At 36.9% G+C, this 72,089-nt stretch overlaps 7 protein-coding genes across 8 annotated transcripts in view; 4 read left to right on the top strand and 3 right to left on the bottom strand.

Annotated features, from left to right (window-relative positions):
- The window catches only part of LOC141686222 (uncharacterized), a 651-nt gene extending 449 nt beyond the window's left edge, over positions 1 to 202 (bottom strand). The window contains exon 1 of the mRNA XM_074491272.1: positions 1 to 202. This exon is cut by the window's left edge and continues 449 nt beyond it. Coding sequence (XP_074347373.1) covers positions 1 to 202 — 202 coding nt within the window.
- A 14,607-nt stretch (positions 203 to 14,809) lies between these two features.
- On the top strand, positions 14,810 to 31,604 carry LOC141684843 (nodulin homeobox-like). Of its 2 annotated transcripts, none has more exons than XM_074489981.1 (18): positions 14,810 to 15,001; positions 15,100 to 15,151; positions 16,741 to 16,860; positions 17,047 to 17,202; positions 18,442 to 18,528; positions 18,619 to 18,747; positions 18,839 to 19,048; positions 19,564 to 19,692; positions 19,838 to 19,933; positions 20,234 to 20,395; positions 20,623 to 20,914; positions 21,094 to 21,216; positions 21,297 to 21,366; positions 21,842 to 21,890; positions 22,610 to 23,104; positions 23,211 to 23,245; positions 24,933 to 25,499; positions 31,079 to 31,604. In XM_074489981.1, exons 2-17 carry the CDS (start codon positions 15,104 to 15,106, stop codon positions 25,462 to 25,464), a joined length of 2,733 nt encoding a protein of 910 aa, XP_074346082.1. In that variant the 5' UTR covers positions 14,810 to 15,001; positions 15,100 to 15,103; the 3' UTR covers positions 25,465 to 25,499; positions 31,079 to 31,604. The 2 variants fall into 2 exon arrangements, with proteins under 2 accessions (XP_074346082.1, XP_074346081.1); XM_074489980.1 differs by having other exon boundaries at positions 22,607 to 23,104.
- A 2,566-nt stretch (positions 31,605 to 34,170) lies between these two features.
- Positions 34,171 to 34,611, top strand: LOC141686221 (uncharacterized). The gene has a single exon (XM_074491271.1). It carries the CDS (start codon positions 34,171 to 34,173, stop codon positions 34,609 to 34,611), a length of 441 nt encoding a protein of 146 aa, XP_074347372.1.
- An 18-nt stretch (positions 34,612 to 34,629) lies between these two features.
- Positions 34,630 to 36,278, top strand: LOC141686220 (uncharacterized). The gene is made up of 2 exons (XM_074491270.1): positions 34,630 to 35,388; positions 36,267 to 36,278. Exons 1-2 carry the CDS (start codon positions 34,630 to 34,632, stop codon positions 36,276 to 36,278), a joined length of 771 nt encoding a protein of 256 aa, XP_074347371.1.
- A 5,521-nt stretch (positions 36,279 to 41,799) lies between these two features.
- Positions 41,800 to 42,345, top strand: LOC141686219 (uncharacterized). Its single transcript, XM_074491269.1, has one exon. It carries the CDS (start codon positions 41,800 to 41,802, stop codon positions 42,343 to 42,345), a length of 546 nt encoding a protein of 181 aa, XP_074347370.1.
- A 4,219-nt stretch (positions 42,346 to 46,564) lies between these two features.
- Positions 46,565 to 57,488, bottom strand: LOC141683348 (serine/threonine-protein phosphatase BSL1-like). Its single transcript, XM_074488045.1, has 21 exons — positions 56,954 to 57,488; positions 56,778 to 56,838; positions 56,574 to 56,652; positions 56,402 to 56,481; positions 56,222 to 56,316; positions 55,758 to 55,857; positions 54,781 to 54,850; positions 53,932 to 54,033; positions 53,604 to 53,685; positions 53,327 to 53,494; positions 52,670 to 52,799; positions 50,783 to 50,981; positions 50,530 to 50,697; positions 50,174 to 50,412; positions 49,360 to 49,444; positions 49,170 to 49,268; positions 48,894 to 49,093; positions 48,749 to 48,824; positions 47,379 to 47,514; positions 47,169 to 47,308; positions 46,565 to 47,032 (listed from the first exon to the last, which is right to left on the bottom strand). Exons 1-21 carry the CDS (start codon positions 57,150 to 57,152, stop codon positions 46,949 to 46,951), a joined length of 2,592 nt encoding a protein of 863 aa, XP_074344146.1. The 5' UTR covers positions 57,153 to 57,488; the 3' UTR covers positions 46,565 to 46,948.
- Positions 57,489 to 59,407: 1,919 nt separating this feature from the next.
- Positions 59,408 to 60,473, bottom strand: LOC141687198 (histone H2AX-like). Its single transcript, XM_074492394.1, has 2 exons — positions 60,191 to 60,473; positions 59,408 to 59,784 (listed from the first exon to the last, which is right to left on the bottom strand). The coding sequence occupies exons 1-2, from the start codon at positions 60,389 to 60,391 to the stop codon at positions 59,563 to 59,565; spliced, it is 423 nt and encodes a 140-aa protein (XP_074348495.1). The 5' UTR covers positions 60,392 to 60,473; the 3' UTR covers positions 59,408 to 59,562.
- Positions 60,474 to 72,089: the final 11,616 nt, after the last annotated feature.

Genomic DNA, 72,089 nt, shown 5'->3' with positions numbered 1-72,089 from the left:
ACCAAGCCTCTTTTTGATCATGAATTTTCGCCGAGATGATTCCCAACATATCTTTAGCCACACCCCTAATTAAAGAAACCAAATGATTCCATATTTGGTTTACATCATCCCCAACAAATCTTCTTTGTTCCAAACTAATTTGTTCCTTGAAAATCCGTACTCTTTCACCCTTCATATTTTTCCATAAAATACGCGGCGTCATCTCCTGAGTACCTACTATTATCTTTCTCCTCATAAAAATATCCATTACCAACAAACGATGTTGTGTAGCACACATCTCATCCGGAATCACTTTACAATCTTTATAATTTTTGTTGCGTCTTCTCGTAAGAAAATAATCTATTTACGTGCTACAACCTCCACTATTAAAAGTAATTAAATGAGCATCCATCTTTTTGAAACAAGAATTAACTATCACTAATTCATGAGCTAATGCAAATTCATTGGCTTCCTTTGTCTTAGCACCCTTCCACTTAGTCTCTTGTACACAATCTGCATCAACATATCTTTTCTTTAACCCATCAACGACCTCCTTATTTCTCCCCCCACTCTCCAAAACACCGCTACTAGAAGTTGCCATCAATGAAATTACACCACTTACAATAAAAAACTCTAAATAAACACAATAAATGACACATAAAATTAAGAACAATAAATAAATTATAAGATACAATACCGAAAGTGAGTGTCACAAGTCACTCATTTTTTTCAGAGATCCACCCAGACAAGATGTATATGATGTATATATCTTCTTAAGAAAGTACCAAATAGCAATGGAACACCCACAACATCGACCCCGGTATCTCAAAAAAATGTAATGGTGTGGTGCCTCAAACACTACACAACCCCACGTATGCCTCCAGATTACCCAATAATATTATATAAATGAAGTGCCAAAAAAGTGGAAAATCACTTTGAAAAAAATTGTCATCAAATCAAATATTTTTAGGTATGTTATAGAACTCGACGAGAGGATCACAATGGTATATTTAATGTTAAAAATCGTTGTCTAAAATTTGTGATATTAAAGAAAGAAGATGAAGAAGTTGGTAGTTTTTTGGCAGTTGATAGTTTTTCTTCTCTCGTGAATTCCTCGCGATTATTTTAGTAACCCTGATGATAGATATGGAAACTCAAAAGTCCTTGCCAACCAATTCAGTGTTGTACGTTGTAATTAAAAATTTTGCTATCAGCATTAGGCATTAGCTGTGGCGCCCTCCAAACCCGGGTCAGAAATTTGGGGTCCACACACACACCTTAATTATAACCTGCTTATAACAATAATAAAGATAATAATAATATATGCAGTGACCCTACTTACCAACCACCACGGACCGCAACAGGTTAAAGTATGCACACAAGCCAAACACACTAATATATTACAAACCGTTCAAATCCCAACTATTCAAACTCAAACTGAGTATTAAACATTATTACAAACTTTTACAAATTTAACTTATCCCAAAAGAAGCCTACTAGCTCAGCTTTCTCAACCTGAACCCCTAGCTCTTGCGCTGGACTGGGGATCCTCTTTACCAACTGGTTCCTTTTTAACTGGAAAGAATATAAACAACATCGCACAAATGAGCTAACTAGCTCAGCAAGTCAAAATGACAAAACTGAGAATAATGATCATCAGGTGAATATGATTATGATATCAAGTGAACAATGGATTAGGATTTAGAATTGGATATTATACTTTTAATTTAAAAACCAAGGTTAGGCTGCTGATCAGTCACGCACTAACCCCGAGCAAGGCACACAGCATTGCTCTAACTACTGGATCCAAGGCACACATTGGCCTAACTTGACCATTATATGGTCTGACCACGAATCTGGTCCACAATTTTATAAAAACAATCCAATTCTAACATAATAACAGAATATGCAATAATAAGCAATAACCGAAATCATTAACAACAATAAATGTTTAACAATGAAAGGGTTTCAATCCTTGTAAGGATCAATAAGGCAATTTAAAAGCTTGGATGCTGGGTAATGAAAGAATTGAATAACAAAGGAATCAATATTTCAGGGTTTCAAAGATTTAGGCTTTCAAAGCATAGGATACAATGATTGAATATACGAGTAATTCAGTTCAGTGTTTGGGATTTTGTTTGCATGTATTTGTGGAGTAGTATCGTATACTTGAGATTTGTGTTTAGGTATACAACAATCAATGGTCTAGAAGAATAAGGTTTATGTACTTCAAAGCACTTGCAATATCACAGGATTATCAAGTACTACAATATCTCGAGAAAGTTTAGAACACTTGCCTGGTATTAGGTTACTACACTGCACTCGCTTCCAATCACAACCGTTTTACTCCTCAACTACCTGTTTCCCTTTCCTACGTCTTGCCTCTTATGCTCACATATCATAAGTATCTATCAATAATTTACTCATGGAATTCTATTCAACACATACTTCTATCTACCCTTCGTTTTACCCAAATCCGATTAACGGATTAAAAGTTATGCAATAATCAAGTAAACACCGAATATATAGACCGATAGTCAAACAACATGTCACGTATAACACATAATACATCATGTAATCAATGACATATCATTTATAAAGAAGTCTCGGGTCATAAATAGGCTTTCTGGTATTTAAAATGATTTTTAAAACATTTTTCGGAATTAAAACGGGTCGTTGGATCAATTTCGGAATAATAAACAGGGTTCGGTTGGCCCATTCTGGCTCTGAAATAATTTTAGAATAATTATCGAGCCTTGGAAATAATTTAGAATAATATTTTAAAGCTCGAAACTATTTTTCAGAATTTTTTAATTATTTTTAAATAATTAAATCTAATTAAATAATTAATTAAAATCAATTAATAATTAATTAAATCAATTAATTTTCGAATTAATTGACCAATTAATCAATTATAAATTAACTGAAATTAATTAACTAATTAATTTAGATTTATTTGTGAATTAAAAATAATTTTCAGAATTAAAATAATAATTTTTAGAATTTTCAAAAATTAAAAACGAATTTTTATAATAAAAATAAATAGGAAATATGATTTTTAAACATTTTATAAACAGGAATCCTAAATTTGCAAAGTCTGGAAACTTCACGGACCTAACTATATCGTCCCCAAAAGTCCAGGGACCAAACTGCAATTTTTACATCCCGTCGCCGGAAAACACAGGGGTGGCCGGAGAACACGACTCCGGCCTCCTCACCTTGCCACAAGCTCCAGATCACATCTACAGGTTACCAGGAACACAACCATGCAATCAAAATAACCTAACAATCCCGGAGTTGGCCGGAATTTGGCCGTGAAATTTTCCAGTTTCCGGCGAACATCGGAAAACTTCAAAACACAACTCCCTTCTCTACAGACCTCGTTGGTTCATGAAACTTATACGACTAGATTGCAAATTTCACAGAGAACACAACCCACTATAACACAACATCAATCTATCACAGAATAAGAAACCCCCAAATTTCAATTAAGAACATTCATACGGGTTATAAACCCTAATTTTAAAATTCGAAAATCAAACTCAAATTTGAACATGTTATTGAACTCCAAATCAGACGTATGACATATGAAAATCATCAGGAAAACAAGCTCTACAACATGCAATCATCAAATCATACAAACAATCATCCGAACAAAAATTCATATTTTTAATAAAATAAATTCGAAAATAAATAAATTTTTAGAAAAATAACCTTGATTTCTGCAGTGAAACAAAGCTCATAATCTGATAGAACACTTCAAATCCTTCGTTTTGGTTACTCAAGCTTTGAAAACAGAGATCGGTAACGCCTTCGTTTTGTTGTTTGATTCTTAAAACAGTTTTAGGAAATTAGGGCTTTTCTCTGAAAATTATATAATTAACTATCTGCAAATGATTTTGATACGAAATAAAATACGGTAAAAGGCTATTTATAATTACGGAAAATTTGTATCCCGTTGGATCATTCCGGATATAAAATGGTACGTTTATTTGTAAAAACTAATCCAAACGGTATCGATTTTCGGGATAATTATCCAAATCAGTACAATTTGTACTGCGGTCTTGGTCTCAGCGCCTGGTTACACGTATTACGAAGTGATAATTGGGATAGTTTAATAAAAAGCTCCCGTTTATCGAAAATACGGGTTTTATTGATTTACCGAAACGAATATTGTATCGAAAATGTTGCGCCGGGACCCGCGCAGGACAAACCGTAAGCCGGATCGAAAAAGTCGAAACATGGAATATGCTCGGAATATTACAATTAGGTTAGGAAGGAGTTCTCGAAAGAGTTTCGGGTTCCAAAAACGTAACAACGGTTGACGTTGGTTGGTTCCCGTTTTTATAAAATAGATTTTAATTACCCGGAAAAAGATTTTAGAAATTTCATATGATTCTTATAAATCCATAAACCAACATAAAAATAATTAGGAAGATATGACAATTATCTATATTTTATTTTGGACATATAAAAATTAAAATACTCAATTAATATTATTTTTGAATATTCAAGTACAGATAACACTTAACAATTAGCTCACAGAATAGATACTGAACACACATAACAATTATATAATAGCAAAAATAATTACACGATATATCCCGGATATTACATCCTCCCCCCTTAAAAGGATTCTGTCCTCAGAATCTCTAAGAAAATAAATGAGGGTACTTTTCTCTCATATCACTTTCTAACTCCCAGGTTGACTCTTCAACCTTTGGGTTTCTCCACAATACTCTTACTAACTTTATCACTTTATTTCTCTATACTTTCTCTCTTTCCTCTAGAATCTCTATCGGACTCTCTACATATGATAAATCTGCTTGAAGTTCTATTGGCTCATATTCTATTACATGCCTGGAGTCTGGATTATATTTCTTAAGCATTGATATGTGAAAAACATTGTGAATGTGCTCCATGTGCGGAGGTAACGCCAACTCGTAAGCTACCTTGCCAATACGCTTTAGGATTTCAAAGGTCCGACATATCTTGGGTTTAGCTTCCCTTTCTTCCCAAACCTCGTTAGTCCTTTCCATGGTGATACTTTCAGTAATACCGAGCTTCCTTCTTCAAATTCCATGTCTTTCCTTGACTGGTCTGCATATTTCCTCTGACGATCTTGAGCGGCTGTTAATCTTTTCTGGATAATTTCAACAACTTCCTTTGTCTGTTGCACCAATTCAGGTCTGAGTATTTTGCGTTCTCCTACTTCGTCCCAATATACTGGAGATCTACATTTGCGTCCGTAAAGGGCTTCATAAGGTGGCATCCCAATACTGGCGTGATAACTGTTGTTATAAGCAAACTCTACTAGGGGTAAATGCTCGTCCCAACTTCCTTTGAAATCAATCGCACAAACACGTAACATATCCTCGATTGTCTGGATCGTTCTTTCACTTTGGCCATCCGTTTGGGGGTGATAAGCTGTACTCATATTCAGTCTTGTTCCCAAACATTCTTGAAAACTCTTCCAGAATCTTGAATTAAATCTTGGATCTCGATCAGATACGATAGACACTGGAACTCCATGACGAACTACAATTTCTTTCAAGTACATATGGACTAACTTGTCGAGCGAAAATCTTTCATTTATAGGCAGAAAATGAGCTGACTTGGTAAGTCTATCTACTATAACCCAAATGGCATCATGATTAGCCCTTGTCCTTGGTAATCCGACTATGAAATCCATGGTAATATGTTCCCATTTCCACTCTGGAATTTCCAATGGCTGTAGCAATCCGCTTGGTCTCTGATGCTCTGCTTTAACTTTCTGACAGGTATAGCATTTGCTAACCCATTCCGCAATTTCCCTCTTCATATTTGGCCACCAATAATTCTTCTTTAAATCTCTGTACATTTTGGTACTCCCTGGATGGATGGAATATCTTGAACTATGTGCTTCTTGTAAAATTTCATTCTTTAACTCCGTCACCGGTGGAATCCAAATTCTAGATGAAAATCTCAAAATGCCTTGATCATCCTTCTGCGTGCATAATTCTTCACCTACCAAACGATTTATATCTTGATCCATTACATTTTCCTGACATTTCTTTATTTTCTCCAACAACTCCGGCTGGAAAGTCATACTGTACATTTTCGCTTCCTCGGGTTTGCAAACTTTAATTTCCAATTCCAATTTCTGAAATTCCTTATATATATCTTCAGGTACTGATAACTCATTTAACTTTTCTTTCCGACTTAACGCGTCTGCTACAACGTTCGCCTTACCGGGATGATAATTAATCGAGCAATCATAGTCTTTGATCAACTCTAACCATCTCCTTTGCCTCATATTAAGTTCCTTTTGTGTGAATATGTACTTTAAGCTTTTGTGATCCGTGAAAATCTCGCACTTTTCTCCATACAAATAATGTCTCCAAATCTTCAAAGCAAAAACTATAGCTGCTAGCTCCAAGTCATGAGTAGGATACTTTTGTTCGTGTGGTTTCAATTGCCTTGACGCATAAGCAATCACCTTGTCGTGCTGCATAAGAACACATCCTAATCCTTTATGAGAAGCATCGCTATAAATTACGAAATTCCCTTGATCGTCTGGAAGTGACAAAACAGGTGTCGTAATTAATCTTCGCTTCAACTCCTGAAAACTTTCTTCGCACTTGTCATTCCATATAAACTTTTCATTCTTTCGTGTAAGCTTTGTTAATGGTGTGGCAATCCTTGAGAAATTCTGAACGAATCGTCGATAATATCCTGCCAATCCCAAGAAACTTCTTACCTCAGTGGGTGTTCTCGGTCTCTCCCAATTTGTAATTGCCTCGATCTTTGTCGGGTCCACTTTGATCCCTTCGTTACTGACTATGTGTCCTAAGAACTGAACTTCTTGTAGCCAAAACTCACACTTCGAGAATTTAGCATATAACTTCTTTTTCTTTAAAATCTCCAAAGCCGTTCTCACATGTTTCGCATGATCCTCTTCCGTCTTGGAATAGATTAAAATATCGTCTATAAACACAATAACAAACTTATCCAAATACTCTTTGAAAATTCTGTTCATCAGGTCCATAAACGCTGCTGGGGCGTTGGTCAATCCAAAAGACATCACTAAAAACTCGTAATGCCCATACCTTGTTCTGAAAGCTATCTTTGGTATATCTTCTGGTTTGATCTTTAGTTGATGATATCCCGATCTTAAATCGATTTTGGAGAAATACTTGGCTCCCTTCAATTGGTCAAACAAATCATCAATTCTGGGTAACAGATACTTATTCTTGATCGTCAACTTGTTGAGCTCCCTATAGTCGATGCACAGTCTCATGCTTCCATCCTTCTTCTTGACAAATAATACTGGTGCACCCCACGGGGATACGTTGGGTCTAATTACTCCTTTCTCTAACAGCTCTTACAATTGCTTTGCTAACTCTTTCATCTCAACAGGCGCCATTCTATACGGGGCCTTGGATACTGGTTCGGTTCCAGGTGCTAAGTCAATTGCAAATTCAATTTCTCTATCTGGAGGAAGTCCTGGTAACTCGTCGGGAAATACGTCTGGAAATTTATTTACAACTGGAATATCTTCAAGTTTTGCTGGCTCCTGACTTCTGTCGATCACATATGCTATGAAATGCTCACATCCTTGTCGTAGTAACTTCTTGGCTTGAATCATCGTTAAGAACTTCTTTACCTGCTTCTGTCCCTTGAACGTTACTATTCTTTCGTCTGGCGTTTTCACCATTACTTTCTTATTTCGACAATCTATCTGAGCATCATGCTTAGATAACCAATCCATCCCTAATATCACATCAAATTCTCCTAACTTAAATGGTATCAAATCTACACAAAACTTACTACCAGAAATCTCAATCTCACAATTTCTACAAACTTGGTTCACAGTTACACGTTCTTGATTTTCTAATTCCACAGTCATTATTTCATTTAAGCACTCAACTGGACAGTTTAATTTACTAACAAAATCTTGTGAAACAAACGATCGAGTTGCTCCCGAGTCTATTAACACTTTGGCACATAAAGAGTTCACATTAAGCGTACCTGCCACGACATCCGTATCCTGGATCACATCCTTCACCGACATGTCAAAAACTCTAGCCCTCGGAGTCTCATTCACTGTTGGGGTAGATCCCATAATCCTTAATGCATTACTGACTGGGGCTGGTGTCTTGCAATCCATGGCCATATGTCATGGCTTCCCACATTTAAAGCATGTAAATCCAATGACTGGAACCTTCACTGCTGGATTCCGGATTGGCTGATCCTTATTCGCTGGCTCTCTTGTTGGCTGATTTCGGCACTCCCTCGAGTAGTGCCCTTTCTGGTTGCATTTAAAACATACCACATTCAACTTGTTACAAACTCCTCCATGCTTCTTTCCACATACTTGACAATCTGGAAAAGTTAATCTCAACTGATTCGGCTGATTCACATTAGCTGAACGATTGCCCTGGCCTCCGTCTCCTATATTTTGTCTCCTGAAATTAAAATTTCTCCCTGGCTGAAACTTGCCCTTCTTAAAATTTGGAAACTTCCCTGTTTGTGACTGACCCTCACTTCCCTCAACTTTCCTTTTCTTGCTTTCCTTATCTTTCTGGAACATCTCACTCTCTGTCTCTGCGATCATAGCCTTCTGTACAACCCCGGCATAGGTATCCAATTCAAAAATAGCTACCTTCCCTCTGATCCATGGCTTCAAGCCTTGCTGGAATCTCTTAGCTTTCTTTCTATCAGTATCAACATACGACGGCACATACCTTGACAATTCCTCAAACTTCCCCTCATAATCTGTTACCGACATATTCCCTTGCTTTAACTCTAAAAACTTCAGCTCCATTTGATCCTGAACAAACTGAGGAAAATACTTTTCTAAAAACAATTCCTTGAACCTTTCCCAACTAATAACATCTGTGCCTTCCAATGTCTTCACCATTTCCCACCAATAGGTGGCCTCATTTTTCAAATAGTAACTTGCAAACTCAACCTTATGTTCTTCCTTTACTTTCACTAAGGCAAATGCCTTCTCTATTTCCTTTAAAACATTTGCTTCAATTGGCTCTAAGGAACCCTTGAATTCTGGTGGGTTTACTGCCTGAAAAGTTTTGAAGGTTACCTGGGGATTGGTCTGTCTTTGTTGTGTTGTGCCAGGTGAACTGTTTGTTGGGCCAAGATTTGAAGAATCTGGGCTATTGCTGGGTCCATGGGTCCTGGGTTCACATTCGGGTTTGTATCATCTTGATTGTTGTTGTTGTTGGTTTCTTCATTCCGGGTGTTGGTGCGGGTATTTCTTTTGGGAGGCATTTTCTGTAAAGAATCAATCAATTTATTTAGCTTTTGAATCAAATCTTTGTATAAAAGAAAAGTTTTGTGAAATAGAAATATCTCTTTTTTGAAAACAGTTGTAACTAAGTAAATTGTATGCTTCTTTATAGAATATAAACAGTTATGGAAAACAGGGTACATGGTATCACAGGGTATAACTGGTGCAATAAATAAGGTAAGGTAAAACAGGTGCAATAAAATAAATGACAGTGCTGGAAAGGAAAAGGTACTGATATATAGATCAAAAGTTTTAGGTAATACAAGCGTAAAGACGCTTCGAAAGTAAAAGCAAAAAGGGTACAACAACCTACTCACTAGTCAGCATCGCTAGTCTATAAATACAACTCAAAAGTCTTCTAATACACACTACACACTATTGTCCATACTACATAACCATAACAACACTGCTCAGCATCTCCATCTCAAAATCTCTAACTCAGCTCCAAGGAAACTCTGGTCCTGCCAGCCTCTCAAAGTCCTCCATCACCTCAGTAGCCCAGCCCAGCAGTGCATCAGGGCCTCTGCCAGGTAGTGTAGCTCCATGTAGCCTAGCCTCAAGAACCCTCCGTGTCACATGAATCTCCTCTCGAAGCTCCCTCACACCACGATCAACATCTGTAGTCCTAATGATATGTTGTAACTCTCTAATCTGAGCCAACAAGGAATCACGCTCCAATAGAAGAGCCTCATACCAGTAATAAGGAACTGGGGGCAATGTAGACTGGAATGGGGCACTCGCTACTGAATGCCCAGTGGAATCTGAATCAGCTGGTGGGGGTCCTCTGACAGGTGGCCTCATGCCTGGAGGTGGAATAGCCTGCAATGGTACGGGCTGCAACACCGGTGGAGGTAGAATAGCCAATACTGGTGGAATCACAGGACGTGGATCCGATGCTGGTGCTCCAACTGAAGGCTCTGAGTGATCAGCTGATACGGGAATAAAAGAGTCGGCCATCTCTACTATCTGAAATCATATCGTAATATAAGAATCTCGTACCACGACGCAAACTATACTAATACCGGTTATACCATAACACTCAACCTCTCGACGTTCTATCATCCTATACCTTACTTCTAATCCTATCCCTCTACCCATTCCCGTCAACCTAGGCTTGTGTCAGTGACTTATAACCTGTAGCTCTGATACCAAACCTGTGGCGCCCTCCAAACCCGGGTCAGAAGTTTGGGGTCCACACACACACCTTAATTATAACCTGCTTATAACAATAATAAAGATAATAATAATATATGCAGTGACCCTACTTACCAACCACCACGGACCGCAACAGGTTAAAGTATGCACACAAGCCAAACACACTAATATATTACAAACCATTCAAATCCCAACTATTCAAACTCAAACTGAGTATTAAACATTATTACAAACTTTTACAAATTTAACTTATCCCAAAAGAAGCCTACTAGCTCAGCTTTCTCAACCTGAACCCCTAGCTCTCGCGCTGGACTGGGGATCCTCTTTACCAACTGGTTCCTTTTTAACTGGAAAGAATATAAACAACATCGCACAAATGAGCTAACTAGCTCAGCAAGTCAAAATGACAAAACTGAGAATAATGATTATCAGGTGAATATGATTATGATATCAAGTGAACAATGGATTAGGATTTAGAATTGGATATTATACTTTTAATTTAAAAACCAAGGTTAGGCTGCTGATCAGTCACGCACTAACCCCGAGCAAGGCACACAGCATTGCTCTAACTACTGGATCCAAGGCACACATTGGCCTAACTTGACCATTATATGGTCTGACCACGAATCTGGTCCACAATTTTATAAAAACAATCCAATTTTAACATAATAACAGAATATGCAATAATAAGCAATAACCGAAATCATTAACAACAATAAATGTTTAACAATGAAAGGGTTTCAATCCTTGTAAGGATCAATAAGGCAATTTAAAAGCTTGGATGCTGGGTAATGAAAGAATTGAATAACAAATGAATCAATATTTCAGGGTTTCAAAGATTTAGGCTTTCAAAGCATAGGATACAATGATTGAATATACGAGTAATTCAGTTCAGTGTTTGGGATTTTGTTTGCATGTATTTGTGGAGTAGTATCGTATACTTGAGATTTGTGTTTAGGTATACAACAATCAATGGTCTAGAAGAATAAGATTTATGTACTTCAAAGCACTTGCAATATCACAGGATTATCAAGTACTACAATATCTCGAGAAAGTTTAGAACACTTGCCTGGTATTAGGTTACTACACTGCACTCGCTTCCAATCACAACCGTTTTACTCCTCAACTACCTGTTTCCCTTTCCTACGTCTTGCCTCTTCTGCTCACATATCATAAGTATCTATCAATAATTTACTCATGGAATTCTATTCAACACATACTTCTATCTACCCTTCGTTTTACCCAAATCCGATTAACGGATTAAAAGTTATGCAATAATCAAGTAAACACCGAATATATAGACCGATAGTCAAACAACAGGTCACGTATAACACATAATACATCACGTAATCAATGACATATCATTTATAAAGAAGTCTCGGGTCATAAATAGGCTTTCTGGTATTTAAAATGATTTTTAAAACATTTTTCGGAATTAAAACGGGTCGTTGGATCAATTTCAGAATAATAAACAGGGTTCGGTTGGCCCATTCTGGCTCCGAAATAATTTTAGAATAATTATCGAGCCTTGGAAATAATTTAGAATAATATTTTAAAGCTCGAAACTATTTTTCAGAATTTTTAAATCATTTTTAAATAATTAAATCTAATTAAATAATTAAATAAAATCAATTAATAATTAATTAAATCAATTAATCAATTAATTTTCGAATTAATTGACCAATTAATCAATTATAAATTAACTGAAATTAATTAACTAATTAATTTAGATTTATTTGTGAATTAAAAATAATTTGTAGAATTTTCAAAAATTAAAAACGAATTTTTATAATAAAAATAAATAGGAAATATGATTTTTAAACATTTTATAAACAGAAATCCTAAATTTGCAAAGTCTGGAAACTTCAGGGACCTAACTGTATCGTCCCCAAAAGTCCAGGGACCAAACTGCAATTTTTACATCCCGTCGCCGGAAAACACAGGGGTGGCCGGAGAACACGATTCCGGCCTCCTCACCTTGCCACAAGCTCCAGATCACATCTACAGGTTACCAGGAACACAACCATGCAATCAAAACAACCTAACAATCCCGGAGTTGGCCGGAATTTGGCCGTGAAATTTTCCAGTTTCCGGCGAACATCGGAAAACTTCAAAACACAACTCCCTTCTCTACAGACCTCGTTGGTTCATGAAACTTATACGACTAGATTGCAAATTTCACAGAGAACACAACCCACTATAACACAACATCAATCTATCACATAATAAGAAACCCCCACATTTCAATTAAGAACATTCATACGGGTTATAAACCCTAATTTTAAAATTCGAAAATCAAACTCAAATTTGAACATGTTATTGAACTCCAAATCAGACGTATGACATATGAAAATCATCAGGAAAACAAGCTTTACAACATGCAATCATCAAATCATACAAACAATCATCCGAACAAAAATTCATATTTTTAATAAAATAAATTCGAAAATAAATAAATTTTTTGGAAAAATAACCTTGATTTCTGCAGTGAAACAAAGCTCATAATCTGATAGAACACTTCAAATCCTTCGTTTTGGTTACTCAAGCTTTGAAAACAGAGATCGGTAACGCCTTCGTTTTGCTGTTTGATTCTTAAAACAGTTTTAGGAAATTAGGGCTTTTCTCTGAAAATTATATAATTAACTATCTGCAAATGATTTTGATACGAAATAAAATACGGTAAAAGGCTATTTATAATTACGGAAAATTTGTATCCCGTTGGATCATTCCGAATATAAAATGGTACGTTTATTTGTAAAAACTGATCCAAACGGTATCGATTTTCGGGATAATTATCCAAATTAGTACAATTTGTACTGCGATCTTGGTCTCAGCGCCTGGTTACACGTATTACGAAGTGATAATTAGGATAGTTTAATAAAAAGCTCCCGTTTATCGAAAATACGGGTTTTATTAATTTACCGAAACGAATATTGTATCGAAAATGTTGCGCCGGGACCCGCGCAGGACAAACCGTAAGCCGGATCGAAAAAGTCGAAACATGGAATATGCTCGGAATATTACAATTAGGTGAGGAAGGAGTTCTCGAAAGAGTTTCGGGTTCCAAAAACGTAACAACGGTTGACGTTGGTTGGTTCCCGTTTTTATAAAATAGATTTTAATTACCCGGAAAAAGATTTTAGAAATTTCATATGATTCTTATAAATCCATAAACCAACATAAAAATAATTAGGAAGATATGACAATTATCTTTATTTTATTTTGGACATATAAAAATTAAAATACTCAATTAATATTATTTTTGAATATTCAAGTACAGATAACACTTAACAATTAGCTCACAGAATAGATACTGAACACACATAACAATTATATAATAGCAAAAATAATTACACGATATATCCCGGATATTACATTAGCCATTAGCCATATGATTCCTGACATCCTGTCACCTTGTATTTTTTCTTACCCTTGTATTTAATATAATTCAATTATTATGATAAATGTTTAAATTGATGCAAGGTTTCATTTTACTATAAGATTTTGAGTTTATTTTTTTTATATAAACGGATCGGAGCCGTTATCCGTGATCCTAACGAATCAGGATATGGATCGGCCTGTTAAAAGTCCGACTAAAATCTGATCCGAATCCGGTAAAATTAAATGGATAAGGATATGAATCAAGACCGATCTGATCCAGATTCGATCCACTAACAAGGCTAATCTCATCGTATATATATATATAAACTAAATATATTTGCTTAGTCTTCCACCATATTCATTATATAAATAAAATATTATTTAGTACCATTATTTTACCAATTTTTCTTATTTTTTCTCATTATATCATATATATATTTTTAATTTCACACTCAACACCTTATGTTTACATTTCAATGGAAAGGACGGATAATATCAATGTAAAAGTGTAAATGATATAAAACAGGAAATTGGGCCTTAAAGCCCGTGGCCATCACAGTCCACAATCCAAATAAATTAACAATCACTATCTATTATTATCTAATATTCGACTACGACAATCACGGTCTATTATTATCTAATATTCGACTACGATATCTACATAATATATAACGGAGATTTCTGGAGATTTTCCTGAAAAATGCGTTATCATCAATTTTATTCCTAGATACCACTAATTATATCATTATATTTTATTTCCTTTTTCTACTATTTTTTCTAATTAAAATTAGTATCTCTTAAATTTTTTCAACTTTTTCTTTATTTCTTACCAAAATTTAGGAGCCCTTGACGAAATCATTTTAAGATTGTTTCTTAATTTGTTTCACGCCCAAAAAATCAATAAAAGGAATAAAAAGTACCAAGACACGCCTAATACCTTTGTAATTATCATGGGTAAATTAATTTCAAGATTCAATTAAATATATAAAACAGATTTTTCTCAAAACAGGGGGTGCATGATAAGAAACCGGGCGTACGTTAACCCCCCTGTATAAATTACCAGTATCTCTCACTCTCTTTATTAATTTTATAATTTTGCTAAAGATTTTCTTGCTCCAGCTTATATATACATACACTAAAATCTTGCTCTTACAAATTGTTTAATTGTCTGTCTTAACCTTAATCACTCTCACTCAGGTCAGTTGAGTTTAGTCGAGTTTACACATGATGTCTTTGATTTGTGTGTGTGTGTGTGTGTGTGTGTGTTTTGACTTTGTGGGGTGTTGTGGAAACAGGAAAATGAAGACAGGAACAGGCAGAGTGGGAACTGAGGAAGTGAACCCTAAGGTACTGATTTTATTTATTTATTTTTAGTCATTTTTTATGTGCTGTTTTTTTTTCTGTTTAATTATATTTTTTTAAACATTTTATTTAATTTGTTTATGATTATTGCTGGTGTAATGTTGTTTAACATACATGTTAGAGGGTTGTAGAAACTGGGTGCACAAATTAAAATTAGTACATTTTCAGGAGTTGCATGAGTGTGCTACCATTAATTATTGAGTAAATAACAGAGTTCTGATTTTTTTTGAAAATCACGGTAAAGTACAACCAAAATAATGCTATTTACACTTATAAAATTATTAGTTAACCGCGAAAAGTTAACGGAGTTAACGGGATACCCTGTTTTAAAGAGTGGAAACAAAATCCATCAACTTTTTTTTAAAGAATCTAAACAATTGGCCACTTTTTTGAAAATCAACGTAAAATGCGACCATAACTATGTTATTTACTCTTTATTATTTACTACACTACTAACTTAAAATTGGCGTAAAACAAGTGTCCATATTTTTTAAAATTTATATAAATTTTTATTCTCATCTTTTTCTTTTATTTATTTATTCATGTTGGAGGTAAACAGAAATTCAATCTTTTGAAGGGATGGAAATTCGATTTTTTCTAATATTAATTTACCATCATACACATGACTATGAATGTTGGTTAGATTAGAAATGTTGGGTGCATATACAGTTAAACCTCGATAAATGAATACGCTTGGGACCGGGAAATTTTATTTATTTAACGAGATTATTCATTCATCGAGGTTAAAAATACATTGTGTCTATTATGTTGGGACCGGAAATAATTATTCATTTGACGAGATTATTAGTTTATCGAATATTCATTTATCGAGGTTCTACTGTAATGAAAGGGCAAATCTGGAGTCATAGGCCTACTATGCCTGGTCTATAACTTGCCACTCAGCCTTGCTTATGTTTGTAACATTTTACAACACCACACAGATTCAAGTTTTACAACAAACATAACATAGAAATAGATTTGCAATAGAATCCAGCTCAAAATATAGTTTGTTGCGGAAAAAATAAATATAACTGTATTTAGTATTTACTATATAGATATATATGTCAATAATCACAAGAGCAGAATATGTATAAAAGGAATGAGGTTGGCTTTGCAGTTCCTGACTGGGTATGAAAAAGATTGGAGTTAGGTTACGGAAAAGAGGCAATGTTTGCAAATGGTTTTAAAATAATAATAAAAAAAAGACTGCGGTGAGGGTTGGGGGAGGGTTTAAGGACTCTATATAGGAGGTGAGATATACAGGTTTCCTTTGTCTTTTGGTATTTAATAGTACATATAAAAAATTTACATTCATTGAATTTTATGATGACACTTTTTTGTTTGGTGTGTAGTGTTTCCATTAATTTGGACATTTCCTAATAATTTTATCTTCTTCTTGGTATGTACATGTATAAGACTTGAGCTAATTTACCTAAAAGTTATTATCTGTAAACAACTTTATTCTTCAGAATGTTCAGGCTGATAAATTAGAAATGTGTTTCATTGTTATGTTTGACACAAAATCAAATAGTTTTGCTAAATAGATACATATACAATAAACAAATTCTTTTCAGGCTATAGACTTGATCTCAGCAGTAAAAAGTTTGCACAGCTGTCAAGATCTCAGTAAGCTAATTAGGGACTCAGAGGACGGTATGTCTGAGCTCAGATTTGAAAATGTGTCATCTACACAGGTCAGTAGTAGAGGAATTTGTTATTTGTAACTATATGCATAATGTTTGACTCAAGAAATTGGGAAGATGCTTGTATAGTCATATATTGGTTTTTAGTGTACATTTTTGTCATTATAAACTGTCACATTTGTACAAGACTTCCTTTTCATTCTTTACATTTATTTTTTTGTTTTTCTCGAATGGCAGATTGATTTCGAAGGCCTTGCAAAAGTTCCTATACACCTTTTAGCGAGGCTTTTACAGTCAAAGCTTGATGAAGACCTTTTAAAATATGTTTTAATTGGAATCCGTCTTTTGCATAACCTGTACGATGCAGCTCTTCGGCACCCTAAACTTGAGCAGGTTGGCATGAATTCAATCTTATATATGTTGTGTGGTGTATATATATATTCTTCTGCAGGGCAAGGGTAATTGTGGTTTGGATTATTAAATGAATGGATCTAGGAGAAGATATGCATCATAGGTTTCATCAGCAGGCAAAGCATTGCGGTTGAGCCCTAGATCATAGCATATGTTCTTTTCAATTGGCTTTAGTCTTCGCAAATAATGTATCTGGTGTTTCATTCCTTTAAATATGACTTCTACCTAGATGAAAATAGTCATCTTCTCTATATTCATTTATGCCATTAATTTTCTTTTACAAGTTAGAATATTGTTTTAGATGAGGACGAAGGCTGAACTAGGGTTAATGCCTTATAGGTAATATTTACGAACTTCTCTTGCAAGAGAAAGCCAAAACTCAACGAAATATCATGGTTGAATTACAAAGAATAAACTCCTACCTTGTCTATTTTCCTGTATCCTATCAAAGTCTAATAAATTCTTACCAGAAACAATTGGCTTAAATAGAAGACAATGACTACTTTCCTACCCAAAAGGCTTCCAGAGTCTTCTTTATGTTCCCATACTGTTTCATGTCTTTTTAGTCCTACACCATTTATCCCTAGAAAATTACTTTATCGCGGAGAGTTCCCCACATCATTATGCAAAAGGAACACACTGAAGCACCAACAAGTGATGAAAGGATTGTAGCATAGGTGTGGCACACGGGAAAGTATGTCTTCTACCACCTTTTGTGACAGTATATGTGTTGGCACACGCTGATCCGCAACATGATGTACATCTTAATTAACAAGTGAAGGATGTCCCAACAATTTTGTGACAGATGTTTCTTTGGAGCAATTGTTTATGTTCTATAAATGTTCTCTCTCTGCCATTTTCTGTACTTTTATGGAATTTTTTAGCCCCGTATACGAAAGAATCTCATTAGACCTCATCTGCTCCATTTGACATCGCCTTCTCCGAAGAGCAAGATCCGTCAACCCGTAAATGTAATATATGTAGGGTTAGTAGGATTAAAAATCATAATATATTGATACACCAGAAATGTGTAGCATGCTCTGAACTACATATAGATGTATACATTAGGAATATTCAGTTTTGTCTTCCTTTCCTATTCTAAATATGGATCTCTGTGTGTGTGTGTGTGTGTGTGTCTGCGCGCTCCACATACTAAAGGGTTTGTTCGACATCTTACCATATGGGAGGAAAACTTACATTGTTTTTGTACTTTTGTTGCAGATAATGTCGGATGACATCCCCTTATCACAGTTGATTGAACTGATATTTTATGTGCTTATCGTGCTAAATTATTACACAAAGACAAAGGTTTTTTTTTGGTTTCTCGAAGAGAACTCTCTGAATATCTGCCGCATTTTTACTCTATCACGACGCTAAGGCTTGTTTGTTGCTGTCCAGGAACATCATCATTTGACTCCAGTTACGCATTTGCATTCAACAATTGCAGCCAGCAGTCTACTTCTATTTGAAAAAGTCATTTCCCCTCACCCTGTAGAGCTTGCTAATATTATAGTTAATCATCCGAAGGTACATAAAATTATCTATTTTCCAACTGTTTCTATTTAAAAATTATCTAATATTGGGCAGAAACATGCAATCTGATGCTTTTGTGTAACAGGCACACCAGTTTATGGAAGCTGCTTTTGCTGTGGTTCATACTGATATTGAGGTTCTCCGTGTCGAGATGCAAAGCAACAGTACGGGTTCCCTACGTCCTACTGCAGAAGAGTCGATTAAGCATCTTTGTGTGCAGTGTGAGGCTTCACTGAAGTTTCTGCATTCATTGTGTCAGCAAAACAATTTCCGAGATTGCCTCCTGAAACATAAGGTTTTCAATTCAGAATTATTTTTCTACAGATGCCTGACAAGAATGAAGTTATATGATATTTTTTACATTTAAAAGTAGTTGCAAAGTATATTTGGCACTCGATAGATTTAGATCTGCGAGTGTTATTGGTATTACAGAACAGACAGGGCCTTAGCCTGTCTTTGCTTGCAAGTGGCAAACTGTGTTTCGTTATAATGAAATGATGTGATCAATTATGGTGAAGGAAAAAATTATTGTATGTCATGATCTGTAATTGAGGTTTTATCAGTCAATTTGATGTTTTGAATATGAATATTGCTTCGACATGAATACTGGCACATGTCTGTTCGGTATGTATCTTTCATTCCTTCCCATTCTTAATGAACAGCGCATATCCGCATATCCTTCCTCGGAATGAATGTGAATGATTTTCTTCTTCTTTCACATTTTTAATCTCTGGATTTCAGTTAGTTGAAGGATTTTCCTGTATAAGTATCATCATTTAGCTAAATCTCCATGCTTACCTACCTTTTCAGGAACTATGCCATGAAGCTGGATTTCTTTGGTTGGTTAGATCGGTATTGGGCTTGGATGTAACAGTATTTCATAATGCACAATTTGTCGTAGGGGCTGTATGTAGAATGAAGTCCAAAGTTTTGGCAATGGTAAGTTAAAATTATCAACATAGTACTGCAGTCATGTATCATTTACAACTTAAGCATCTTTGAGAATCTACTACAACATATACTTTGCAAATATATTTGTGAATTATGGTCATAAATTGAATAAGCTGCAACTCCTTTTCTGCAGCTGTTGCATCTCTGTGAAGTAGAGAGCATTTCTTACCTGGACGAGGTTGCTAGGACTCCTGAAAGCCTGAATTTAGCCAAGTCTGTTGTATTAGAGGTTTGTATGTCGAAGTCATGTAATATCTTTCTGTTTATGATTTCTGCACAGCAACTATAGACAGGTTCCAGGAGTACCATTTTCTCTGTCTTGAATTGTAATATAAATTTATTTATTTTATGGTCAGGTTGTTTTTACTAAAGTCTTGCACTCATGCAGTATACATACTTAAAGTTATAGTTTAGTTAACAGTTTTGACTACTATCCCATCATAAGTAGTCTGTTTTGCTTGTTTCTCATATGCTTTTAGCCTTCTGTAGCTTCCTAACCGATTGGTCTGATATGGTTATCATGGATCAGGTTCTTGAATTACTGAAGAAGCTGTTCAGTGGATACAGTAAAGAGCTTAGTTCTTGCACGGGCAAAGATACTCCGAAGGGACTTTTGCAACTTAACGCTTTGCGGCTTGCAGATATATTTTCAGATGACTCAAATTTCCGATCTTACGTCATCACACACATAGTAAGTTTTCTCCACTACCTTTAGGTTGTGTACTTTGTTTCAAATCTTATCTTATATTTATTATTTGTATGTCCTTACCTTGTTTGATATCCTACTGTTTTTAAGTGGTAAATCTTGTATGTGTGTGTTTAGGGGACCCATTACTCTTTATAATACATTTACAGTCGCCACTAATCTGTAAATTTGATTTTGTAAAGCTTTTAATAGGTTATTGTTTGTCATTTCAGACTGAGGTGTTAACAACACTTTTTTCACTTCCACACGTAGAGTTTCTATCTACTTGGTGTGCATCGGACCTTCAGGTTTGGGAAGAAGACGCTACACTGGATTATGACCCATTTCTGGCTTCTGGATGGGTTTTAAATCTGCTCTCATTATCAAATCCATTAGTTATCAAGAGTTCAGAATATGCCGTCATTTCTAATAACACGCCACGAGCTTCCTATGCACATAAAAGAACATCTCTATTGGTCAAAGTAATTGCAAATCTCCATTGTTTCAATCCAGATATTTGCAATGGTAAGTGCGTCGACAGATTTTTTCTAATTGAACCTGACTACTTTGACACTGGTTCTGTCTCTGTATGAGGCTTTACTCCGGTTGTTGGATAGTTCTAATATTATTTGACTGTACAAAAAAAGATATATATATATATGTGTGTGTGTATTACAATCAAGCATTTTGTTTCGATCCACCAGACGAGAAGGATCTTTTCCTCAACAAATTTTTCAAATGCTTGCAAAGGGAGGTTCCTGACTTATCTAATGAATCATCCTCTGATCTTGCTGTTGAAAAAATTGCTTTTATCAGCAGGAATCTTCGTGAGTATCTCTTTCTCATTGTAAAGTAGCTAGAGTAATATTCTGTATCTTCATTTCTAATTACTGAACTACATGTGAAGGTTCCTTGTTAAGTCATGCAGAATCTTTAATTCCAAGCTACCTGAATGAGGAGGATGTGCAGCTTTTCAGGTGATTAAAAATGACACGTGTTGATTTATATTAAATATGATACATGCTGATTTATATATAATATTTATTTCTCAGTTTGTTGTCCCTGAAAATCTTTTATCAGTTGCTGGAACTTATTGATAGGTTTCTTATTGCACTATACCAGTAAAATTACAGTTTTCTCGTTCCATATTTACAAAATGATAAGATCAATGCTCGCTCCTCATTATGATGGATTTTTAATATAAAAAAAATAAGTATCGTGAAAGGTCAAATAAGTGCATTTTTTGTTTCTGAAAAGACAAATTTGCTCTCAATCTGTTATGAAGTGGGATAAACCTGGACTCTCAAGTCTCTATTATTAACTGAGACACATCAACTTAAAGATTCTATTAAGATCTACAACGCATGGTTGTCAGCTCTTTCCTTTGATTCAGCGACATTTCAAATTTAAAAATGTATGTTTTCATAAAGTTCTTGATTTTTTTGCTTGCAGGGAATTTATGAGTCAATTAGAACCGCTGATGTGTATGCTCGAATTAAAAGTGAGTGATTTTCAAGGTGTTGGACTCTTTATATGTATGCCCTTACATTTAATTAGTGGTTGCTACTCCTCTTTTTTGATAATTGTAGATATGCGTACTTCAGATTTATTTTTACGACGTTCATTACATGAGTGTTGATGATGCTATAGAGCGACACACTGACACTATATACCCTCAAGTTTGAATCATAGTTTGATTCTTATGTCACTAAGGTTTTACAAAATTTACTTAACTTGCGGCTGAACAGAAAAAAATAGATCTTGGCAATCCAAATTTAGCAAAAATAATCATGATTAAAATGGAATATGTGTATTAGCTTTTTTTCTTTACTGCGAGGCGGTACTTACGTCAATAACAGTTTATAATAATTTATCCCCAGCACTGTATCCTAGTGACCCCCCCCTCCTCTTCTCTTAGTAACAAGAGATTGAGGGCATATATATGGTTTTGCCCTCAATTTCCAGTTCCTTAAGACTGACGTAGCAACCTGCCTTTAGTAAGTCATTTTTTATATACATCTGGATGTATATGAGCAGTAGTGTATGCTTAAGAATTAAACCCAGTAAGACTGTGTCCCTACTCCCTTGTTATGAAATTAATGACTTGGACACCGAATCTTATATCATCTTAGGATCTCTCTTACCTTGATTTTAGTATATATTTATGTATTGTTATTGATGTTTCTGTTATTTAAACTGTACATGTGTTTCAATTAGGAGGTTCACAGCATTAATGGATGCTCACCACCCCTCTCAAGAAAAGCTCCTCCAAATCAGAACAATAGAACTAGTGACCTGAAAGAAGAAGTTCAAAATACATTAGCACTTTTAGAATCAGATCAGTCCAATGTGGGCATGGACATTGATCAAGTTGATAATGAGTTGAGGGAATATAAGAAAAAAGGTAAAGATAATTCTGGTAATGTTGAAGCTTTTGGTTTAAAAGAGATAGGAAGGAATGCTCGGAATGTTGAATCAAGTGGATCTGATTCTAGTTCTACACGAGAAAAGAACTCTCTTGATCAAAGCAACGATGTTCAGGAGGACCAAAAGACTGCTGACATTAAATTTGCAGAGAACCAGCGAAGAAAACGGAAACGAATTATAATAAATGATAAGCAGGCCAGTATAATTGAGAGGGCCCTTTTAGATAAGCCTGACATGCATCGAAATGCCGCTGCGCTCCAGTCAATGGCTGATCAATTAAGTGATCTTGTATGTAATATATACATGCTTTCACTTAGTATATATATATGTGTGTGTGTGTTTAAAAAATTTAACTACGCTTTGACCGTTTTAATTCCTCTAATGTTTTAACCAGGGGTCTGAAGTGACATCTTCCCAGGTGAAAAATTGGTATGTCTTCTATATTTTCTAAAAGCATGCTCAAGTAATTTAGGGGTTTTTGCCTTGTTGGTTTAATTTCCAAATATGCACTGGCAAGATAATGGATCCTCCTGGTGCGAGTAGATTAATTATTATTCTTGGCTACCCTGGTATTGTAGGTTCTGATGTTTTTTCTCGCGCGAAATGATTATCTTTAATTGTCAAGTTAGTTAAATGAAACTTGTGCTTAATATAGGATAGGAAATGTTCCACAGTCTTCTACAATCTACATATAAACGTAATCACTCTGGCATTTAGATTGACATCTTTTTCCATTATTCGTTGCAATTAATTGTATGCAAATAAACTTTTTATCTCGTGATTCCAAAATAGGGGAGCCTTTGAAATATTAAAGATTACACAATGTCAATTGTCAAGTTTTATCTAAATTTTGATTCCGGAAATAATTTTCAGGAAGACTCTAATATTTACATATTTTTGATAGTTAGTCTCAAGTGGTCGACCTAAATAAAGGGTTTCTATAACTAATGTTTTCTGTTATCTTAATCTTAGTTTCTCTTAGCAACTTTGGCTCATAAATGGTTAGAGCAGCAGTGTACTTAGACCATCTACAACCCATAACACTAAAATAGTGTAACTTTTACACTATTTTAGTGTCAAAATTACACCATTCATAAAATCAATTCCAACCCATCTACACTATATCTTACACCAAATATCTAAATAAGGATATGATATTCTTACTTTCCCAAAAGCAAATAGCTTGTTTAGATATAATAGGATATGGCGAGAATAAATTTGTTTTTGTTAATAAATGCAAGGGCACGGTAGGAATTATGAATTACACCAAATTTGGTGTAAAAATTACACCAAATGTACTTTTGACACCAAATTTGGTATCACACTATTTATTTGGTGTAACTTTGACACTACTATAGTTTTGGGTTGGAGTTGGTTTTATGCCAAAAGTTACACTATTATAGTGTTATAGTGTTGGGTTGGAGTTGCTCTTAGTACCTGAAATTACCCTAAATCTTAGGGTTGTACACCAAACTAAAAATACTGACTCTGCCGGTTGGTCCACTCTTTGTCAATAGTTGCAGGACTGGTACAACTATTTTAACTACTATGACTGTTGGAATTCGCTGCAAATGCAACATACTTTTATTCATCTTCTACAGCTTGTCACCTAGGTGCTAGAATTCCTCTTCTACTGTACTCTATACTTAATAATATATGTTCTGGAGTTTGACAATTCCGTAAAGCTTGATTCTTAGTCTACTTTTTGGATATTCATATCTTTTAAATTGTTGTCGTATTTCTTGTCGAGTAAGTTTAATATAGTCCGAAAGCAGTTATCTGTGAAAAATAGGAATAAGAGTAAGATTGCATACCTTGACCCTGCACTGGGTATGACTTTTTAGCTTTTGTGCTCAATGTATTTAGCGGTTTTGTAATTTCCGTTCCAACTAAAGATGGGAATTAATATCCCTCATAAAAATGGCTCTCTATCAGTCCATCTCCTTCATCTTCAAATGGATAGTCTGGGACTGCTTATTTTTACTAATTTTTTTTGTACTAACTGGGGAAAATTATATGAAGTTTATCAAGTTGAAACTTTCTTTTTCTTTAATTTTTTTTGGGTTAAGACTTCTAGTATGGATGTAATTCTTTTTATGATGTGTTGTATGAACAGGCTGAACAACCGAAAAGCCAAGCTCGCCCGTGTAGCTAAAGATTCTTGTGGACTAGCGGAAGGACACAATGCTTGCAATGACAATCAAAGTGGATCAGAAACAAAGGTCCTTAATGACTCATCCAAGAATCCCGGTGCGGGTCTCTCTGTCCCTTCGACTCCCCAAGTAGGTGACCAAGATAAAAGTGGGAGAATTGTACCAGGACCTAGCTGCACCGAAAATCCAAGGAATATAGTTTCAGAATTGGTTGATAGCACCCCCATAGAAGGGCAATATGTATTGGTTGTAGATGGAAAAGGAACAGAGATTGGCAAAGGCAAGGTGTATCAAGTGCATGGAATATGGTATGGTAAAAACTTGGAGGAACTGGGGACATGTGTTGTAGACATTATTGAGCTGAAGGGAGACAAGTTACAAAGACTTCCACATCCATTTGAAGACACGGGAACCTCTTTTTATAATGCAGAGAAACAACACAGGGTGATGAGAGTGTTGTGGGATTCTAAGAAACTGTTGGTTTTGCAGAGGTGATGCATTCCAGGCACTCCCTGCTTGACAAGGAGCTGGTAAGCGTTCTCTACTGCTATGATGTTGTTCCTGATTCTAAACTCAAAAACAATTTGCTTTTGTGCAAACGGATTATGTAGAGCATGAACCTCTAAAGACTTAAATTACTTTAGTACAGTTAAACCTCTTTAAAGTAATATGGTTGGGACCAAGAAAAAATATTACTTCAGCGACTTTATTACTTTATCGGGAGTAAATATACATTGTTTCCATTATGTTGGGACCGGAGAAAAATATTATTTTAGCGAGGTTATTACATTATTGATTATTAATTCATCGAGGTTCAGCTGTATATATTTCTTTTAGTTTTAATTTGCTTATTTGGGCAGTATAATCTCTGTGAACGGGATCATTACTTGAATATATTTAAAAGTGTATATATAGGGTCAATCTCCAGTAGAAACCTATAGTAGAATACAATGAGGAACAAATCACAGCCCTTGGAGAATCAATAATGGCTAGGATGACAACAACATTTTCGCAATTACATGAAACAACTAGGATTATATATTTCATTAACGCGCCTACACATCTCTCTCTCTCTCTCTCACACACACACACACACACACACACTTCAAATCTCTTTCTCATGACTTCAAAAATTAAATACACACGCTGTATATGCAGAATGTCTTTTCTTCCCCTAAAACTCGTATCCCGGTATCCGTGTGTAGGCATTCCTGGGTGCACACATTAAATCTTCATATATAGATATAGGATTCAGTTCAGGCAAGAACTATGTTTAAAATATGAAGCAGAGAATTGGTGTAAACCTTTGCACTATGTTAAAACAGAGAACCAGAGGACTAATGTAAAGCTTCGGATCATATTTTATTTAATGGGTCACGACTTGTTAAATAACATGAAGCAGTACGTGAGTGACCATTACTGTTTAAAGATGAAATTAAATAAAAAACTAATTGTGTATCCCTTATCACACACGATTTCCTTCATTTTTTTAAATCTCTCATGCTTCCTCTTCTCACTCTTAACTTTCCCTTGTTTCATTTCATGTATCATTCATTAATTTTTTACCCGTGAATTTCTTCATTCTTCTCCTCTATCATGTCATCTCTATATATACACACATATTTATATATGTACATCCTGTTTATTTACATAAATAAATTCCTCCCGGTAGTAGTTTATATAATCACTGTATAGTGTTGTTTAATTCCAAATTTTATGAATTGTTTTAATGTTGAACAGTTGATAATATGTTAAAACCTATGGCCCAAAACATATATGATGATTGGTATAATCAAGTAATTGTTATCATGTTTGTAAACTGATCTATTAGTATTAATATACCATCATGCTGTCGTTGAACAATGCAATTGATAAATAAATGTAAAAAAGATACGACCAAATAAAAAACATTATGGGTGGACATAAAAGAACCCTAAAATTTATTATCATTGATTAGTCTGTAAACTATAGAGTAACAGTTTTACATGTCTTTCATTACAAAACTTACTTGCCAAATCAAATAATTAGTACATATTGCTTAAAATATAATAATGTATAAGACTAAAACTATCTTCAGGACTTTTTTAATATAACATGTTACACCGACTCTTTAATTTTTCTCAAGTACCCGTGTCGGATACTCGAGACTCAAACATGGGTATGGACGCTTGGACACCTATTTTAGGCCAAAAATTATTTAAAATATTCAAAATATTGCCCAGTCCGACGCTTGGATACGTATTAATGTTGGACACTTTTAGCTGAGTCCGGGTAACATAGACTATATATTATGCAGAAATGTTTTATTTTCAACCTGATATGTGATACAAAGTACCATGTTTTGCTGCTGGACTTTTGGTGCTATCAGTGCCCCATCGGGCTATACAGTTACATAGATCACCTCCAAAACAATATATTGACCTGACAAAAAGTTTTAAAGTAAACTTAATGAATAATATAAAAGAATAGTTACTGGAAATTAATGATAGGCTGCACCAGAAATAAAAATCTGGACCCAAAAGGGTTAAAAATTAAGAAGCATACCTGATTGCTTATTTGGGGTTTAATTCGTTTTGATTAAATTCATTGACTGAACACTGAAATAATATTTTAATATTATGTTTACAAATTCAACAAAATTATTCTTCTAAAGACTTGTATGCTCTCAACCATTCTTCTGTCTATAGTATCACAATAGATTCACTGCAGATTCTGTAATCAGTATCTACAAAAATGTAGTTCTCTCCAATAACTGATTACAACAGAAATGTTTCAAATTCTGCCTCTTTTAAAATGCTCAAGTTTGTGAAGTATATCACAAATGGTGCTCATTTGAAGAATCATGATTTAATTATAAATTAGGGTTAGTTGAGATGGTAATGGGGGCGAAGTGCCCGTTTGAAGTGGCGAAGGCCTATGCTACAGAAAGACAAAAGTACATTGAGGTTACGAAGTCACTTAGTCGAACTATAAAGGGGCTAAGGTTACAAAGTAAGGTCAGCTGGTTAGAAAGCAAGGTTTTATCGGAGCAACCCCCCAGGTTCCGGGCCCAGGTGTCAACTTTCCCGTATGAGCATTCGGTACATGTATCACAGTATCAGTCCGTGGAAGAGTGAAAGGGTCACCACTACTGAGGATCTCCCCCCCTAATCTTAGATAGGTCGTCTGAGGGTTCGCCGCGGTTCATTGCTGTGCTTACACACTAGGCTGCCCTTTTCTGAAAGCTCCGCGGGATGACCTACCACTAGTCTTCGGACGGAGGGGTTTATTGCACAAAAACGCCGGGACGCAGGAGCTGCTCCGGAAGAGGGAAGCCCAACGAATGTCAGATGCAAAGCCCCGCACCTCATTAAGATCATATTGGCATACTCTCCCAAAAAAGAAAGAGCAGACCCCATTGAAGACGAGAGTGAGGTACATAAGGCCATTTCTGCCCACCGCCCTTCTCACGGAGCTGTACGTGGACGTTACTGCTCATACAGCTCCCAGCCAGCAAGCAGTTAGCCTTCCTCTACAAGGAATGGAAGTGTGGATGAATCGACATCAAATAGAGACCAACTGAGCTATATCCCCCGGAGCCAGGTGGAGCATGCATGAAGGAGTCAGATGCTTCTTCTATGAAAAGAGGAATAAGCCGAGCTACAAGAAAAATGCCCGCAGCTACCATAGTAGCAGCATGTATAAGAGCTGAAATAGGAGTAGGCCCCTCCATGGCATCCGGTAACCATACATGAAGGGGAAATTGTACCAGAACCACATTCCTTTTGCGTGCGGGTGTAGCTAAGTGTCTTGCTCTATTGGTCATAGTTTCCTGCTGTTGCGGCCGGTGCTCGTTTGCGCGTGCGTGAACCAACCCAACAAACAAGGAAAGGACGCCTCTCGGGGCATCTGAGACTGATTCGAGCCGTATGAAGGGAAACTCTCACGTATAGTTTGTTTTTTTTTGGGGGGGGGGGAGCCCAGCAGGGTCCCCCACTTACTTGGCCCGGGCCTAAGTGAAAGTTAAGTGGTGGGCCTACCCATCCCAACCATTACATTTATGAAATGGCATATTTTTGAAGTTTATAAAACCACCCATTCTAGGAGAATATTTTTAATTTTAAATGTGGCCGCCCCTTGTATCTAGTATTATTAAAAACAATTCTGCCATTCTAGTTTATTTGTCACTAATGTTTTGTTCATCCATTGGTTTCAGCTTAGTTCCCAAATTGGTGTATTAGAGTAGAAATTGGCGTATGAGTAGTGCTCCATACAACGCTACCATATGTATGTATGTATATGTGTAGTCCTGTCAACCTAATAACAAAACAACAGCTGTTAAATTTGTTTTTGAAATTAGATGTCTAGATTTACCCATTTTTACAAAATATATAACTTAATATCCTACTTTTTCTCTTGTAAAAACATTTTAAGGGAACGATTAGGAAAAAAAAGAATGCAGGAAAAATACAATATTATGTAATTTACAGAAAAACATTGGGTGGTGCAAAATAGCACTTTACATTCTATCAACATACCCTCTGATGAACAGAAGATCATTGTTTTCTTATATTTCATTTCTTGTATGCTCTCACTAGCATAAATATAATGATAGTGCAAAAAACATGAATATTTCAGAAAATACAATATTATGTAATTTGTATTAATATTATGTGCTGCACAAGAAAAATTACATATATTTATGTTGCTTTTAAATTAATTAGAGGAATATACATGGGTTGATTAAAGTTTAAACAAAGATCGTAAAAGTTAAGGCAAGTTGTTCCCCGGTGCTGTTTTTTACTATAATTTTAATATGATCTAGGCCCTATTTGTATTAAAATGTGTAAATCTTACTTCAGAGATTGAAATTCTCGTTCACCTTCCTTATCTGAAATTTCATACATAATTTATGAAAATATGTATGAGATAATAAGGATTGAAAATCAAATAATTCAGACTCTTTCTTTTCCCTTGATCAGAGATTAAATATCACCACGTCTCTCGACTAAAATAATTTTTTTAACAGATCCAAGGTTCTTTGGATTCCATGGAAGAAAAATGGGGAACTGTATGTGAATATGAGGATATTTAGAGGAACTCCTAATATGAAAGTAAAATAGGAAATTTTTTTGAGATTTGCAAACGCGTATAGTAATTAAATACTTCGTATACCAACATCCACACTGGCACATCCGCACTGGCATTAGATATCATGTTTCTTTTTGGAGTCTGTCCTCTTTCCTATTCTGTAAATCGAAAAATGTAAATAATATTAGTATTATAATGTAGGTTGAGCCTATAAGATTCAATTAGTTATATGAATCTTACTAATTAATTTGTTGGATTCTAAGACGTCAGATTCTGCAGGCGCAGACCTAAGATTCAACAGGATCTTTGTGGGATATTTTAGGTCAAAAGTTATCTATACAGTTGTTGTATATTATTTTCTATTAACTAATAAAATCGAAGGTGTATTTTGTATTTTAATGTGTCTTTATTGTATTCTAAATCCCTGATTAGGAGATGTAAAGCACTAGGGAAAAAGCTAATTGTTTGTAGTGTCTAGAATGTCGACTATCATATTCTACCGTTCAACTTAATGTTTGTATGTTGAGTCTATCTTCTCTCCTCTGTTGAATCTTATAATGTTTGTTGTTAGATTTATAATCTTATAATCTTGTAATTATAACAATTGTAATTATACGACTGTCATCTTTTTGGATGACGGAGTCTCCCTGGTTTATTTTTTGCAATAGATTTCGGTCGGGGTTGAGAATAACAAAATTTGGAGATGAAGATGAATAGATGATAGTGGAGAAGAGATTATAATTAAGTATGAAATGTACAAAGACAAACCTGCATATTTAGACTGCAAAAGTAAATTGTACTGGAGAGACAGCTTGCAAAGAGAGAAGTAGATGTTAGGAGAGTTTTTTTTTAATAATGCAGATTATTTTATCTATCCTCATCAGTTCAAATGTCCATTATATTTAATATAAGGACCAATAAATCGAATCAAAACAATAATCCTAATTAGTTCTAACTTCTAAGGTGATTCTATTGTAGATGATATGGTTTTTGTTTGTCAGTCTGAGTTTTGACATGAGAATCTGTTATGATGCTGCAGATTGCTGCCAGAGTACTTCACCTAGTTGGATTTTGAAGGGCAGTTACTCAAATAACAGCCAGAGTGCACTTTTATCTTGGTTAGGGAAGTGATTCACTTGTTAATTTCTGAATCAGAAAGTCATTCCCTGAATAAAGTTTCCGGAACACTCGATGGCGGTCACCTGAGCCAACTCGGTAACATTTGCATTATTTTGTCGAAGAATGGTATACTGGTTGGCCTTTACTCTTCCGAACTCAAAAGAAATTCATCCATTTAACTGCCAGGAAATATGAGTGTCCGTATCTGAAATCACAGCAACTTTCGAATTGTGTTAATGTATTAACTTGTAATTATATATATGATGAACCTGCTGGAATCCAAGCCAGGGTTGTGTTTAGGTAGAAATAGTTGTGAAAGATCCGTTCTGTTGAGCGTTCTTTAGTTAAATTTTAGATATGAAATTCTTTTCTTACTAGAAGTCCCTAAAAACATGTTCTGCCTATATTTTGGAGGGACAAATTTAAATTAGTATCTATTATGTTCAGGTACCTGTATTTGTTTGTTTGTTTTAATATTCTTGGGTGTGAACAGGACTAGAGAATGGAAATGCCGATGCATCTGCAATAAGAGGCTGCTGTACTAATCCAGCAGCCTACCACAACATTATTATGACCAAGCAACATTGGTTTAAGAGGCTTCTTCTTGTCCACTGAAACAATGGGTGTTTATCTTTCAATTTTTTGTGTTTGTTGTTTTTGATAGAATAAATTTCTTTTGCTAAATGTGTTGGATATATTATAATCAATACTCCCTCCGTCCCTTTCAATTGTTTACATTTTTTAGAGAGTGTCCGACATGCATTTTAAGGTGCATATTACGTATAGTTCTGTAATTTTTTTTTACAATTTTATTTTTCTGAATAAAAATTAAAACATCTAATTTTTATTCAGAAAAAGAAAATTGTAAAAATAAGTTACATAATTATACTTTTTATATACTTTAAAATGCGTGTCGGACACTTTCTCAGAAATACAAAATAATTGGAAAGGACCGAGTGAGTAACAATAGGTGGTCAGATGAAAGTAGCAAATATGGCTGGAATGGAAGAAAGACCTTACACCGTGCACATATTAACGGTGGAGTGTAAAAAAAATCTTGAAATTAATACGTAGGCTTTTATCGTCAATGTATAATCTATGGGGTTCAAATTTGTGACCTATGTGATAGCGACATACTTGGCCTTTACGTTAACAAAGGTGACGAGCTTAGTTTCATACAGGGATAATCCAGAGACTTTGTTTATCTAATTTTTCACCTAATTTAATGGGGATATTGTCAGGGTACAGGCCCAATGAGAGGATCAGGCCCATAGAGTTAAAGGAGACCAACTTAGGAGTATTATAAATAAGAGGGGGTTCGTACTTAGAAGTGGTTGGCTAATTAGAATAGGGATTTAAGTTTAGGGTCAACACTGGCGCTAAAAGGAGGGGAGTATCTCAAGCAGTGTTGATAGAAGAAGGTAGTTCGAATTGTCAATACCTGATGAAGCAGGTGCCTGAGGCTCAAGCCCCAGCAACAAATAAGATAAAGAGCATCCAAAAAAAAGCCGATCTAAAAGCGAAGTCGGTGTTACGGTCTCAAATATTGTTGTTCGAGCAGGAGGATATCATCTCGGTGGAAAGACCAACTTAGTCGGATCTTTTCAATCGTAAAAAACTACCGAAAGGCAGCGAGAGGACTCTCATCGAAACCTCTACCGGGCAAAAACTCTTCTCCAGCGATATGCGCTTACATCTCGATAAGAAGCAACGAGATAAAAGTAAGGACGAAGAGAATGATGACATAATCGTTCTAGACGAGGACGACGAAGAGCTGAAGTTATTGGAAAAAGAGCGTAAACTGCTTGCAGAAAAATCAGGCGTAAGAAAGAGATAATGCGCCTGCATCGCGAATTCTCTGAGGTCTCTGAAGATTGCAAGTCATTGGATCTCCAGAATGAGGACTATGACACCACATGGCTCCCGGCATTACAGTCAGCCTTCTCCGAGTACGAGGAATCAACAAGATCCCTCTACTCAAAAAGGAAGCAAGGAAAGGCGGAGGAGGATGACGCCTCTGAGGAGGAGGAGGAGAGTCGGCACGCAGGCTCGAAACGTCGCCAGAGCTCAAAGCTATCGAAGCTAGCAGATGATCTGTCTCTCATCAAGAATTACATTCGAACGCAAAGTGGAGGCATCAAAGTAGCATCTGAAAGCCCCCTCTCACTCAAAATTGAAAATGCCAGAATCAATAGAGACTTGAAAGTACCTCCTATCGACTCTTTCGACGGATCTACGGACCCGTCGGACTTTATCAATTTATTCGATGGAAGGATGGATTTCTTGGGCCACTCTGAGACAGCTCGTTGTCGGTTCTTCTCTACTTGCCTTAAAGGCACAACGCTAAATTGGTTCAACAATCTTCAACCTCGATCGATCGATTTTTGGGAAATTTTGAAAAGCAAATTCAGAACACGTTTCTCTAGCAACAAGCGGGGTGGAAAAATCATAGCCTCACTCATTATAGTCTACCAGCGGTCAAATGAGAGTTTAAGAGCAAATTTAACCCGCTTCAAAGCTCACATTGCTGAAATTACTGACCTCGCTGATCCTCTTGCTGTTAATTACCTCATAGCTGGTATCTATAGGTCACGACACAGTCAACTCCTCGAGGAACTCTTTGAGAAAGAACCTAAGACCTTGCAGACGACCATCAAAATCATTGAGTACTGATTAACTCTCCAAGAGGCCGTAGGGAGCATTCAACATTCCCGGTCCCCGAAAATCCAGCGCAATCGAAGCCCACGAAGACCTAGAGACTATGAGAAGAGAGAGTACCGAAGCCCTCGACAATCAGAAAGAGTTCGCTACTCTAAAACTTCGCAGAGCTCTCCGTCGCCCCGAGCATATCAAAGGCATCGAGACTCCACTGCCCAAAGATCTTCACACCGTGATAACAAATAATGGACCTCAGACACTAAGGAACTTCAAGAGCCTACGAAGCTAAATGCAGAAAAAACTACGATCCTAGCTGTCCTTAAAACGGACCCTTCCTAAAGACCCCCAAGACCAATGAACCCAAACAGGCCTCCAAGCAACAAATACTGCGAATACCATGAAGAAAAGGGCCATGAAACAGAGCGTTGCTATCAACTCACCAACCTTATTGAGGAAAAGATACGCGACGGACACTTAGCCCATCACGTAGATAACAGTCACTCTCGTCGAGCGTCACATCGTGACCCCGACGGAGTCATCGACGTCATTTCAGGAGGATACTCAGTTGGAGGATCCTCTAACAATTCAAAAAAACTATATGCTCGAGATGTATGCAGGATCGATTCAAAAAGACCTCGAAGAAACCCGACCCCAGTCATCTCTTTCTCGGACAGCGATTACACGGACGACATCATCGAAGATCACCAAGACGCCTTGGTCATAACAACTAAGGTAGGAACCAACACTGTCAAAAAGATTTTGGTAGATAATGGTAGCTCTGTAGATATCCTGTAATACATCGCATATTCAAGAATGGACTTGGGAGATAGGAAATTCGACACATCCAAGGGAACTCCGCTGTATGGGTTCACTGGAAACGAGGTCAAACTCGTGGGAGTCATTGACCTCCCGGTGCTTTTTGGTTCTCCTCCATGCCAAATCTCGCGAATTGTCAAATTCCATGTTGTCAACACAATTTCAAGCTTCAACGCTATTATAGGACGAACCACAATAGGCCCAGTCAAAGCTATCACCTCCATTGCTCATTTAAAAATGAAATTTCCTACAGAGTTTGGGGTTGGCGAAGTCTGCAGAGACCAAAGGGCCTCCCGACAATGCTATTTAGGTAACTCTATTCCTAAGAATCGCCATTCGCAAATCTCAGAGATTCACCAAGTCGTAGAAGTCGATCCAAGAGAAATAATCGAGGTACCCAAACCAAGCAACTGCGAACCCAACGAGGAGTTGGAAGAAGTGGACCTTTACGATGTCTCTGTGGACAAAAAAGTTCAACTAGGGGCTATGTTACCCCCAGATATCAAAGAACAGTTGATACAAACACTGCGCAACTTCGCTGACATTTTTGCATGGGACCCAAAGGATATGCCAGGGATCCCGGAAGAAATAGCGCTTCATAGATTGAACATCTCACCGGAAGCTCGCCCCGTGAAACAAAAGACAATGGTCTTTTCCTCAGAAAAACAAGAGGCCATAGACGTCGAGATCAACAAACTCCTCAAGGCAGGTTTCATCAAGGAAGTCCAATTTCCTCAATGGATTGCTAATGCCGTTGTAATAACCCCAATTTTTGGAAATTTTTGAAACCCTGATGAATAGTAACTTTTGCTCACTATGCTGATTAAGGAAAATTATCAGACCACGCTATATAGGAGTACTGTTATGAAAATTCTAAGATCGTATTAGTATTCCATAAAGTAAATGAGTGTATGTAACGGTCGTTAGAATTCGAATCCGGACACTTTGATTTTTCCTGAAAATCCACCAAATATCGAAAGAATTGAGTATAAGGCAACATGATTAAAAGGATTTAAATTTAAGGTTTATAAGAGAGGATCATAAAAGGAATATAAAATATTGAGAAAGGTTTAGGGGAACCCAAGTAATAAGATCTCGGATATGATCCCTCAAACGACGAACGAAAATGAAAGTTAAGCGAACCGTATAACAGATAAGCGGTCATTAGCCAAGTAATTAAGGGTTAATCAAAGAGGTTAGTGGATGATGATGTCATCACATCACAAGGAGAAACCATGTGTTAAAAGATGACACAAGCATGGTGACATAAGCATGACAATGAATTTGATTTGTTGGTTGATTTATAGCCAAGTAAAACTTATCATGGTAAAAATGCTAACAATTTGCCAAGCCAAAAGGAAAGCAACCAAGCATTTCATTTCACACTTCCCAAAATCAACCAAGCAAACTCTCTCTTCTTCCCCCCATTGTTTTTCTTCGACTTCTTCTTGAAAAAGCAAGGAGAAATTTTCAAAACTCAAGCTACACACCTTCAAAAATTAAGAGTTCCAAGCTTAGTAGAGATAGTTAGTGGTTATTCAAGGCTCCCTAAGTGATTCTCCACTCTCCAAGGAAGGTATAACTTTTCAAACCCTTAGTCTTAAGTTTTGTTTGTTCGGATTCCTAATGTTTAGATGATGGGTTAGTGTAATGGGTGTGTAATCATGTTTAGAGCTTTGTTTAGTAAGTGGTTTTGTTGATTTTGGAGTTAGGAGTGATACTTGTTAGATTTGAAGTTCTTGGTCACATTTTGACTTGGTTTAGATGAATAAGTTGAGTTCTTGAGTTATGGTTGAATGATCTTGTATTGTGGTTGAATGATTTTGTATTGTGGTTGAATGATGGTGGAATGGTGTTGATTGGTGGCGGTTTGATATTGAATTGATTTGGTAAAAAATTGGGAATCGCTAACTTATAGTCGTCGTTATGCCCAATTTTCCTTAGACTGTTTTGTGCATGACTTTTGCACCCTAACACTCACTGCCATGAACTGACTATTACCATCTTAGAAAGTTTATGATTCAAGCTTCGTTTTGATATGTCGTTCGCTTAAATCCGATTTACGGTTTAGGATAAACGACCATTTTAAGTGATGGCGTTTCACGAGCGAACCCCGAAACCTCGAGTAACTTTGAGATCATAATTGAGACCCGTAAATGATTAATCAAAACAAGAAACAATTATATAAGGTGGATTAGGCAGTTGTTAAAGTATTCGCGAAAGAGTCGCCTTAAAATTCATAACGGTTAATTTATTAAAATTAGTGGAGCCAAGGGTACGCGAGCGATTAATGCAAATCGTTAAGCGTATAAGCGACCGTTAGGGTATGAGTGAGTTTTGACTAGTTTCTTAAGCGACCGTGGTCTAATTCCGGATTATATTGTTGTTCATAGGTTACCGGACCCTATCTAAGCTTAAGTCTATCCCGGAATACTCAGGCAAGTTTTCTACCCGTTATACTGTTGTTATGATGTATATATTTGTTTGTGCATTATCTTGTGATAAGTGCATGGTTGTTATTAGCAAGTCTTGCGAAATATTGGAGCATGTTGATATAATATATATATATATGCATGTTTGTTCCGTAATTTTGATATCTCATTGTTGATTCAATTGATTTTAAACTGCATAATACCTATGCTAGAGATAAGCAATACTTGCGTATACCCTTCGTATCGGGGACCCAAAGTTGAACATTTTCTATACCGGGAGGTGATGTTCCCGAGTATATTATATATATATATATATATATAGTTTTCAAAACTATTAAATGAATAAGGTTTATTCGATAGTTTTATATTATAAATAAATATTATTTTGAATATTCATTCGAGAACTTATGACTCCGCTTATTTTATTTAATGAATATTATTCTGAATATTCATTCGAGGACTTATGACTCCGCTTATTTTATTTAATGTATATTATTTTAGATATTCATTCGAGGTCTTATGACTCCGCTTATTTTATTAAATAATATTCTTTATTTTCCTAAAGAATAATGTTTTGATATTTGCCAAGTATTCGGAAAATAATTGATACTATCAAATCGTTCTTACTTTAAATATTTCCAGAGATTATTTTCAAACTTTATCAAAACTATTTTTGGAAGGTTAGAGCGGATCCCAAAACTCGTTTTCAAATTTAAGATCTTCCTTTCGAAGGGGATTTAAATGCTCGCTCAAAAATCTGAAGGATCCGGCTCCGTGATGTATTTTAATATTCGCAATAAGGTTGCTGTTTTGATAAAAGAGTTTTTGATTACTTACCCAACACTCGGGAAGTAAAATTCTTGGAATAAGTTAATCCATTAATAGACATCGCCTGGGAAATATCGGTGAGTTTTCCTTTCCCAACTAGATATGACTTCTTGGTGGAGCCGTATCAACAAGTTTCTACTTGGGAAAAGGGGGGACGAGCTTTACGTTTCAGAGTCATAGATTTCATCTGAACTAGGACTGGCGTAAGTGGTCGAGTGGTGCTGGCCCGGCCTTATTATAATGGCCCAAATGGCCCGGAAGTTCCGCTAAGACGGTCCATTCCTTAGAAGTCCAGTGTTCGGTTGACAAGTAAATCCGACTGTTCTCCTCTACATGTAGAAAATGGTGGGTTTGCACTACTGCGACTGATCATCGTGAGTGGTCTTCCTGGCGCGGCAAACTCCCGTAATGAGTTCATCATCCAGTTCGATATTTCTGCAACACTACCCAGAGCACTTCGATAAAAAGGCTACGGCTGGGTGATTGTTGAGTGTTGGCAGGGTCGAGTTTTCAAAATGATATTTTCATCAAATGAAGTATCTCGTAACTTCATTTCATTTTGATGATATTTCAAAGATTGATTTTATACAAGTTTTGTCTTGTAGCTTCATCTATAGGATGAACTATTTATACCTTGAACGGTGGTAGTTCAAGTAGTATTTGGAAAAGATATAAGTATATTGGAGTATCTTGTAACTTCATCTTTTCAACTTATATCTAGTTAATGATTATCGTATGCATGACAAAGATTTTCAGAAAATCGTTGAGACAAGGTTAGATATATGAGATCACCTTGCAACGATATTTTTATACAGTAATAAACTGGAACTCTATGTATATTATGCATGGAAGAGGATTTCCAAGTTTTTGAAAAGTATATATACATATATACTGAATATTTTGGAACTTGGTCGCGTTAAGATACCAACTTGGTTCATTTCTTCTTGACCAAGACTTTCATGAGTACTATGAGAATGCTCATATATTGTTAATTATTATACATATTATTTCGGTGGGCTTGTTGCTAACCCTTGCTTTCTTTTTTCATCACACAACAACAGATAGACAAGATGAATATGACCAAGCTCCCAATTCGCAAGCGGATAGGAAACGTTCTGCAGTTTCCTGTAGGCGTTGATGCCGCTGTAGCTGAGGTAGGATCTACCAATAGGCTAGGTTTTTAACTATTGATGTACCAGACTTATGTATATTTATGAATTATAATAATGACAAAGAATATGTAAATTTATTCAGAAACCCTTTTGAGGTGTAATGACTTATAATTGTGGAATAAAATGACTTGTTTTATTTTTGGTATTCATCTCTAAGAATATAACTTGTGGTGTGTGTGTGTGTGTGTGTATTGTGGGGTCACAGTACCCAGTAGTTGGTTGTTTATTAAGATTAAGTGTTATTAAGGGAAATGGAACTCGTGACAACCCGGATCCCCGACCTTGGATTTGGGGGTGTTACAGAAATGGTATCAGAGCTAAGCGTTATAAACCTCATAGATGATGCGTCGTTAAAATGATAAGTTCACTAAGATAATAAGAACTCTTGCCAAGTTCATAGCCGGACTACCTAACGTAGTACTGACAATTAAAACCCTTACGGGAACCCTTATAAATATCGTGATAGTAACATAGTTCATTATCGTATAGGGCAGCGGGACACCGAACCCTGAGGTTCAGGAGCATCAACATGAGGATGTTTTACTACATGTTGGAAATCAGATTATGAATCCGATAGAGTACCCTAACGAGGGACCGGATGAGATTCATATCGAGAATGTTGCGGTTGAGGATGTTATCCCAAAAGGGATTGTTGCTGAGGAGGATCTCGTGGAGGATCCTGATAAGACTGAAGAGATGATCATTGAGGAATTGAGGACCGTAGTCAGGACAACTACTAGAGCTAGGATGGTCGCAAAGGCGGCACGAGAGGATGGAGAGTTACCAAGGGCACAACGAATAGTGAGGGCAGATGGAGCGGGGCCTTCCATGGCACTAGTTATACCAGTATCTGAACCTCTCCAGGAGGTTCCTGTAGACATCCATGAGGTTCCACCAATTCATGTTCCCTCCCCTATACAGAGCCCATTACCTACTGCGGAAATGCCATATTTATCTTCTGCACCATTGTCACCTGATACCGTGCTTGGTTATCCATTTGGATCTCCTGGTTCTGCACCTCCTGCACCCCATGGAACGCTAGATGCTACCATCTCCTAAGTCGCTGAAGGACCTTCAACGCCTCACGGTCTCGATAGTAGATCTACGGCGCTTTATTCCCCAATCCTCCAAGAGGTGCTTACCAATGTTCGATACTATCAAAAAATCCTCGCAGTTAAGCAAGTTCGTTTGGGACGATGCCTGCGAAGTAAGCCTCCAAGGTATCAAGGCATCTTAGCTTCACCACCAGTCCTAACAAAGGCTTTCCCTTGCGAACTTCTCAAAATTTATCTATCCGCAACAGATACCACGGTAGCTTCAGTCCTAGTGAAAGATAAAGCATTCGAACAACACCCTGTATACTTCGTGAGCCATATGCTGAAGGACGCAGAGCTTCATTACTCCAAGATCGATAAACTTATTTTCGCATTAATAATCTCAAGCAGGAAATTACGACATTACTTTCAAGGGCGATTGATTAGTGTAATGACTAACCAACCGCTTCAAAAGATACTTCACAGGCCCGATATGACCGGAAGGTTAGCTGTATGGACCATCGAACTCAACCAATTCAACATCAAATATGTTCCAAGGACTTCGACGAGGTCGCAAGCCTGTCAGATTTCATTGTTGAGTGTAACTTCGCATCTCGAGAAGAAGGAGAACTCTTACCAGGAGAAATTAAAAGATCTTGGACCCTTTTTACTGATGGGTCTTCTACTGCCAACCTGGAGGATCGAGTGTCATCCTCACAAGCCCAAAGGGCTTCAAGATACAACAGGATGTTAAATTCCAATTCAAAACTACAAATAATGAGGCGGAGTACGAAGCCCTTATAGAGGGCCTACGACTTGCTCGATACCTCGAGGTTCATGATATTGAAATTTTTTGTGACTCCCAGCTCATGGTTAAACAGATCGTGGGAGAGTACAAGATTATAAACGAAAGAATGGCTGCCTATGCATGCATCGCCAAAGGTCTATTAGAGCTCATATCTTCTTGGACTTTACATTGTATAGACAGATCCATGAATCACTAGGCTGATGCTTTATCTAAGCTCGCAACCTCGAACACCAATATTCCTATCACGCTGGTTTACGTTATGGAGCTCGTAGCCTCGTTCATAGTTGAGTCTTCGCCGGATATCAACTAAATTTCTCACATCCAAGACCGGCGAACCCCTTTAATCCAGTTCATCCAAGGAACCTTGCCCAAAATGAATGAGTGTGACAAAGGGAAAATAACTTTCAAAGCAAGAAACTACTGCATCGAGAACAATCAGCTGTACAAAAGATCGCTAACAGAACCATTGCTTAATGCGTCTGAAAAGATAAGGCAGAGCTAGCTATGATAGAAGTCCACACGGGCATTTGCGGGGAACATTTAGCAGACAATAACCTCGCCCTTAAAATCATGAGATGCGGCTTCTACTGGCCTTCCATGCGGCAAGATTGTGAAGAGTTCACCAAGAAGTGCAAGCCATGCCAACTATCTAGCTCTGTCACACACAGACCTCCCACGAAACTCTCCTCGATAACTTTGCCCTATCCCTTCTACATGTGGGGAATGGACCTTGTAGGGCCATTACCAAAAAGTTCAGGATAAAAAAAATTCATCATCGTGGTCATCGACTACCGCACCAAGTGGGTCGAAGCTAAAGCCCTAGCCCGTACCATAGAAATCGAGTCATCAATTTCTTCATGGAAAACATAGTCCTTCACTTCGGTGTCCCACGAATGATTGTCATAGACAATGGTACTCAGTTTGTAGGAAGTGAAATCGAAAAAACTTTCGAGCAACTCAAGATTCAACACTTCAAAGCATCAGTGGCATATCCCCAGTACAATGACCAAGTAAAAATAACAAACAAAGCAATTCTCCAAGGGATCAAAAAAAGACTAGCGGAAGCTAATAGACTGTGGGTCGACGAACTCCCGAATGTCTTGTGGAGTGATCGGACAACCCCAAGGAATTTAACGGGGAAAAACCCGTTTAAAATGGCCTACGGGACAGAAGCAGTTCTCCTTGTCGAGGTGACCTTGGACTCCGCAAGACTACAACACTTCAATGCTGAAGAATCCTCAACGGGCCTACGTCTAAACTGCGACCTCGTCGAAGAGCTCAGGGATTCGATTCATCTTAAGGTTTCCAGGTATCAAGAAAGGACAGCAAAATACTTCAACTCCAAAGTTAAGCCACGAGGACTAGAAGTCAACAACCTCGTCCTCGGAGAAGCCGCGGTCTCACAGCCCATCAAAGTCAGCAAGTTGTCTCCCCCTTAGGAGGGTCCATACAGGGTAGCAAAGGTCATCAGTCCATGGAATTTTCTCCTCACTCACCTTGATGGTTCTCCAGTTCCAAGCACTTGGAATATTGTTCACCTAAAGAAATAAGACAATCAGTCATCCATAACTCCACCTCCAGTTCCAGTGAAAATTGACACTACTCTAAGTTATGTTAAATTATATCTCCTTGTACCAAAAAATCTACGAGAACTCGTCTTGATGTGAGGCTTCAAAGATTCCTATATCTATAAATCAGGCTACTATGCCTTTATCTAATCAAGTTTGCTTTCGATAGATTACTCCCAGTCAAACTCGACTTTCCACCAAGTCAGAAATCATAAAAAAGAAGAACAACACGAGTTTATCGGTTTATAAAAGGAAGAGCAAAAATAAGAAAAATAAAAAAGCATATGCTTTTAAGAAACTCCCATGGGTTCAAGGCAAGAAATTATGTTAAGAAAAATCCAAAGGAACACCAAGATTTAAATCTAAAAGATTCAAAACTACGACCAAGGGAAGAAAACACTGAATTTCGTCGAAATTCATAAAGAAAAGGCACAAGGTACGAAAATCAAAACGAGAGCACAAAGAAAATTTTAAAAGAAAAAGTTCAGAAAATCTGAGGCATAAAGTTATCTCCAACAAATTAAAAGCAAGAAATAGCATTAAAACATTATACACCATCAAGCAAGCGACATATAAAGTCAATATTTGGAAAAACCACCAATGTTTCGTCATGTTCTCCATAAAATAAAAGTACCACAAACGCCACCAACGGCAACATCAATCGTCTGAAATAAAGGTTTAACATTACATAAAAACCCGGACATATCCAGGGAAACATAACAATTAAGTTAACTTAGGTATCCGCTGTTTCCGGCCCTGGAGCAACCAAAGGAGTTCCCACGGCCTCGTGAATCCGACCTTGCTCATCCTTCAAGTAATCCTCCCAGCGATCTTTAGCCACATCAAGGCCTCGAGCCTCTACACGCTTCCAGCACTCATGATAGCCCTCCTCGAACAGCTGAAGAGACTCTTCTTCCAGCAATGCCAACGCGTCCTTGGCCTGACCAAGCTCCTTCTTCATAGCATCTCTAGCCTCAACTACAGTCTGCAGCTCCTCTCCATGCTCCACTTTCAACGTGGCGATCTTCGACTCAGCCTCAGCCATGTCGAGCACCTGCTTCTTCACAGTAAGAGATAACAAGCCATATTCATTTGAAAGATTCTATTCTCATTCATCAAACTCGTTATCTTCGAAGAGTTAATCTCTTGATCACGAGTCAATTCAGACAGCTGTCTCTCCGAGGTTTCCTTTATCCTCTTTAGCTCAGCAACCTCGCCCCAAAGCCTCGTAGATTCACCAACACCAGCAAACAAATTACCAGCTTCTACACTCTCAAGCTCGGCCATAATCTACATAAAACAAGAAGTAACTGCTTAAACATACAGAATAGGAACACAAAAAAGAGAGGCAAAATTACAAGCAAAAGCAACCAAAAGGAGAACCTTCATAGCATAATCTCTGCAAGCTGCGAAAAAATGAGGTCCCAATCCTCCCGAAGCCTCAACACCCTCGAAGCTTTCATTAGAAAAAATTCCCTTTCTTTTGTTACTATCTTGCCCCCAGGAACACCACCTTCACCGCCCAATCCAGTCTTCCTCAATACCGCCAATCCCAGAGACGCCAGATCACTATCTTCGAGGACAACCACCTTCAAAGCATCCTTGTGCTTCTTATGATGATGCGAACGAGAAGAACTGTGATCACGATGCCTCTTCTTTTCTTTCATGGCCGCATCCAACTTAGAGTCCTTCGCGACAACCTCCAAAACTGCCAGCAACTCATCGCCCCCAACCTCAACCGGAGATTTCTCCGATTCTTTTTCATTCCCAACAACATTCTCAATCCCAGATACACCAGCTCCAACCTTCTTTTTAGCAAGCAACTTCAGGAAACTTTCAGAAGGCATCTTTATACGAGAGTTCACCAAAAGACGAAGCTTGGGACCGGCAACTGAAAAAAGAGAAGAACCATTACCAAAATAACAAGATAAAGAATATTTCAAGAAATTAAATAAAAAGACGCGAAGAAGAAATACAAAACAATAAAAGCAAACCTAAAAGATTGTTATATCTTACGACAATGGTTATATAAAAAACTGAACATCATAAAATGATGAAGCTTTGAACTGAGAAACGTGCCCGCAGAACTTCGCTAAATCTATAGCAGTCAAAGACCCTGTCTCATTCAGAACTTCAAAGTTTCAGAGGACAGTCGACGTTACGGAGATACCTCAGCGAGCTCACAACCCTCGCACCACGCCCACCTCGAGTGCAAACCTGAATTTGACGAAGGAGTGCTCACAAGTTTCGGGCGACCGGGTTTAACATCAAAATACACTTGTGCCCCCGTAGACTTTAGGCGGTACAGGGAGAAGAAAAAGTTAAGCGTAGGCTCCACGTCAAGCTCGCTGCAACGGGCTATGACTCCGTTCAATTGAAGTACCATATTAGGCGATATCTGTCCTACCCCCACAATTCAAGGTCTCCAAAACATGAAGAAAAAATTGGTGCATACGCAACCTGAACCTGTAAGCAAACCACAGGTTGGGAATGGCTTGCAAACCAGGTCGAGGCGAATCCCACATCCGATCTTCACAGCTAGGGGGAATCATCGAATAGCCATCCGAGAAAGCACAAAATCCAGATAAAAAACCCATATCCAAAGGAACTTTATAATAAACGCTGACAGCATTATACGGTCACTGAGATCTAAAGAACTTAACCTTGTTATCTAAAACCATTGCTCCTATGTCGGTATCAAAGACTGGAGCAGACTCCTCAACTTCCTCAACCTTCGAGTTATTGCCGGCAATCTCATCCTTTACGACCCCACTCATATCAAAATCATCCCCAAATGCTGAAAAACCCCAGAACCGGTCAAAGGAGTCGAGACTGGACCTAAAGGATCCAACCCACTAAAAGTATTCTCCGACCCATTAGAATGATTATCCCCCTTACTTTCGACATGTTCGGCAGACTGACTTATAGTAGCAAAAGAAGAAGCAAGACGATCTACAATAACTAGAGAAGAGAAAGGATTGAAGTACCTACGACAAGGGAACTCAACGAAACAATTTCTCCTCCAACAAAGCTCCTCCGGATATTCGACTTTCTGCAAAAAGAGAGAAACCAAGAACTCTTAGATATTAAAGAAGTTATAAATAAGAAGAGGCGGGGAATTTAAAGAAGGGAAAACCCTTCGGTTCCCCAAGAAAGAGAAAATTCAAATTCTAAGAAAAAGAATCAGTTACATGAATTTGAAGAGACAAGGAAGTTTTCAAAAAAGAAAATATAAGGAAAAAGAAAATATAAATGAAGGAGAAGAGCAAGCGGCAAAAGCAAAAACAAGTTTTTTTAAAAAAAAATTAAAGCCCTAAAATTCAAAAGATTTAAAACTTGGGGAGACTATTGTTAGGGCGCAGGCCCAATGAAAGGACCAGACCCAATAGGAGGAGGATCAGACCCGTAGAGTTAAAAGAGGCCCACTTAGGATTATTATAAATAGGAGGGGCTATTACTTAGAAGTGGTTGGTTAATTAGAATAGGGACTTAAGCTTAGGGTCAACAGTTATGCATGCAACAAGTACAAATTAGATTATACGTTAATATGTTATGATGCTTTTATCCAAATTTTAGATCTTTAGGGTGAAATGAGTGAGATATATAGATGCTTTTGTTTGAAAGAAATTTGTATTAGCGGTGCAGAACAACATAAACACAGTTTCATAATGCTCCTAGTCCTAGTTATAGGAAGGATGACACTGTAAAGCACTAATGGGTAATGCCTGATGAGTCTGCTTACGTTCAATATCAGCTATGGGGAGATCAAGATGAGGTGGATTGTACGCTGCGTCTGGGTCAACCATAAGTGGATTGTGCGCTGCGTCTGGGTCAACCAGAAGTGGATTGTGCGCTTCACAGGGTCGAACAAGCGCCCGGAGGAAAGACCATTCAGCTCGAGTTGGGGTGATGCCATTCAGCCAGCCAAAGGGCAAGATCATGAGACACCAAACATGAGCAAGCTACGCTGGGTTCTTGATTAATAATTTCCCAACAAGTATGTGCCGTAGACTGCAACTTTACAGTTATTTTATCTACTCAATATGCATTTCATTACTAGTGATTTCTTAATATTTTTTCAAAAAACATATATTGGTAAATTTACAACCATTCTTATTACTAAAGTGAGATTATAAAATAATTTTTCGCTATCTACATTACACAATACACACAACTCAAGGGACTACCCTCCCCATCAACTACAGAATCTCCATCACTAAACTGACCCTTCCATCTCTACCACCGGCTCTATTATACAGATAATCTGAAAACAATACAAATAACAGTAATCACGCGCTACGGCTACTTGCTGGTTCGCCTTGACAAATCTCTACTTCTGTATGCACAAGCTTCTCCTGAATTGACCTTTCTACAGAAAAGTAGTGTGTAGTCTCGATGACGGCAAAAATGAACTATAATGCAACCACAGGACTGCCTATTTCACATAAAAATTGTTGTTGAACATTGATCATGTTTAGATGTATGCAAGTGAATTCCGATCAAGATCAGGCTGCGGACGCCCTCTGGTAGGAGTCGGCGGTCTTTGAATGTTTAGCTCCTGCAGTAGTAAAAAAACATAGATAAGATTATCTAGGTGTAATCAGGCGAAACGGAACCCTGTAGACCAGCGTCTCCTGTGAGTTGTGACTTGGGAACAGACCAGGTAGATTTAAGTTGTGGCATTAGAATCTTACCTGCATCCATGTGTCATCCATCCCCCTTTCTGGAGATGTCTCTGGTGAATGCATGGGGGGTGGCAAGGGATGTATCAATTTAGGCACAATCATCAACCCTCTACCAACAACCAGAATAGCTCCAGCATTATTGGCAGTTCCTGAAAGCAATTTTTAATCAGACACAATCTTAACATACAATTAGAAGTAGAAACAAAACTAACTACTTACCACAGTAGTTCGTAGCAGAGAAAAGAGTGATCAACTGTCCCTGAGCAAACCGCTCAAACCCATCCATAACACATTCATGAGCTCTTATTATCATTTGTAACTTGTTCCTCTTACAGAAATCTGTGACCCGATCAGGCTGCAACAAGAGACGATGCACTTTTATATCTATATATTATAAATTGCTGGATAACCCTTTCCTAAGGTTTGGTATCCATATTTTGGCTCGGATATAATTTTTAACTTTAATTTGACCCAGTGGACTATCCATTTTTAGGTTTGGTATTCATATTAGGTTTATAAAAGATCCATACATTTATTATGACCCATTTTATTATAGAAACTTTGCAATACAATTATAAATATGAATTGTGTTACTTATGGTAAGTTTTTAATACAAATTTGAAGTAAACTTTAAATTTTGACAGATCTATTTATGGAAATAATCTCATAAAATATATAACATAAAAATAACTTATGTAACGAAAGTAGTTCTTAAATAAATTTATCATAATATGTAGATGCAATACACTTATTATATAGATAACTTAATCTTTCAGAATTATATTATTCAATTTTAATTATAAATTTATTTATTTATTTTATTAAATAATTTTTAAAATACCCGTGTGCAAAGCACGGGCTATAAACTAGTAATCCTAAAGTTACAAGAACATTCTACAAGTTTAGAGTTCCCAAAAATTAGTTTCTTAAATTTCAAATAAGACCAAAAGGGAGTATACAAAACAGAATCATGACTAGACACAATACTCCTTTGCACAGGAAGCATAAAAATAGGATTCTTATTTTAACACGCTATCCTAATGCATGTCAATATATTACCAAAAGATCTGTATTATTATAATAATAAATAGAACTTGTTGATTTACCATATTTACTTGGTCAACTTAAACTAGTATTTTTACCTATATAATATAATATTTATTACAGTGCCAATTCAAATTAATATCCATTTTTACTCAGAATAAGCAAGTCAAGGCCGTATCTTAGAACGATCAGAACTCAGAAGTGGTATTGTTTCTAGCTTGAATAATTAGAAGAGCATTACTTTATATACTAATCCAATAGAAGAGATCTGTATTTTGCCCGTAGCAAACAATTATGCACTTCCAATTTCAAAAAACCTACTAAAAGGAATCTAGGAGACCTATTGTTATATATCTTTTGGGGGGGGGGGTAGAGAAATTTTTTTATTCTTTGAATTCTAAAAAGAAGTTATTTTAGTATATAACTAATTGGCATCCGGCACTTCAAGCATACAGCAAACTATTGTACAAACAGAGATATTTATTGAACCACTGTGTTCTGTAGTTGCAAGAAACAAGGAAATAACATATTAACAACACACATACCCCAAACGTAACGAGGCCAGGCCCTCTGGCATTGGGTCTCAAACCTTCTACACTATCATTTTCCGTGGGATCAGACCTGCAAAAAGATACAATTGTACAGAAAGCACTGAAGCAAATTCGAAAGCAGACGAACTAAAACACGTACCACAACAAATCCATCAAGACCAGAGATCCAGCATCCATGGTTATGGGCCTTTCTAGTTTCTCTATCTGTTCTACTGTATGTATTGACCTCCCTATACCTCCATGCATGCAGATGATCTTCTTCTCAATAAGGGCTGCAAGGGGAAGATAGTTAAAAAGCTGGTTGAACCGTGTCCATGCCCAGATTCCATCATTTTCTCCCTGAAAATTCATTAACCATCAGTGCACTTGAAAGTACTTTAGAAAAATGATATCTTACAGGACCTACACATCATACCATTCTCTCGATGCATTCAAGACGGAAACCAAAGAGTGCATTAATATCCGCAGCCTCATGATTCCCACGTATTAAGTGAACATTCTCAGGATACTCAATCTGAATAGTATATCAAAGAGCTAAAACCATTAAATGAGGGAGGCACTGCAAAATGAAATTAAGTACTAGAATTGTCATGATAGAAACTTGCCTTTAATGCAAGGAGTAGAGTTATCGTCTCCAAGCTGTGCTGTCCTCGATCAACATAATCACCCAGAAATAAATAATCAATGTATCTGAAAAATTAGAATATTGATATAAGGTACTTACTATAAAAAGAATGATATTCACATTCTCAGTCCCTAACATCATGCTTCGATAAGCACTGATCAACTGTAATCAATATATTACAGAAAAGGACCACCATTAAGAACATATTTCTCTAGGAAAGGAAGAAAATTAAGAACATCTAGGCCGTGGCAACAATAACAAATATCTAATACATGACAACAAGTATACTATGCTTTGTCATGCCATGTCTCTAAATTTCTTAGCCTCGGAAACTGACAAACTTTTGTAATCACTTGGAATATATATTTATCTTAAGCATTTTTTGGTAATTCAAGCTTCCTTTCGAGTGGAGGAAGCTATACTTTTCATGACATGTACAGGATCCATTCTCGATCGTTTCGAAAGTAATAAATCTGAGGACATGAGATATGTAGGGAGGTTCAGTCAGTCAAGGGATGCTTTTGACTTCATCGGTGGTCTGATTAACAAAAATATTCACATCAGCTTCCCTAAACCAAAGATAATATTTCCCTCTGAACATATAAGCTGGTCAGCTCATGAAAGCATTATTAATATTGAACCTACCATGAGTAATACAATTGCACATCTGGCCTATTAACTTAAAGTTTTAAGCTGTCCAAGTACAGCTTAAGTGTACAGGTTACTGATTCTTTTCTATTAAAGCACATAATGTACAAAGATAAAGGTTCGTGTGAACTTTGTTTAGTACTTACGTTATATCTCCCGCTGTAGAAGGATATCCATATTCATCGAATAATCGCATTAAATCTCCAAATTGTCCATGAAGGTCACCAAACAATTTGGTAGGAGCTTTTAATTGAAGAACTGTTGGCTCATGCATAAAAATTTGTTCGGCCGCGTAACAAAGCTCACCCACTTCATAAGAATCCAGAAAAAACCTCCTATTAACAGGAGGTTTCCAATTTCGAGGCCTAAGCAATGTAGATATGATCTGTAACACAAGAAGATAAGATTATATTAATAATGCAAAAAAGCATCAAACATCTTTACCGGGATACATTAAAGAAAGAAGGTAAATACAGAGCAAACTAGCACATTGCTTGCTTACCTTTTTGTGCAAACCTTGCGGAGATTTCGGCTTTGCAGGCCTTTTTGTAGGTTGTGACAGGTCATTTTGCAATGGAACCATTCGCCTACTCTCATTCTCAAATTGGTCCAATGATAGCTGCCTGACCATTCCACCCAAGCTTCCTACAGTCTCTTTGGCAACAACTACCTGTAAAATCATAATATCATGAAACTTTGAAGCTTGTACATAAACATAACCCCAATATTAAAATCACAATGCACAAGATACATACTGCTCTAGGGTGCAGGCGAACATCTGCTTCTGTATCACTACCATCTGAAGTGGTCTCGGCAGCTTGTGAGTTGTTCTCTGGGACACTTGTTTCTTCAGGACTACCAGATGAAGACTGCGCAACTTGCCAGACAGCATTAGCGGCCTCAGCTTCTGCAGCAGAAGCCTCGGCCAGTTTTGCCATTGAGTTCTTGTCCATTCTGATAATATATGCAATTATTAATAGATGAGGAAAATGCCCCTAAGTACGTACTTAGGGGAATTATACGAGTACATAGTATATTTTGATGGTAGAATTGTAAATTTTTAATCAATTTGTGTAATTACAGATGCTCCCCTCCTGTATTCACATTAAAAAACCTTTGTATCTCACCTAAGTTTGGTGAGTATGACTGAGTATAGGAGGATCAAGCTCTAGATAGATTGGGTCAATACTCTGCTTATGACACTTGAGGCATAAAAGATCAAAGTAAAGATTTGTGATTTTCCATTTTGACAGTAAACTGGGTTGGGAAATAAAACAACATATCCGACCTCATCGTCGATCATCAACCAGTAGATCACAATTCTATCATCGCTCCTCTTCATTTTTTATCCAATAAGAATTTACTTATTAAATTTCAAAAAAAAAATCCTGTATTTAAATGTTCTCGAAGTACACACAACAGTACCTAGCAGTAGGGGTGGGATTATCCAACATAACCTTAACACGAATTCAACACGATTTAGGGTGGAAAATTTTAGAGTTCCAACACAGAAAAAAAATATTGGAGTTCAGGTAGGGTTAATCTAAAATTTACACGGAAAAACAAGTTAGTTTTGGGTTAACTTAAATCGACCTGAAGTTGAACCAAAAGTAAATACAAGTGAACTTTTATACAGGTACACTAGTAATTTCCAGTTCCCCACACAAAAACTAAAGGATACACTACAACCCACTTTCCACACTTCCTCATCCATTTTTCACATTTACCAAACATTACAATGTATTTATTCTTGCCCCTCCAACATTTTCATACTCTATACTCCACATCATTCAAGCACTCGACCTCCCCTGACTTCATATTTTGTCTCAGATGTTCCTTCCTCCAGATTTCAATTCATATGGATGTTCAGATACGTAATTACTGCATCACACCTCATTTCGAGTGTTACTGTATTGGTTTTATGAGATCGGATTCAACTGATTACAGTTCATTTCTTAGAGTATCAGAAATTGAAATTTGTTGGTAATCTGCAACCAATTCAGGTTTATTTGTCTGGGACATTACAGTAAAGGATTTTAAAATCAATTCAATCTTATTTGTTTGGGTTGTGTCGGATTGGTTCAATACCCAGCAGGTCATGTTTGGCTTACACTTGCTAGCCCATTTTTCCGGGTCGGTACCCGACCCCAAATTTCTTGCCCCTACCTAGCAGACTGGAGGGTCATATTAAGACATCCAATTCCCTGTTATTTATACTTAACTAGCTGTAACCTAAGTTTCCTAAAAGTTAAAACACATCAGTTTTGCAATATATGACAGAGGATGGTAGAGATCCAAAAAGAGTCTATTATTTATTTCGTTGTGGAAAAAAATATGCATTCCAGGTCCAGGCATAGATAGGATACAAGTACGGAGATGAAAATAGGGGAAGAAGAAGAGTTAGGCAAGAATATGCAATATGCAGTCCTTGGATTTTGAGCAAGGAAATAACTTCAATTACCTAAACCAACATAGACTGAGAAGTAGTAAATACCATATAAACTAACCACATAAAAAAAACACGAGAACTATTAAAGTTAATTACAAAAACAAAACATTAAGTACGCATATGGTCAGGTGAATATGATAGAACATGTCCACATTCCAAACTTTTTTTTTGCAATAACTAAAACAATAATAACCTTGAGCCACCAGAAGATACAGAGCCATCGAGATTTCTAGCTATGGCCCTCTCCGATATTGAAGCAGGAGAATTGATGTCTGAATGAGCTGGTGAGTTCTCTGCAATTAGAAAATCGTCCAATACCAAATCTGTGCCACAAAAGGTAAAGGATATGGTTATGTCAAAATACAGGGAATTAAGCAAGCCTAACTTGCATCACTAACCTTTCTAAATGGAAACCGGAAAAGCAAAGGAAGATACATTAGTAATGCTATCATTAGAATACACACTTGTTTTTAAGGAAAATTTTCTGCCCAAAATTTTGGAACTCTTTCGAATGCAAATTTATGACATGTATTTTTGATATCTCATACAACTAGAAACTATACCAAAAGTAATACATTGAATTTGTATGGTCACTATGGAGAACATTTTTTAGAGTGAGAACAATTGTTCTGCAGCTTTTTAAAGTACAGAACCATTGTTCTGGACAAGTTCTACAACTTCTGTATGATATATTGTTCTCACAAAAAAAATGTCCTCCAATGTAAACGATCCTAAATTTATAAAAGGTTTTATAAGGTGATACTGCAGAATAGAGGAATTAACTGATTATGTATTTAGGTTTTAAAAGAGATATAGAATTCAACTATTGTATACACTCGTGAGCTCATACCTCCTCTGAGACCACCATAAACGTATACTTGAGTATCAACAGATGCAGCAGCGTGGCGACAACGACGCAAGAGTTCCAAGGAAGGATCTTGATCAGCCTGCCCCTTGGTGCGTGACGATGTTACAAGTCCATTTCTATCCAACCAGACTCCAGCAGCAGTGTCGAGCACTTCCATAACATAATTATCATAGACAAAAAAATCATTCAGGCTATAGTAGAATCAAACAATCACAAGTAATGCGATGTTATTTAACTTACAACCTAATTCAAAAATTACCTGCAACAGCTGCTTCACCATCGACTCCCCGCCCTCCTCTAACAGATCCTCCCGTAACATGCAATCGAGCACCCACAAAGACCTAAACAGGTAATGCGAAGTAAATCAGGTTAGCAGCTCTGAAAAAAAATTGCCCTAAAAAAGTAAATTAGGTTAGCAACGACCATATTAGAAGAACTGAGCTGATGTGACAATATCACAAGTCAGAACTTTATTTCCAGAAACACAAAATTACAAAGAAGAGGACGGAGTAGAAATGCCAATTAAACTTGTGGAACATGCCATTAAAACCTTTTTTTTTGCTAGAGAATGTGACATTAAAACTTACAGCAGCGTGCTGATATCTTGATGAAGGAGAAACACCAGGTGCCAGGGTCCACTCCCACTGTCCATTCCTATGCATAAGCAATCCATAAGCATCAGCTAGTGGCTGCAGATGCACATACACACATAACAGTTTCAGACAATTGAATAAGAGTAAAAGACACGTGCAATAGAAGAAATACTATATTTGTTAAACCGCAAGCTGAATCAACAGATTAGGGTTGCTTTAGGAAGGATCTTTGAACAACCATGCCTTTTCTTTAAAACATTCAGCAACTTTGACGACACACTAGCAACATGGTTTATTTAAATTTCATGCTAAAAAATAGGTACATCCTTATGGGGATAAGTTCTTAATCTTAAGTTTTCTTTCACTAGTATCTTAGTTGCAGGACTCTTCCATCACGAGTCTCGCAATTTACCAATCCCCTTCCTTTAAAACAACAATGTAACTATTCTCTTAAAAAGGAAAGAGGAAGTAATGCAATTTCAAAAGGAAGAAAAACCATTAAGTATAAAATTGAAGATTTTACGATGTGAGATCTTTCTTCCAGTACTTGATAAGTTATAAAATTAATTAAGTGGGAGGCTCAACCTACCGAACAACTCTTATTACACTCTCAACATGCATTATCAATTCAGCATTTGATAAGGTGCAAACATAGATGCACTTCTTTTTCTTTGTATTTTAAATTAATCATTAGTCAACTGTACACTAAAAATATATTTATTTGAGTGTGTTTCAAAAAACCAGGGGTCATCAGACATAAAACAGAAAGCAGAGGACCTTAATCTTTAAAAATTGACATTTTTAAGTCAATAATCTAGGATCCAGAAGCACACAAGACCTTACCGTGCCTGAGATGTCTCTTCCCCCACATAGCAAAAGCATGCCATCTGAGCGTGCACTTGCCGTTGCATACCTGCAATGGAAAATGTAAGTTATTAAAGTCTACTATGATGTATAAATAACCTTGTAGTAAATATGATTTGATTTAATGAACTCGTGTCTGTGACCGCAAATGTTAAGGTTTTAAAGGACAACAAAACAAAATAATTTGCTAGTGCTGCCTGCCTGACTCACCTTGGATAGATAGACACTTCATGTTTTAGTACTTATTTTACTACAAGTAATCAAGTGTGTGGTTGTGGCAACTGGACAGTTTAAAACAGCATAAAATATTGAACTTCTGGTGGAAATTAGTAGACTCGGAAGTTTGACGTAAAGGATGATATTTAGGATATAAAATCCCAAATTATTGTAAAATTATAATAAAAACAGCCCGATTTTAACCTTGATCCTGTCAAAAAAGCATGGTCAACAAAAGAAAAGAAAGACACGATACGGAATTACTCAATGATATGATAAAATAGATGTTTCGTGTTCCAAACAAAAACCTACTCTGCCATTTACAACACAAATCCAAGAAACCCTTGCAAACATCAAGTAGTATATTTATATGCCTCAATATCTGATCTTTGATTCCAAATCACGTGATCCCCCCTGGAGTTTGCTGTTATAATTTTTTTTTGTAAGGTAGAACTATAGAAGTATGCTAAGAAATGACAATTTTACTTTAAGCTGTTTGCTAAGGTTATAAAGAATGTGCTTGCCTGACACTATGACATATGATCTAAATGACTTTAAAAGGATTTTTAGGCCTTAACCACAAATGATAAACTTTCAGTGCAGTACAGAAAACCCTCAGGTAAGAAATAATTCTGCATGTGAGTTTCACAGGTAAATTGGAGACCAGTAAAGAAGGTACGAAAGCAGCTTAAAAAAATTAAGAAGCAGAAATCTGTGATAATGATAAATAATTAACTTACATCCTCGCTGAAGGTCTATCGCCCTCTGGAGTGAGCTTCTGCCATGCATATGGTTTCTGAGCAGTATCCAAAGACCAAGCATCAGACAGCACTCTTTTTCCTGAAGTAAACAACATTTACTTCTATATTAGGTAAAAGCAGTTTAAAGTGCCAAAAGAAAACTGCCGAAAGGATCTTCACAATAAGCAGATGTAGGCACTAAGTTCTACATTGCACCAAGGAACGAGATGCTAACAAAAGCTTGGTTTACTAATAATTAATTATTCACATATATGGCCCCCAACAGACTTTTAAGCAAGAGAGCAAGAAAAATACTAGGATAAGTGATAAACTATTTGACGTATTACTGGACATAAAAGTTGATTAGTCTAACTGATTCATTAAGGAGTGTAAGGAGGCTCTTTCAGATTGATGAACATGAAAAAACAGCTCATTTGATAGGTTTAAAGAGGAACTGAACTCACCGTCATTGCCGCTTACAGTTACAAGATATCTTTGAGCAACCAAGTCCATTACATGACCATATCGTGGACCAGGACCATCTCCTTGAACAACAACTCTACATTTAAACAGTAACCAAATAAAATCACGACATCTTCAACGTTAGTATAGCTGCAAATTTGAAAAATTCAGTAAATACCTACCTATGCCACTTGAATTTGTCATTCGTCATATCAAGAACATAAAGATCATCTGTCGAATGACCAGCCGGGCCTATCCCCCCCTGGCAATACAAACAAAACACATCAAACGTAAAAAAGACACACACTCCAACAACAAACAACATTTTCCCATCACCTAAGAAATTCCACTAACCTGAAAAACAACCATAGTACCAACAGCAGCAGCTGTATGCGCTGCCCTCGGAGAAGGCGGCTCGCCAGCCGGCTTAATTCTATCATATAATTCGAACATAAACAACATCAAATCAACAAATCCACACTACTCAAATCAACCTAATCCCAATAAACTCAAAATCTTTCAACCAAAATCAACAAAACAAAACACAATTCAACATACTTAGTCCATTTTTTCGACAGAACATCGTACGAATGAACCGTATTAGTCACACCAGCCAGCCCTAACACACAAAACCCAATAACATTTCAGCTAATCAACAATCAAAATTCAAACAAAACCCACATAAATACAATCATAAATAACAAAAATCAAGATAAAGGGATCATGAAATGTACTAATTCCAGCACCACCGCCGCCTTCGATAGCGGTAGCTCCCCCGAAAAGAATGAGCCTAGGACCCTGAGTCTTAGTAGGAGCAACAGCAGTAAGAGTATGAGCACATCTAGGCCCTGGAGCATCATCATCTGTATCCCAAAAAGATTCAAAAGGCTGATAAGATGGGGCTGGAGATAACCATGGTTTTGAAGAACCCATCTGACCCTTTATATAAAAACTCTAAAATTGTGTTTCTATCCACACACAGAGTTGAATTGAAGAGTTGAAATTGAATCTTGAAGTGGTTTGGTTAATAAATATTGAATCTTTATTAATTTGGAGTAAAGGGAGTGGTTGAGCTAGTGGTGCTCATATACATATAAAATCTGTATGTATATGTTGTATGTATATGTGTTTGTTGATTTGTTGTCTGAATTGGCCGGAGGGAGAGACCAGAACTGAAGGGGTTTGCAGACTGAGACAGTTATTAACGTTGACAACTAGACCAACCCCTCTCTCTTTGTTCTTTCTCTTGAAATTCCACTCTTTGTTGCAAGAACCTTTTTCTCATCAATTTTATTACCCCTTTTTGATATTTTTGTTTTTTGATATTTTTCTGTAAATCCATTAATAAAATCTGTAAGATATATAATCGGGAAAAAAGATAAATATTGAGTTAAAAGTATTGTTCGTCGATATTTATTCCATTTTTATGAATTTTCGAAAATATAGGATAATTGCACTCATAATCAATATATATATTATAAAGAAAAAGTTAAATATTGACATAAAAGTATTGTGGATAATATTTAAGTCATTTATTTACGAGAATTGAACTCATGATCAACTGTGATTGGTAAAATAATTATATAAATACTTGAGGATTTTTTTTATTAGTTGTGAATTTAGTTTTCTACATGTGTTGAAGAAGTAAAACTTGCTGTTAAGTCCATAAGATTATGCTAATAACGTGAAAAAGAGCAAACAAGTTCAACTTGTTGAAAGTCTCCACTAAATAGGCTGTCATGGCATACACATTTATTTTCTAATTAACCCAAAACACACTTTTTCCACTTTTCACACCACCTCACTAAGGAAATAACAAAGGATTGATGACCATATGATATGAACAACCAACTTGAGTTTGTCTTTGTTTGGCCTTATCACCTTGCAAGCATCAAAGTACAAAACAAATGAGATCATGTCAGATGCAACCTTCATTCATATTATTACGATTTGAATTCAACTCTCAAGGTCGTTTCAGAAGCTTCTTATCAGTCACACAAACAAACAGACATTTTCATTTGAGTAGAATATTTGGCTAAATTCTGCAGAAGTGTTGAATACCCTCCAGGCTCCAACATGACTTTTCTACATACTATACTTCTAAATGTTCTGCGATCATCTATATTCCAAGCATATAGGATGCTTCAAGAATTAAGGTCTTTCTGAATTCTCTAGTTTATTGTTGAAGGTCGGTATCCCTTCTCCTTCCTTTCATGTGACAAAGGTCATGAATTTTGGGACTCATCGCTTGTGTGTAGGTCATGAATTCAAATATGACAAGGTCCCGCTCCTAAAGAGGTCATGGGTTCAGATACTCGCTATGGGTACACAAGGGTTCAGATACTCGCAAGGGGTATGCTACGACCCACAAGCCTTTGCGTTAAAAAAATCTCATAGATTGAACAACTGGAAAACTACAATCTCTGTTAAATGTCAGTACCAAGTACCCCAAGTAGGTGACCTTTTATTTTTTCTGTAAGAACCAAATATAGCATACTTTCTGGATAGCCATTAAGAAACCTTACAAAGTTAAACAGAAAACTGTCAATATACTTGTAAAAGTCAGAACATTTATTCTCCAGAACTTTCATGAACAGCTGTTATCATACATGTTTTTTTGGCTGGGCTAAACTACAAGTTCAAATTGATGTAATAACAAAAAAGTTGAGAGCGTCATTGATGTAATTATACAAATTGACTTGTACAGGACAAGTGCCAGAATGTGATATAATGCACAATGCAACGCAACCAGCATACATTGCATCACAATAAGTCCAAAATATCCCAATCCAAAACCTCACTTGATGTGGTCCATTTTACAGTCTTTATCATCCTGGTGTTACAGATAAGACTTCCCAAAACTGATCAACATAGATTCAAGATAAAGTCATAAGCTATGTCTAAAATCAGTATTGTGCAGAAGCAATAGGTCTCCCCATAAATAGTTAAAACCTAAGGAACCATTTCAATTATTTAGGGTAAAACATCAGAGCCTACAATGCATTCTAAAGGAGAAAACAGGAATCATTGTATCAACACAAAATGTACACAAGAAAGGGCATAAACACAGCACATTGGCAACCTCCAAATGCTTCAATTGAGTAAAAATTAACTATAGAATGAAGGTCAGAACATAACAGAGAAGATAATACTCAACAAACCAATTAATCCACAAAACTCAACAAAGATATCATAATATTTGTATATTCGGTTTCATCAAACCAAACCCAAAATTAGGGGTTTTACATCAACATATTACACAAAATCAAGCATCATTAAACCCCACCATTCCCACTTACATAAACTCAACCACCTCTCATTACACATAACACTCATCAAAACCCTAAAACTCTTGTGAAGCAGATCCAATCTCATCCTTGCCCTTCCCCGCTTTCTTGGGCAACAAAGTTGTGTGAATGTTTGGCAAAACACCACCATTAGCAATTGTAACAGTCCCCAAAAGCTTGCTCAACTCCTCATCATTCCTCACAGCTAACTGAATGTGCCTTGGCACAATCCTATTCTTCTTGTTATCTCTTGCCGCATTGCCAGCTAACTCAAGAACCTACATCATTAAATATAAAAAAATTAAACCACACCCCTAATTGTTTACAATCTTTGTCACCAAATCAACATTACATTTCAATTTTTAGCATCAAAACAACATAAAGTTTCAATCTTTATAACAAAATCAACATAAAGATTCAATCTTTATCCCCAAATCAACGTAAAGTTTCAATCTTTATCCCCAAATCCCCAAATTAACATAAAGTTTTAAATCTTTACCCATCATAACAACAAAATTCAATCTTTGAAACAAAATTAGCATAAAGTTTCAATCTTTATTATCAGAACAACAAAAAGATTGAATCTTTACCACAAATTAACATAAAGCCTCAACCTTTACTATCAAAACAACAAAAAGAATCAACCTTTAGCACAAAAATCAAGAAACCCAGAAAGAAAAATACCTCAGCAGCAAGATATTCAAGAACAGCAGAGAGGTAAACAGGAGCTCCAGCCCCAACACGCTCAGCATACTTTCCAGCCTTAAGAAACCTAGCAATTCTACCAACAGGGAATTGAAGGCCAGCCTTCGAAGATCTTGAAACTGACTTTGTTTTAGACACCCCTCTGCCTCCTTTAGTTGTTGTAGCTCCTTTTCCACTCATTTTTGTGTGTTTTGCAGTGAAACCCTAGAAGAGAATGTGTTGATTGATTGTGTGTATTGTAAGTATAGATTGATGTGATGGGTAGAGGGTGAGGTGGGTTTTTATATTGGAGTAGTTGGGTGAGAAGAACAAAGGGTTTTGGAGTGGGGGGTTTTGATTGGTTGGTTTGAGGAGGTGTGGATTGCCAGCGTGGCAATAATCCCTGGAGGAACCGACTAGAACTTCTTTCGTTTTGGGCCTGGCCCGATTCATTTTGTAACATATGTTTTCGTTATGAGTATATTACATTTTTTGTCCCTTTAGTTTATCGTTATTACACATCGCACACTATGTTTTGTGTATTTTGCTTTCTCAGATTTTTGTTTTGTCACATTTTTACTCGTTTAATGATTTTTTTTATTTATTTACGGTAAACCGGGAGACTTGTCAACTGGGCAATTGAGCTGAGCCAATTCAACATCAAGTTCATACCTCGGATCTATACCATCTATCTATACAATAATAACCGGAATGGGGTATAATTTGGTTCAACGATTATCCCTCAATTTTGGTTATTAAAAAAATAAATAAATAGTGTTATATATACGCTAAACTACTAAATTATTAAACTACTACACACGTAGTCTATTTATCCTACTAAACTACAATCACAGCTTATTCTATTATTAAGAAAAATAATGTTATATATTCATTAAACTACTAAATTATTAAACTACTAGGATAGACTCTCTATGTCCCAAAATACAAGTCCCTTTGACTTTTTACGCGTATTTAAGGTGTATAAAAGTCATAGCTCTACAAACTTTTTTCTAAAATTTTCTTTTCTTGAATTAAAATTTAATATGTATATTTTTATTCAGAAAAAGAAAATTTGAAAAATAATTTGTAGAGCTATAGTTTTTATTTACCTTAAAATACGCATAAAAAGTCAAAGTGACTTGTATTTTGGGATGGAGGGAGTAGTATACTTATCATTAAGGGTGCGCATAGGTTGACAAAACCGATCAAACCGACCCAATCCCATTTTCGACCGATTAAACCGAACCGTTATAACCCGATATTAGGTTGGGTTAAAATATGCCAAGCCGATATTAATGGGTTGGATATAGGTCTTGAGCTATTTTTAACCAACCCAACCCGTTTTTTTAATTTATTCGTATAAATATATACTGTGTGCATCTCTATTCAATACTTTTTGTATTAATATGTTGTTCAATTTAAAACTAAATTTGTTGCATATCAATTATAGTCAATTATATATTTTTTTTCCATACACCATTAGAGATCATTTGTACTTTTTGCGTATAAAAGACATTTTACTATAAATAAACCTAAGAGTTTATCGTAGAGTAATGCTATGTATGTCGAAAAATATCTAAAAATATATTCTCGAATGACATATAACATGATCTTGTTTATGGATTCGTATGTCTCCACGAGTATTCTCATATCATAAATATATTTTCTATCAAATATTTATTTTGAATAACTTTTAACAAACCGTTCAACCCAACCCAAACCGAACCGGACTGATGAATAAAGAGTAGGGTTAGGTTGCATTTTTATTTTTTATGGGTCGGGTTGTGAATTTTCAAACCGATTTAATTGGGTCGGGTTGCTAAAATGGCTCTAACCCGGCCAACCCGACCCATGTGCACCCCTACTTATCCTACTAAACTACGACCACAAGTTATCCTATTATTTTTTAATAAATAAATAGTGTTATATATACGCTAAACTACTAAATTATTAAACTACTGCACACATAGTCTACTAATCTTATTAAACTACAATCACAATTTATCATATTATTAAAAAATAGATAAATATTGTTATATAACCACAAGCTATCCTATTATTTTTATTACAAATTTATAATTATTATATATTTATATAAATATTTTAAAATTATAATATCACGGGATAAATAAAAAATTTAAATATTAAAGGGAACCCGTACATCGTACAGGATTTAAGCTAGTAGCAATAAAAGCTCAAGCACTATCAGAATTTGTTATGGAGCGCACTTTCCCGGAGTTATCTCCCATCACAAAGGATCAGCCAACTCTGAAGATGAACCCCCAACAAAGAAGCGTGAAAATTATACGTAGATGGTTCCTCAACAGCCGAGAGACCCGGAGTTGGTCTAATTCTAATCAGTCCCGAGGGGTTCACTATACAACAAGCAATCACCTTCGTCTTTAAAGCAACCAACAACCAAGACGAGTATGAAGTTCTGTTATCTGCACTCCGAAAGGAGTTTAGTCACCCACAGCGACTCCCAGATCGTGGTCAAGCAGATAAGCTGAGAGTACGTTGCTAAAGATTAGAAGCTAGCACAATACCAAACCATGGTAAGGAGCTTCTTGGAAACCATCCCGGATACCACCATTCTGCAAATCAACAAAGAAGAAAATTGCAAAGCAGATGAACTCTCCAAGTTAGTGCAAAACACTTCAGACTTGAGCACTTCGGTCTACTTTGAAGAACTCTAGACTCCAAGCACTGCGAGGGTAGAATTCTTATGCATCAGCAGCCCGGACAACTAGATGACTCATTTCATAACATATCTGAAGGAAGGGACTCTCCCAAAAGACAAAAACAAGGCCAAATACTTGAAGCATAAGGCTGCCTGCTTCTTCCTTGAAGATGATCAACTATACAGAAGGACTTTTTCAGCACCAACTCTGAAATATGTGGACCCGGAAGAAGCAGACTATTGTATCTGAGAGATGCATGAAGGCATTTGTGGAGATCACTTAGAAGCAAAAGCCTTGGCATACAAGGTCATCAGATAAGGATACTACTGGCCTACAATCCATGCCGATGCAATTTCCTATGTCAAAAATACAACCAATGTCAAAGTTCAGCAACGTACCTAAATAGAGCCCGAGCCTACCTGCATCATTTCTCTCTCAAATCCCTTTTGCTCCCTGGGGCATAGACATGATGGGCCCATTTTCCCGGCAAAAGGAGATCTGCGCTACATCTTGGTAGCCATCGACTACATGATCAAATGGGCAGAGGCAAAAGCTATGCGAAAAATTAATCAACAGGATTGCATAAAGTTCATGGACTATGTTGTGATGAGGTTCGGGATCCCTATAGTCTTAGTCTTGGACTATGGACCTCAGTTCGTGGGCTCAGAATTCGAAGCAATCTTAAAGAGTTCGGAATCAAGAACAAGAGGTCTTCTATTGCACATCGATAAGGAAAGGGCAGGTTGAAGTTGCTGGTTTGAGATGACCTTCGCACAAGCAATCTTCGTGATGCTTTCTTAACACCAATTTAGCACCAAAATAATGCTAAATCTCCTAATTCTTTTATTTATGCATGAAATGCAAAAACACTACAAAAACACATCAAATACACAAATAGCTCGAGTACAAAACATCAATTCAAGCCTTTATAGAGCATTCTAAGTGGACATAAATGCCACTTAACAGGTTTCCCCGGTTCCTGTTCTGGGAGTGGTTCTGTATGACCACTAAATAAAAGAATCAGGAGATTTAGCATTGTTTTGGTGCTAAATTGGTGTTAGGAAAGTGTCATGAAGATTGCTCGTGCGAAGGCCATCTCAAACCAACAAAATAAAGAAGGAAAAATCAGTTTCTCCAGAAGGTCAGCGCACCCGCGCTGTAGTAGCACGCGGCTGTGCCGAAGATGCAGAATTGAATCAGGAGATTTAGCATTGTTTTGGTGCTAAATTCGCCGAAGATGCAAAATTGCAGCGTGCCCGCGCTGGTGAAGCGCGCGGTCGCGCTGGGTCGATTTTCAGGAATCTTGTTTCTACAACAATTCTGATTTTCTGGACTTCTAATCTGCATGGGTTGCTATATAATGACAACTTAAGATCATTTTTCAATAAGGAGACGTACCAGAGCTCAGGGAGAAGACGTAAGAAGATCGTATAACACAATTTAACCAAGGCGAAGAGGATCTAGTTTATTCTTGTGATTCTTTGTTTTAAGTTGTAATCTTGGATGCTAATTTTCTTATTTGTTGAACCTATACTCTTGTTACATACTTGTTTTATTATTTATTCAGTATAAAGACTACTTTTATTATACCATGTTTTTATCGGAACCCACGTTGATGATGAGTCCGATTATGGGCTAATCGTTATCGTGGGGTTCTAGCGGATTTACTTATGGATTTATTTAGCTAATTTATTTCGATACCTTAGTGTGTGGTGATTGTATGATATCCTAGTATTGGTTGTGCTTATTCGTCTTATGAGCGTTGCGAACTTATAAGATAGCGTATTAATCTCTGATGAAGCAAAAGTGAATTTAGGGGTTTTGAACTTGCCATGCTAGATACTATCCTCCACCTCCTTTTCCTAAGAGGTTGCAGAAGAAAAAGCTGGATAAGCAGTTTGAGAAGTTTCTGGAGGTGTTCAAGAAACTTCATATCAACATACCTTTCGCTGAAGCTCTTGAACAGATGCCTAGTTATGCGAAGTTTATGAAAGTTATTCTATCTCGGAAAGTGAAGCTTGATGGCTTGGAGACTGTTGCTCTCACGGAGGAGTGCAATGATGTGCTGCAACAGAAGTTGCCTCCGAAGCTTAAAGATCCTGGAAGCTTCACTATTCCTTGCACTATCGGAAACTTGTCATTCAACAAGTGTTTATGTGATTTGGGAGCTAGCATCAATCTGATGCCCTTGTTTGTCTTCAAAAAGTTGGATTTACCTGATCCAAAGCCTACTTATATGTCCTTGTAGTTGGCCGATCGCTCTATAACATATCCACGGGGCATTGTGGAGGATGTCTTGGTCAAGGTGGACAAACTCATCTTTCCTGCAAATTTTATAATTCTTGATTTCAAGGAGGATAAGAAGATTCCCATAATCTTGGGAAGGCCATTCTTGGCTACCGGCCGAACCTTGATAGATGTGCAGAAGGGTGAGCTTACCATGTGAGTACTGGATCAGTATGTGACTTTTAATGTATTCAATGCCATGAAATTACCGACTGAAAATGAGAAGTGCTTAAAAGTGGAGTTGGTCGATTCCGTGGTTAATTCAGAACTTGATCAAATGCTAAGGTCTGATGCCTTAGAGAAGGCCTTGTTGGGGAATTCAGATAGTGAAGATGATGAAGGTGATGAGCAGTTGCAATATTTGAATGCTTCTCCTTGGAAGAGAAGGCTAGATATGCCTTTTGAATCTTTTGGAATGTCAGAACTGAAAAATGCTGAGGGGAGACTCAAGCCTTCTATTGAGGAAGCTCCTACACTTGAGCTTAAACCATTGCTTGAACACTTGAGGTATGTTTTTTAAGGTGATACATCTACTTTGCCTATTATTATTGCATCTGGCCTTTCAGGTAGTGATGAGGAAAAACTCTTGAGAATTCTGAGAGAGTTCAAATTGGCAATTGGATGGACTATAGCAGATATCATGGGAATCAGCCCTTCTTAATGTATGCATAAAATTCTGCTAGAGGAAGGAAGTAAGCCAACGGTTGAGCAACAGAGAAGGCTTAATCCGATAATGAAATAAGTTGTGAAGAAGGAAATTCTCAAGTGGCTAGATGCAGGGATCATCTATCCCATTTCTGACAGTTCTTGGGTGAGTCAAGTTCAGTGTATGCCGAAGAAAGGAGGTATCACAGTTGTTGCTAGTGAAAAGAATGAGCTCATTCCTACTCGAACAGTCACGGGGTGGAGAGTTTGCATGGACTACAAGAAGCTGAACAAGGCCACGAGGAAGGATCACTTCCCTCTTCCTTTTATTGATCAGATGCTTGACAGATTGGCTGGGCATGAGTACTACTGTCTTCTGGATGGCTATTCGGGTTATAATCAGATTTGCATCGCTCCAGAGGATCAGGAAAAGACTACCTTTACTTGTATATTTGGTACTTTTGCCTTCACACGAGTTTCTTTTGGGTTATGTGGAGCACCTGCCATATTTCAGAGATGCATGATGGTTATCTTCTCTGATATGATTGGTCAGAATATGGAGGTCTTCATGGATGATTTCTCTGTATTCGGTGATTCTTTTGACGAGTGCTGGCAAAATCTGGGCGCCATTCTTAAAAGGTGTATTGAGACCAATCTGGTTCTCAACTGGGAAAAATGTCACTTTATGGTGCGACAGGGCATTATTCTTGGGCACAAGGTCTCTAGTAAGGGTCTTGGGGTGGATAATGCCAAGGTGGGGGTCATTGAAAACCTTCCTCCACCAATTTTTGTTAAGGGGGTCTGCATTTTTCTTGGTCATGCGGTAACTATAGGCGGTTCATCAAGGACTTCTCAAAAATCTCTAAACCCTTGTGCAATCTTCTAGAGAAAGATGTTCCTTTCAAGTTTAATGACGAGTGTCTTGGTGCTTCTGAGATCATAAAGAAGAATTTAATCACGGCACATGTCATAACTGCACCTGATTGGAATGAGCCTTTTGAGATGATGTGCGATGCAAGTGACTATGCAATTTTGGAGCAGTTCTTGGGCAGAGAAAGAACAACATATTTCATGTGGTCGACTATGCTAGTAATACCCTCAATGGTGCTCAACTGAACTATACTACTACTGAGAAAGAACTCTTAGCCATTGTCTATGGTTTTGAGAAATTTCGATCTTATTTGCTTGGGACGAAGGTGATAGTTTTCACTGATCATGCTGCGATTCGCTATCTTGTCTCAAAGAAGGACTCGAAGCCTAGATTGATTCTTTGGGTTCTTTTACTTCAGGAATTTGAGTTAGAGTTCAAGGACAAGAAAGGTACTGAGAATCAAGTCACTGATCATCTCTCTCATTTGGAAGATCCAAGTGCAACTTCATTGGATAAGACATTGATAAATGAGTCTTTTCCCGATGAGCAGTTGTTTGGGGTACAAGAGGAAGAACCGTGGTTCACAGACATTGTGAACTACCTTGTGAGCAATATTATGCCTCCAGACTTGTCTTCTGCTCAAAGGAAGAAGTTTCCTCATGAGGTGAAGTGGTACATGTGGGATGAGCCATTTTTGTTTAGGCAAGAAACTGACCAAATCATCAGGAGATGTATTCCGTACAGCGAAACGGGGGGATCTTGCGAGACTGTCATTCGACTGTTTATGGAGGCCACTATGGTGGAGAGAAGACAACAACTCGTATCCTTCAAGTAGGATTCTTCTGGCCTATATTGTTTAAGGATGCGCATCAGTTTGTTTTGAAGTGTGATCGATGCCAGCGGCGAGACTGTTATTCGACTATTTATGGAGGCCACTATGGTGGAGAGAAGACAACAACTCATATCCTTCAAGTAGGATTCTTCTAGCCTACATTGTTTAAGGATGTGAATCAGTTTGTTTTGAAGTGTGATCGATGCCAGTGGGTTGGTAATATGTCCAAGAGGGATGAGATGCCTCTTAATGTGCTTCTCGAGGTTAAGGTCTTCGATGTTTGGGGAATTGACTTCATGGGGCTATTTATCTCATCTTGCAATAATCAGTATATCTTGTTGACGGTTGACTATGTCTCGAATTAGGTTGAAGTCAAGGCTTTGCCGACAAATGATGCAAAGGTAGTTCTAAATTTTCTTTACAAGCAGATATTCACAAGATTTGGTACTCCAAGAGCCATAATCAGTGATGAGGGATCACATTTCTGTAATCACAAGTTCACTGCCATGATGCAACGATATAATGTGAATCATCGCATTGCTACAGCCTACCATCCTCAAACTAATGGTCAAGCTGAAGTGTCTAACAGAGAGATCAAGCACATTTTAGAGAAAGTTGTATGTCCATCAAGGAAGGATTGGTCTTTGAAGCTGAAAGAAGCCGTTTGGGCATATCGAACAATGTATAAGACTCCACTAGGTATGTCGTCATTTCAGTTAGTTTATGGTAATGGGTGTCATTTGCCTGTGGAGCTTGAGCACAAAGCGTATTGGGATTTGAAGAAGTTGAACCTTGATATGGATGTAGCTGGTAAGAAGAGGATGCTTTAATTAAATGAACTCGACGAGTTTCGACTTCAAGCGTATGAGAACAACAAAATGTATAAGGAGAAAGTCAAGAGGTGGCACGATAGGGGTCTAGTGCTCAAATCATTTATGTCGGGGCAACAAGTTCTGTTGTTCAACTTTCGTCTCCGTCTTTTTTCTGGAAAGTTGAAGTCGAGGTGGTCAGGGTCGTTTATTATCAAAACTGTATTTTCAAATGGAGCGGTGGAGATTTTTGAAAATGATCCAGGCCAAGCGTTCAAAGTGAATGGACAAAGGTTGAAGCATTACTATGGGGATACGGCAAACCGTGATGTGGTTAATGTTATTTTGTTGTCCACTTGATCTCGGAATTCTACATCAAGCTAACGACATAAACCAAGCACTTCTTGGGAGGCAACCCAAGTTTGTTGCACATTAGTAGATAGAGGAAAAAGAAAACAAGGAGAAAAACACAAAAAAATCAGAAAAAGAAAAAAAATCAGTGCCAACTATAGTAGCACGGCGCGCCCGTGCTTCCAGGCGGGGCAGCTGCGTTATCTCCCTGGTTCTAAAAAAAGGCAGGAAATTGGGAATTTGAACTCCAAATAAATTCCCAACCGAATTTTACTCTCCCACTTCCATATTTCCCTCTCCAAATCAATTTCAATCACCCCCATTACTCCCATTATTCTAATAATCAATTCCCACTTCTTTTCCATAACTAAATCTCTCCCAAATTCCTATATATACACACACTTACACACAAAACTTCTCCATCACTTCTCAAATTCTCAAACACACAAATCTCTCTTATACACTTCTATTCTCTCAAACTTATTCACTTTCAATGGCACCTAAAAGACAACGAGCCCAAGTTAGCAGCAGCACCACCGATTCTTCGAGTGTGGGTGGTGTGAGGCCTAGATTTTCAACTCCGGAGGCTGAGGCTGAGTATACGAGGCTGCTTTCGAAGCCTATAGCCAAGGAGCGAGGTTTTCTGCCATCGAGAAGGGATAAGTTGTTGGAGATAATTGTGGAGATGGGGTGGATAGCTTTTTGTGAGGCGCCAGCTGCGGTGCCTATGAGTGTGGTTCATGAGTTTTACGCGAAAGCAAAGCCGGACAAGAACGATTTTACTGTGGTAAGGGGGTTGACTGTGGATTACAGCGCAGAGGCCATTCGTCAGGTGATAAGTCAGCCCGAGAGACAGCCGGAGCAGGAGGATTGGAATGCGAAGACCGACGAGGATTTTGACTTGGATTTGTACGTTGCTACTTTGTGTGTGCCAGAGACTCATTGGAAGTTCAAGAAGGGCACGAATGAGTATGCTACCTTCCCGGCTTCATTCATGAACATGTATGCCCGTGCATGTAATTCGTTTATTTGTGCTAACATTATGCCTTCATTGCATGTGCATAATGTTACGGTGGACCGAGCAAAGCTGTTGTGGGGTATTCTGCAGGGTGATTATGTGGACTTGGGGTCCCTTATCTTTCAGGGGATTTTAAGGCTCTTGAGAGGGAGCACTACGGGTGCTATTCCCTATGCGTCCATTGTGACGAAGCTGTGTGTGGCGGTTGAAGTTCATTGGCCCGCACATGAGCAGCTGCAGCTTCCCAGTGCCCCGATTGATAATTCGACGATAGCAGTTATGCAGGAGTGGTACGGTGGGAAGCCTGATCAGAAGGGGCTTGGTTATACTTATGACCACTTGCCAGTTGGCCGTCCGGCTGATCAGACATATGCTGGCGGTTCGACTCAAGCGAGCAGGGCAGCATGGAGAGCTCAGTTGGTTGAGGAGGTCGGTCCTTCGCGTTCACAACAACAACAGCAGGAAGCACATGGCAGTGCTGGGTTGAGTTCAGCGCAGTATAGGCGCTTGATGAGGAGGATGGATGCGATGCAAGACATCCATAGTCGGTTTATAATATCCTGGGTATGATGTGTAATTATTTTTGTTAATAAATAAATATTATGTAATTATTATATGAATTTGTGGTGAATTATCTTTGAAGTGGTATCTGTGTTTGGATATGTAAATAAAATATAATTTGAGTATTTTTATTTTTATAAGTCCAAAATAAAGTATAGATAATTATGATATTTTTCTATCAATTTTTATGTTGTTATATGATTTTATAAATAATTTATGGATTCAATAAATTATTTTTCCGAGTATTTATAAACTATTTTGTATAATGGGGAACCAACCGACTTCAAACGTTTTTACATTTTTTTAACCCAAAACTCTTCTGAAAACTCCTTCCTAACCTAATTGTAATATTCCGAGCATTTTCCATATTTTGACTTTTTCGATCCGGAGTACGGTTTTCCCCGTGCGGGTCCAGGCGTAATATTTTTGATACAAAATTTATTTCGGTAAATCGATAAAATTCGTATTTTTGATAAATGGGATCTTTTTATTAAACTATTATAATTATCACCTCGTAATACGTGTAACCAAAGCGCTTAGACCAAGACCGCAGTACAAAATGTACAAATTTGGATAATTATCCCAAAACCGGTACCGTTTTGGATCTGTTTTCTCAAATAAACGTAATATTTTATATCCGGTATGATCCAACGGGGTCCTAATAATCCGTAAATATAAATAGCTAATGTAGTATTGTATTCGGTACAGATCATCAGAGTTATACCATAAAACTTTATAATTATCTGAAAATTTTAATAATAATAATAATAATAATAATAAAATCCTTGAATATTTGTTCTTGGTGTTTTTGAAGATTAATTGACTGTTTGGAGATGATTCTGGTGTCCAAATCGTAAGTATGAGTAACCGAATTAAAGGATTCGATGTGTTCTATCTTTATCCACCATCAAATCATCCCGAGGATGGGTAAATTTCATTTCGAAATTTTAGGGTTCTTCTTTGGATTTAGGGGTTTTTAATTTGCTGATTGCTTACTTGTTTTGATGTTGTGTGTGTCTTTATCTCTCGATCTGGAATCGATTTGTGTATAAACTTGTATTGTTTGCGTTTAATTCGTGCTAAGTCGAGTTTGGTTTTACTTCATTTTTATTTTTGATTTCTCTGAATCAATCCTGTCATAGTTATCGATTTTGACTGCGTGGTTGATTTTGTATGAATCCTAGCTTTAATTTCGTATATTAAGCACCGAATTTCATCAAGTATTATGTGAAATCAAAGTTTTTGAATTATTCATCGGAAAACTCATGAGTTGTGATCGGAGATTGCGTTTTGAAATGGTGTTGGTGATGTTATGGCCTGAATCGTGTTTCTGGATTGTTTGGATATCAAAAACGCAGCAGAAATCATGCTAATAGACGTTCGTTGGGGCTGCTAGGGTCTCGCCGGACTTTCCCAGGTGGCCGGAATTGCACGTCGATTTCTGGGTTTTACAGAAATCCGGCGGGTCGTTCTTGGTGACCCGGAATTTTCTGGAACCCGGAACCCGATCCGTTTTACCAATTACATGACCCGGTTTTGATCTATTGAACTCCCATTTCCTTTTTATAAACTTGTTTTTGTGATTTTCTTTTTAAAAATAATTCAAAAATTCATTATTCTATTTCCAAAATTCATTTTTAATTCTAAAAATCATTTTTTTCATTCTGAAAATCATTTTTAATTCAAAAATAAATCTAAATTATTGAAATAATTAATTTTAGTTGATAATTAATTATTTAATTGATAAATTAATTTAAATATTAATTGATTAATTTATTTAATTAGTTATTAATTAATTTTAATTGATTTAATAATTAGATTTAATTATTTACTTTTGATTTAAAT

Source organism: Apium graveolens, chromosome 9 (assembly GCF_009905375.1).
Source record: "Apium graveolens cultivar Ventura chromosome 9, ASM990537v1, whole genome shotgun sequence".
NCBI lineage: Eukaryota > Viridiplantae > Streptophyta > Magnoliopsida > Apiales > Apiaceae > Apium > Apium graveolens.
This window is presented reverse-complemented; position numbering and strand designations above follow the sequence as displayed.

Coding starts and splice junctions, on each gene's coding strand:
- LOC141684843 (XM_074489980.1), top strand. CDS start 15,104: ATGAAGACAGGAACAGGCAGAGTGGGAACTGAGGAAGTGAACCCTAAG. Junction 21,367..21,841: donor GAGGATGTGCAGCTTTTCAG/GTGATTAAAAAT, acceptor TTTTGCTTGCAG/GGAATTTATGAGTCAATTAG. Junction 23,246..24,932: donor TCTTCCCAGGTGAAAAATTG/GTATGTCTTCTA, acceptor TTGTATGAACAG/GCTGAACAACCGAAAAGCCA.
- LOC141686219 (XM_074491269.1), top strand. CDS start 41,800: ATGATTGTCATAGACAATGGTACTCAGTTTGTAGGAAGTGAAATCGAA.
- LOC141683348 (XM_074488045.1), bottom strand. CDS start 57,152: ATGGGTTCTTCAAAACCATGGTTATCTCCAGCCCCATCTTATCAGCCT. Junction 48,825..48,893: donor GTCTTGATGGATTTGTTGTG/GTACGTGTTTTA, acceptor ATCTTTTTGCAG/GTCTGATCCCACGGAAAATG. Junction 47,309..47,378: donor CTCTGCTACGAACTACTGTG/GTAAGTAGTTAG, acceptor AATTGCTTTCAG/GAACTGCCAATAATGCTGGA.
- LOC141687198 (XM_074492394.1), bottom strand. CDS start 60,391: ATGAGTGGAAAAGGAGCTACAACAACTAAAGGAGGCAGAGGGGTGTCT. Junction 59,785..60,190: donor TTGAATATCTTGCTGCTGAG/GTATTTTTCTTT, acceptor TTAATGATGTAG/GTTCTTGAGTTAGCTGGCAA.
- LOC141686220 (XM_074491270.1), top strand. CDS start 34,630: ATGGACTTGGGAGATAGGAAATTCGACACATCCAAGGGAACTCCGCTG.
- LOC141686221 (XM_074491271.1), top strand. CDS start 34,171: ATGAACCCAAACAGGCCTCCAAGCAACAAATACTGCGAATACCATGAA.